Here is a 72,089-nt window from a genome sequence, read left to right on the forward strand (position 1 = left end):
ATCAAATCAAGAACTCAGTCCATTTCACAACTGCTCCAAAAAATATAAAGTACCTAGGAATATACTTAACCAAGGAGTCAAAAGATTTCTACAAAGAGAAATGCAAAACACTGCTGAAATAAATGATAGATGACATAAAAGTGGAAATACATCCCATGTTCATAGATTGGAAGAGTCCATATCATGAAAATAACTATACTGCCCAAAGCAATCTAAGGATTCAATACAATTCTTATCAAAATACTAACTTAATTTTCCTAGAATTAGAAAAAAATCCTAAAATATACGTGGAACCAAAAAAGAGCCTGAGTAGCCAAAGCAATCCTAAGTAAAAAGAGCAAAACTGGAGGCATCACATTACCCAACTTCAAATTATACTATGAGGCTATATAATAGCCAAAACAGCATGGTACTGGTGTAAAAGTAGATAGACCAATGGAACAGAATAAAGAACCCAGAAATAAAGTCACAAACTTAAAACTAACTGAACTTGACAAAGTATACTAAAACATCAGCTGAGAAAGGATACCATATTCCATAAATAGTGCTGAGAAAATTGCATAGCCACATGTAGAAGAATAAAACTGGATCCCTATCTCTCGCCATAATACAAAAACTAACTTAAGATGGATTAAAGTCTTAAATCTAAGACTTGAAACCACTACAAATCTAGAAGAAAACCTAGGAAAAACTCTTCTGGACAGTTGCCTAGTCAAATAAATTAGACTAAGATCCCAAAAGCATCAAGAAAAATAAAAACAGAAAATGAGACATAATTAAACTAAAAAGCTTCTGTGCAGCAAAAGAAATAATCATCAGAGAAAATGGACAATCTACCAAACAGGAGAAAATACTTGCCAACTATACATCCAACAAGGGATTAATATTCAGAATCTACAAGTAAGTCAAACAAACCAGCAAGAAAAACAAACAAACAAATACTTCCATTAAAAATGGGCAAATGGCATGAATAGACATGTCTCAAAAGAAGATATACAAATGGCCAACTTACATATGAAAAAATGCTCAATATCACTAATCATCAGGGAAATGCAAATTAAAACCACGTGATAGCATCTTACCCCATCAAGAATGGCCATTACTAAAAAGTTGAAAAAACAATAGATGTTGGCATGGATGGGGTGAAAAGACAACACCAATACAATGCTTGTGGTGATGTAAATAAGTACAGTCTCTATGGAAAACAGTATGGGGATTTTCCAAAGAACTAAAAATACATTCATGATTCGATCCAGCAGTCCCACTACTGGGTATCTACCCAAAGGAAAAGAAGTCATCATGTCAAAAAGATGGCTGCACATGTATATCTCAGCACAATTCAAATTTTTGAAGATACTGAAGCAAACTAAGTGCCCACCAACTAATGGGTGGATAAACTGTGAGATACACACACACACACACACACACACACACACACACACACCATGGAATACTACTCATCCATAAAAACAATGAAATAATGTCTTCTGCAGCAACTTGGTCAGAACTGGAGGCCATTATTCTAGGTGAAGTAACTGAGGAATGGAAAACCAAATACTTCATGTTCTCATTTATAAGTGGGAGCTAAGGTATGGGTACACATTTTTTGAATGAAAACGAAATTCCTATATATTACAATCTATGGTTTGTATTTATAGTGGTTTTCTGAAGAGTCTTTGAAGCTTTAAATAAAAGCTTTTAAAAATTTTTCCAACTCAAAACATCTAAAAATGTACAGTTTACAAGAAAAAACTAAGTAAGGATTTTTTTAAAAAATGAAAATAAATCAGCCCCCAACATTTAAAACTAAATTTAAATATAAATACTATTTATTTAAAAACATTAACCAAAAAAACAAAGACATGGAAAGCAAGAAAGCAAAAATATACAAAATAATTAACAAAAACATATAAAAAACAAAATCATGAAATAACAAAAATCATGACAGAATGCTTTCTATATCTGTACACAAATATGTTGTATAGTTAGGTAAGGCGGAAATTTTCCTAGTAACCTACAGTAAGTAAAAACAATCCTGAGACACAGAGATGAAATAGTTGGGTTTCACTGGAGAATAGTGAAAGGTAAAGAAAGAAAAAAACAAAACAAACAAACAAAAAAACCTTCTACCAAAATTAGCACCACAGAACAGTCAGGTGGTTCCACAGGGACATTCTATAAAATGTTTAATATTTATTTGCTCAATTGCTACGTAAGTTGTTCCAGAGCTTTAAAAGTGAAGGAAAACTTCCAAATTACTTCTTATGAGACAGATATATCCTTAAATGGTGAATGGTGGTAGCAGAAAACAAAACAAACAAACAAACAAAAAACAAATATTACTTGTAAATACAGATGTAAAAATTCTAAATAAAACATCAGCAAATGGAACTGAATAGACCCACAAGAAAGTAGTACAAAATGACCAAGTGAGGTTTGGAAATCTATTCATTTATTTCTATATATTAATACTGCCAGGGAGAAAATACTAGTTTCCCAGGATTCCTTTAACAAAATTTGATACATAAATCTTCTAATAATATTTAAAGGAATAAGTACTATACACACACACACACACATATCCACATAATAGAAGCCTTCATACTCAGGTCAGGAACAAAGCAAAGATGTCTACTTAACTACTACTATTTAACATTGTATAGGAATATCAGCCAATTTGAAAAGAAGAAGTAAAATGTATCTATTTTCAAATGATATGACCATTTTTTAGAAATGTGAGAGAAGAAATTATAAAACCAATGCATATAATAATATCCTATAACATAATAGAATATAAAAATGAACATCAAAAACCCAATAGCCTTCAACTGCACACAAAAAATCATAACTGTAGAAAATAGCAACAAAATACAGAAAATTTAGAAAAACAAAACAAGAAATATGTGAAACCTCTAAGTGTAAAACTTTAAACCTCTCATAAAAAGCACAAAAATAGTTTTGGACCGAACGACAAACAGTTTTTGGTTTCAGATTCAGTATAATATGCATAACAAATTTCTTTAAGTTAATATCTAAATTGAGTGCAATTTCAATAAAAATTCACATAATTTTATTTTTTGCTATACAAGTTAATTCTAAAGTTATCATAGAAAAATAAACCTGCAAGAAGGTCTGAAATCCTGAAGAAGAGTAACAAAGTGCATATACTTATCAGATACGCAAACATGCTACAAAGCTTCTGTAATTAAAACAGTTGTTTGTTGGCATATGATTGAACAGAAAGAGCAGTAGAACAGAATAGAAAGTTCAGAAAAGAACCCAAGTATGTACAGAAATTTAGTGTAGTGTAAAGGTGACACCTCAATCATTGTAGATAGTGCAGGCTTATTAATAAATATGATAGGTCAACTGTATTGCCATCTGAGAAATATAATATTGAATTTGTATCCCATAGATTACACAAAAATGAATTCTTAAAGGATCAGAAATCTAATTGTACAAAACAAAAGCACACACAAATGGAAGAAAACATGAATTAATTCCCATGTAATCTGGATAGGCAAAGGGGCCAAATCTTTCTACTTGTGTCTCAATATCCTGATATAATAAAATAAAATACTGGTAAATTCAACAACATAAAAAGAACAGCCTTGTGCCTAGACAACAAAATTATAAATAAAATTAAAACATAAATTACTAACTGGGAGGAAATTTTGTGTAACATTTATTCCAAGAGCTAACTATAGAAAAATGTAAATAATTTTAAGAAATCAAGAAAAATAAATAAAATAAAAGAAGGGGGTAAATATTTACATCTGTGAGCATGGAGGTATGTATATATGCTTATTTTTGCCAAAGAAATGCAGGAAGGGTAAAACTAAAAAATGATTACACTTGTTACCTACAGAAGATATATGGAAACACTAGAAAAGGTAAGAAAAGAAGAGACTTTACAGAGTATTTCTACTTGCTCTGACTTTATCATTTTCTGATTTGACTTTCGAATGATATTAATATGTTTATATTCAAGAAAAACTAATTCAAGAAAGAGCTGCAAAAAATACAAATACAAGCAAATACCTAATTGGATTCACAGTAACTAAAAAGCAACTTTTGTATAAAATACTCCACTATATTCCCAGTGGTATATATTCTAAAAAACAAAAGGAAATCTTGACCTTTAATTAATAATTTTTTTAGTGCTAGTGGTATGAGTATAATAAGTCTGAAACTGTTTCATGTGTCTTGAATGATTGAGTGCACAAGTACACATACTGATATTGATGCAACCACGTTCATTTTCAACTGTGGAAGAAGACAGTTACAAATGCTCATTGGGAGGAGAGAAAAAATACTATAATGTTGAATTTGAAATGGAGTTATAGATACAAGTTAATGATTTGTAAAATAGATATTTCTTAGTTCTGTTCCTTGATGAAGTTAGTAGCAATAGTATATCAATAACAATGAGCATGTAAATCACTTAGACCTTGATTCTGTAAGAACTATTTTCCTGTGAAGGAAGCTAGAACTCCTTGGAAAATGGCTGCCTGTAGGTCTGTGTAAGAGAAACAAGGTAAGCATGGGACATACTGTCACATCAGAATAAGACATTCTCAAAAGTTGATAGGAGCATATCAAGAAGACATAAAATTTTGAAGAGGTTCCCTTTGGCCAAATCTGGGATAATTTGAGCATTAAAAAGAAATATGGTTTATATTGTGATGGAAATGGTTTATAACAGATTGACTAATAAACAAATCTATGAGCCACAGTAATACTAAGTTTCAAAAGGCAGAGGAGGGAGTGAAATCTCTTTTTTATAGAAAAATGCCAACTAATAAATGTAGGAGCAATGGCCAAATTAGAAAATCATCATTTTTAATCAACATTTTAGGAATCAATTCAGGCACAAATTATCAATGGATGCTAAAATCATTAGGTTAAAGATTGTTTGGGAACACAGTCTCAACATATGCTCTCATAGATTAGTTATTAATTGTGAAGGGGAAAAGACATCACAGATGAGAAATTTGTTGAATACTACCTTTACCAAATGATCAAATGTAATACTGCTAACAGTAGAACAAATTAACATCATTACCTGCTATAATGCACTGAGAATGATACAGAACCATCTCTCTAGTATTCTTATTAAAAATGTTTAGCGTTAATCTAATCATGAGGAAAGAAACAAAACAAATGATTCTGCAATACAAATGGCTTGCCTTCTTAAAAAATATCAGTGTCGTGAAAGGGAAAAAAAAGATAAGGAATGATTTTTTCTTAAAGTAGACTGTAGAATGATGACAATTAAATGCATTGATTGGGTCCTAGAAAAGGGGGGGAACAAGAAATGGAACATTATTGGGTAAATTAGGCAAATTAAAATATGGGCAACATACAATAATAAATCAATGTTAATTTTTCAATGTGAACATTCTATTATAGTTATATAAAAACATTTCTTAAGTATTAACTTGCTACATGCTTAAGTTAACAGCTACATGCTTAAGTATTTGGAGTGGGAAAATGTTAACAATGGTGATTGTAAGTAAAGGACATAAGAATGTACACTGTTTCTTTTTTGCAAATTTTCTAAAATAAAAATGGTGGAGGAAAAGAACACTACAAAAGCCACACAAATTCTTATATTGAACATATTTTGTTTGTTTCAAAAGTCAGGTAAGATATTAACCCTCCCTTGAAATCTACAGAATTGAATTGATCCTGTAACACTCTGGCTCCTCAATGTAATTGAGAAGTTGGATAAAAACAAAAAGTAGATTTCATGTGAACAATCCTAAACAATGCACTGGTGTGTGGAACTAACATTCTCCAAGTTGCAAATCCTACATTCAGAATGTAGTTCTGAGACGAAATTTCCCTGTTTCCAAAAAATGAATCCTCTTCCTCAGAGAAGACAAACACCAATATATCAAGGACCAAATGACATCATCATGAATAAACTGTGCTTCTATGGTGCTGGGCAGTGGTGGACTTGGTGGGAGAAATGAAGTGGCACAAATATCCTGCTTTTGTGTGTGTGTGTTTGAGTTCTTTTTACTGTGACTGGATTGATAAAATGGATATGCTCTTCTATTTTAGAGATGCCCTCAGTTTTGGAGGGCTAAGTAGAATACTAGGGCAGAAACGTTAAGCCTGGCCCCTAAAGGCAAGTGGTCAAGGAAAGTGTGGCAGACGTTGAAGACTGGCCTAAACAACATCCTGTTAGGGCTGACCATGTGACAAGCCCCTGGCTAATGAGATGCAGGTGCTAGTGCTGCTTTTTCTTTCTTTTGTAATTGTGTTGGCTGGATATGATATGATGGGAACAGCCTTAGCAACCATATTGCCAACATCTTGGGAAGACCAAAGAAAGCCATCTCAATCACTGAGTCACTAAGTCAACCATGCAATTAACTACTTCTGGGAGACACTTATTTGTCCTGTTTAAGCCAGCCACTTTACTTAATTCATGATACAATGTCCAACTTCCTGCAGTGAGACCAGGAATTTGTGGCAAAAACCTAACATAGAGTATGAATTATTTAATTCAGCTTGAATGTCCCCTGTGTGACCTCCCTCAGGAACCTGTGTGACCAAATATAGTATACTACCAGTAGAGATAAATCATACCTTTAACAAGTGTAAAATAAATCTTGGCCAAGGCAGAACTGATTGAGCTATGTCAGGTTAAAGGAAGAGGCAAAGTGGAGACCCTGAGGAGAGAAAAAAGAGGTAGTGTCGAATTTATCCTGGACCAAAGTTCCCCACATCAATCACCTGGAATCATTAAAGGCCAACATGCATGGTGTGAGACAGAGCAACGGTGAGGAAGTGGCTTCTTATGAGTAAGGCTGAAGACAGGATGCATAGAACAGTCAGGTTCAGAAGACAGACTGTATAGTAATAATCCTCAAATTATGCTATTTTCAGTTGAGAATTTGAAGCAAGTGGGCTTTCCTAAAACTAGTTAATAAAATATTTAAAAGTTATTGTATGATAATTTGAAAAATATAATAAATCTTGATGAGGACATTTGATCCAGAGAGCTAGCCAATATTAAAGTTCTCGCCAAAGCAGGCTGGCATTTGGCTTCTTCACGAAGGCACTCCCATAGACACAGAAGCATCTGCTCTTCTACCTACTACTTACGTTAAAATGAAAGCTATTCAATAAAATATTTATAAGTATCGTTTCCACTGGTGGCTGGGTGGAAATAAAATGGCAAGAAACCAAATTTCTAATAAATATATGACTAGCTACTTTGCTGACCCCTCTTTGACATGAACATCATTCACAATTCCTGATTCTTTTTCAATGTGTGCCTTCTCATCAGTAAATTAAAATAAAAATATTCTACATCTCTACTGTACAAAATAAATGAGTCCCATCAATATGGACAACAGCCATCAATTGGTACAAGTTTTCCCTATTCAAAAATTAGATGATTAACTCAATCATCTATTAGTTAATTCATAAACAATGTATTTTATGCTAGATATTGTCATAGGCTCTGTGGATAGAGGAGTAAACTTGACCCTCCAAAAACTTACCTGAAACTAATTCATTCCAAAGTGGATAATAAAGACAATGTAAAATAATGCTATTTATTTGTAACATGCATAAAGTTAGGGGAGTTGTATCTTGCCTGGAAGCCAGCCTCAACAGAGACTCACTTAAGAAAAAGTCATTAAAGCAATTGAGTCATTTAGGCTCTTCCAAAAAAATGTTAGCAGACAGACCTCAATTTCAACAAAAATTTTTAAATTCTACATTCCTAGTCTCTCTATGTCAAAATCTTTCGTGCATACTTCCTTTCATTCTTTGGCCTCTTAAAAAACAAACCCTCCCTTCACCCTCTATATACAGGTTCTGAACACCTTTTTCCTCCCTCACTGCTTTCTTTATTGCATGAATCATATTAGTTACTCTGGCATCCTTATTTATTGGATGGCGGATTGAATGTTTAGTTACTACACACATTTTCGTACAAAGAATGTAAAGCTATGTTTTATAATACCTTTTTCTCTTTGCAAACGAGCTTTTTTCTTTCTTGTTTGAGTGAGATTTATGTAGGATACCTGCAGAAATCCTTCCAAATCAGCTTTGTATTGCCTACCCAGCTCCATCTAGAAATTCTAGGAACATAAGGAATTTTGAGTTTCTCATGGAAAGGGGCCAGAGAGAGATAAGCTAGCCCCCAAAAAAGAATTGTCATAAAACAAACAAAAAATAGAATTTGACCCCAAATTTTTAAAGCTGTTTGAATCTTGGCTATAGTTTTTCTTAAAAATTTCACAAAGGGTATTACAATTACAAGGCTTCTCAGATTTTTGGAAAGCCATTTTTTCAATCTCTTGCTATTTATTTCACTTGCTTGGCAACTGTCTACTCCCCTGCTGTCCCAAGTGTCATCTCTTTATCTCCGAACTCCGTAAATATCTGCTTTTGTTCAGCCTCTATAAACTCATTTACACCATCCTTATTCCTGCTGCACTTTTGCCTTTATTACTATGATCAATTTATTATGTAGATAACATCAGCTACTTTGTTAATATTTTTTCCACTATATCGTTACTTGGATCCATTCCAATAAAGGAAGACTTTATCTGGCATAATGAGGACACAAGGAGGACGGTAGATGTCAAATACTTCTAACTTACTAACATTTCTGTTGTTTTTGTTTGGTTGTTTGAGAGATAGGGTCTTACTCTGTTGCCCAAGTTGTGGTACAGTAGTGTGATCATTGCTCACTGCAGCCTTGCACACTCCTAGGCTCAAGCGATCCTCCTGCCTCAGCCTCCTGAGTAGCTAGGACTATAGCTACATGCCATCATGCCTAGCTTTTTTAATTTTAATTTTTTTGTAGAGATAGGGTCTTCCTTGCCCAGGCTTCTCTTAAACTCCTGACCTCAGTGATCCTCCTGCCTCAGCCTCCCAAAGTACTAGGATTACAGGCATGAGCATGCCCAGCCATAACTTGCTAACATTTCTTTTATTGCTATCACTGCTGAGAGAAATCATAGTAAGGGTGGGGGAAGGAGGAATAACATTTCTGTATACCTACTATGTGTTAAGAATAATATTCAGTGATTTTCATAGACTATGTTACTTAAAGGAAGTTTGACTTTTAGAAATGTTAAGTGCAGTCTTTTCTGTATTTATGATCCAGGAATTTTGAATGGGCTGTGGATTTAAAGAGTCCTTATATCAATATTCATACCAAGCAAGAAGTCAAGGAATCACCAGTTTAAAAAAGGGATTTTTTTTAAATCTCAATTTTTTGTTTTTATTTTTTCAATCAGGACGCACTTGATGGATGGTTATATGACCCTTCCAAGGAGTACACTTTGGTAAATATGAGTAGTAAATTAAATTGTATTTTGAGTGTGCCTCCCTTAACTTCGCCTTTTTAAAAAATCCTATTCAGTAAAACATATAGGGACATAAGGTGCAACTAACAAAGTGTTTTTTTAAAAAATCTACTTATGTATATAAAATAAATTAAACTTTGCCACATTATTAGAAATTCCAAACTACTTTTGTTAAAACCCATCACAAATACACTAGTTCAAAGTAAGAAATAACCAATGCATATGTTCATAAAATGGTCTATGCTGCTTCAGAAGAAACAATACACTTTATCCAGCCATTTTACTAATATTTGTGAGCCGATAGAAAAAGTACCTGCCCTTATGGAGCAGGAAGTTTTAGAGAGTAACCCAGTAAACAGACACATATTATAACATTAGAAAGAGGTTGGCTTAGAAAAAAAAAAAGCAGAGAAAATAATGAAGAGTGAGAGTAGAGTGTTGTGTTGCTATTTCAGATAAGGTATTGAGAGCAGATTTCTCTGATTTAGTAATAGGTGAGTACAGACTACAAAGAGTTGAAGGAGCAAGCCATGTGATTCTCTAGGGGAGAACATTTCCTACGGAGAAGCCTATCAGAAAAGACCCCGAGGCAAGCACGTGCTCAGAGAAACAGGATGAGTGTGAAGAAAGAAGGTCAGAGAGCTGAGAGAGAACCAGATCAGGTGGAGGACTTTGATCTTATACTAAAACGATGGAAAGTCATTACAGTGCTTTCAGCAAGGGTGTAACATGATCAGATTAATGTTTTAAAAGGATCACTCTGGCTACCGTGCAGAAAAATAGCTGCTGGGGGCAGTAGTAGAAAAAAGCGTTCAGGAAGCTATTGCAATAATCCACAAAGGAGAGGTTGTGACCAAGAGACCTTGGAAATGACTTTTCAAAAGTAAATTCTAAACTGTGGCCGTGAAAAAGAACATCCTGTTCTGAGTGAGGGAGTCTACTGGAGTTCGGTATAGGGCACACCGTAAACAGGTCTTTAATATATCTCAGAGCAACTGACAACTACAGAATGATCTTTTGAGAATGAGGGAAGTGGTATGGTCAAATATATCTTAACTGAAGTATAATGATCACATATTATATGCATAATTTTACTGTAATAAAAAAGTCAACATGGGAGGTCAATAGGTATTGCTGAGAAGGGTAAATGTAAGACCAATTTTGCATACTTCCTGTACTTATCTCTGAAATCTCTCTATTCCTTTCTCCATTTTGGACATGTTCTTTTGCTGGACTGTGGCCCATACTTTCACAGGTGATTCTTGGTATTTGCATTGTAGCTCCCCAGGAGACACTGGTGTTCAGGAAACTTATGTGTACTATTACATTATACAGGACATGTTTTCTGAAAGCAGGCAGATATGCAGATGGATATGCCAAAAGATTAAGAAATGCAAGTCTAGGCCGGTCATATTGGCTCACACCTGTAATCCCAGCACTTTGGGAGTCTGAGGTGGACAGATTACCTAAGGTCAGGAGTTCGAGACCAGCCTGACCAACATGGAGAAACTCCATCTCTACTAAAAATACAAAAATAAAAAGAATTAGCTGGGCATGGTGGCAGGTGCCTGTAATCCCAGCTACAGGAGGCTGAGGCAGGAGAATCACTTGAACCCGAGAGGCAGAGGTTGCGGTGAGCTGAGATCACACCATTGTACTCCAGCCTGGGCAACAAGAGTGAAACTTCGTCTAAAAAACAAACAAACAAACAAAAAAAAAAAGAAAAGAAAAGAAAAGAAAAAAGAAATGCAAGTTTTTGGCCAAACATTGTAAAGAGAAGCCACATATTCTGTAGGAAATTGTGTTGGTTCGGTCCTCATATGGCTCTGACCATTTCAGAACTCTGAGAACTTATATACATATAATTAGCATTTCAGATCACATTATTTCATAAGCAAGTATTGACACCTGAGTGGCACTGAGGTACTCAGAGCCTTAATATTAGATGAAGTGAGACATAGTGTCAAATGCCCTGGCAATCTAGATACTTTTCTTGAATCCAGAACTACCTTCCTTGATGATCGTGCACAAACACAAATAACTTGACATTTCTAAGCCTCAGTTTCCTCATCTGTAAAAGTAATTGGCCCGAATGCTCCAGAAAATCCTTTCCCACTCTTGCCTTCTGTCATAGGGTTGAATAGAACCTTCTGGCAGGCTTACATTTCAAATATCTGATTTTCCCTGTGTTTTTCCTCCCTCCTCTTTTACTCTAATAACGTCATGCCATTTTCTCTCTCATCCTACACCAAAGATTAAACAAAGGTCTACAAGAAGAAGGGTTTAGAGGTTTCCAGTTGGGGCTTTCCTTTCCAAGAAACCAGGTAAGACAGAGTTTGGGTAAGGGGAGGAGGAGAAAGGAGTTGCAAATTACATGAAAAAAAAGAAAAAAAAGGACTAATGGGAGGAATGCAGAAACTCAACACTGGGTGCATTGCCATAGGAGGTAATGGAAAATTTCCCATGTTGCTCTAAGAAGTGGAGTGGTAGGTGCTGTTAAGTTTGGGATGACTTCTAGTGTGAGCTTCCTTCTCCTTCTATTAGTGCACCTGTCCCATAGGTAGGTCTGCCATTCAACACTCCTGAACACATGTAATTCTCCCCTCCAACCTGGACTTGGTCATCTTGTCTGGAGGGAGAAGCATGAGGAAGGGCAATGTCTGCTGATCAAGATGCAACAGCAGAACAGTTGGAAATTCCTATCTGGTCAGGGTAGCAATGAACACAGTGCATGTTATAATCTCTATCTTATAGGAAGGGAAATAGGGATTTGTAGAAATGCTGGGGAGAAAAACAACCTGATGTAATATATTCATATTAGTTACAAATAGTTTTAAGGTTGTTTTAACATTAAAAAACAACAAGTGGGTGGCACTCTATTGCTTTGAAAATGGCATTGAGTTTAAGTTAACCACTCAATAGTTGTATGGCTTCTATCAGTTACTATACTTCTTTGGTGATTGGTTTCCTCATTTACAAAATGAGGCAACTGGAAATTATAATCTTTGGGATCCCTTCTGGTTGTGATAGTTTCTGGTGCTATAAACAGAATCTGTTAAGACATGGTTTGTAAGGGTGAGGATAATTTAAATGTCCTGCATCTGGACTCAGTGTTCCCTTCTGAGTACATATTCTCTTCAAGATTGAATTAAAGGTGTGTCAAATCCTCAGAAATACAAACTGATGCTGCTTAAATATATTCAAAGGGTTAAAAGAGAGAGAGACAAAAATACCAAAATGGCCTGAATGTTGTATTTGAGAGGCAGGTCTTTGGAAGAATCTTGTTCATTATTACTCAATATTTTCCAGTTTTATTTTTATTCAACTTATAATTCTTTAAAAATATTTTTAACTAAAGTTACTATAAGAAAAATTGTACTGATATTTTCCCTGTCTCTCTTTCTGTCTATCTCTACCGTAGTGAAGAATAGCTGAAATATTTTCTGTAACAATCCAACTTTTACATTTAGAGGTCAGGGAGCCTACTGTGAAGGTTCTGTATCTCTTTCAGACTTAGCCTTGCGCTTAATCATGTTCATGTTGAATTTTCTTGCCTCCAATGTGAAGAAACACATTCTGTAATTTTTTATATAGTTGGTCCTAGATGAATTTCAAAAAAAAAATCTGATGATAGATTAGCTTTCTTTTTGATCTGCTCAGAGTTTATTTCTGGGAAGAAGGCAAGTGACTGGAATACATATTTTCCAAAACTCCTTTCTGCAATAGCAGAGTACTAAATCCTTACTTGGATGCATTTACGTGTACAATGACTTCCTTTTTACATCAGAGTATATGCCAAAAATCTGCCCTCGCAATTAGTGACTTCCTTTTGAAGCGATTAAATGTTATTGGACAGTGTTCTGTAATTCCTTGCCTTATTTTCTGGCTTTAGGCAATCACTCTGTGTGCCAAGACCTCTACAAGGAGAAATGTAAGCTCAAGGATATCGTTTCCATAGTAGCATGACTCTCCACTGCACTAATAGCCACAATTGTAGCCACTCATGCCAACTTAAGCTTGATACCTTCAGATAAGATGGCTAAGTAGTCTACTTCAACTATTGAAATGATTCAATCAAATCGTCTTTCTTCTCTCCTTCAAAACTATCCTTGAATTCCAACTCTACTCAGGCATTTTTGATTAAGTGGGAGTGAGATGTGTTTAAATAGCTGGTTCTTACACAACCATACAAATATCTTCTTGACTTTTATCCTTGCCACAGATATAAATAAACACTAGAGAATGAATGAAGCAAAAAGAGATGTGGCATTAATGAACATTCAAAAACAGTCTACATCTCGCTTCCTCTTGTCTAATGCTGCTATAATCTCCTTGAGAGCAAGACTTACCATTTATGTCTAATATATGAAAGTGTTTAAAAATGTTAATTTAGATAAGCTACTTTCAAGTCAATTACTTGTCTGCTCTGTGTTTGTGTATTATAACTCCTTGCCTAGGCCTCACATTAATATTTTTTCTCCACTGTCTTCTGAAACTGTTGGGGTAGATCAGATGACAAAATCTGGATAACTAATGCCACTAGTTTTTACACTTTGTGGGGGAGTCATTTAATTCATGTTTACTTTTTATTATAACTAACTTCTTTTCTTTAACCAGGATCCCTTCAGAAGGCCCTGACTGAATGTTATTAGTGAAGAAGAGGACAGCCATGAAATCATAATTATCTTACACTTTTACACCAAGTTTGCTCATGCTGTGTGCATGGATTATTAAAAGGAAGCTTTAACCCAGCAAAAAGCAACGGGTTCTCTTACAAAGTAAACATTTTCCAATTTAAAACTTTTCCTCAATTAGTCATGTAGTCCTCTTCAATTTCTCCTCAATTGAGAAGATTTTTTGGCATTTTATTTGAATTCACTCTGATCATGTATGTCCCTACAAATGATTTTTATCAAAAAGACAAAACATGAGGTTTCCTGAATTTGAAGTCAAATTTATAAAGGGGAGGTTCCAGCTCTCTAAACCTTAGTTGACAAAGATTTGCTGGTGGTTTTCTAAGAGATACAAAAATGGATGTAGTTTAAAATTGAAGGTAACCTGTAATGTTTAGTAAATAGTTTTTAAATTTTCACTATCTTATATGCTTCTCTGTGTATTGGTCCAATAGCAGTTCAATGAAGACAGCCTCACAATTGGTTTGCAATTTTGAATGAGGACTGTTAAGAGAGAAGACCTTAACTTGTAACAACACATTACAAGTAAATGAAAATAGGATTAGACTTTATGGTATTTTCTTGCCTCTTAGTCATTTATTTAGCACTTTAAAAAATTGATCTTCCTAGAAAAAAAAATTTAAAACCAATGAGAACCGATAGAGTGACTAAAATTGGCTTCTTGAACTGGTAATTTGACTTATTACTATTAATATTGTTAAAAATAAGAAACAAAGAAATAATAATAGCTTTAAATGTTAATAAAACACATATTCCCAATTTGAGGTCCTAGACCCACTGGGAGTTCATGACTTTAGTAATTGTTATTGTTTACAACATTTTAAAACAATCTAATAAGGATAATATTGTATTTCTTGATTATTATAAAGCATAACATATTTATTTGATTAATAAAAGTAAGAACAACAGTTAGATATTAACTTATATACATGTACATATATATATATGTATAACTTGATTGGTAGAGAAATTCTTTGAGCTATGAAAGTGAGAGATAATAAAAGGAAATTCTGAAACCATTAGAATATTTATAGTTAAATAACTCACTTGACTGTTACCCCATTCTGTGAAGTTGGCATTTGGGTGTATAGTTAGCTCCATTTTGTAGACCAGGGTACTAAACTTTGTGATTCCTATTTGTATTATTTGTCCTTTCAAGTACCCATGTCTCCCTTCCATGATTTCTTTATTTCATAAGTATTTTATTGAAGTAAGAACTTGTTCAGGAATAACATTATGCCAAATCACTATAGCAGTATTGTATATAGTGCTTAATTTGTGTTCATCATGGAGCTTTTAGTCCAGATGGGGATAAAAATGTTTTATCCACATGAAAAATAACAGAAAAAGGACATGGGGGGCAAAGTATAACTTGTTTGTGTTTCTGTCAATTATAGCTACAATGATATTAGATATATAGCTTGAGATGTCCTACTCAAGTAATAAAAATTTTTAATGAAAATAATATATTAGTATAACAAAAAGGATACTGAGATGCAATAAATGATTATCAGACAATGAATGATGTAGATAATATGAATTGGCAAGAAGAAAGACTCATTATAAGTGTAGTTAGAAGTATGAAAAATAATTTATGGATGTAAGCTTGGCTTTGAATGATTGCTCTACAGTGACGAGAAAAAAGTCTGGGGCAGGATAACAACTCTGTCATGTGGCATCTTCTTTCCCTGTAAGCTGTTATATGTCAGTATGCTCTAATGTGTCATGTTTTTGGCATTCTTTAATGGAAAGAAAAAAGTAAACTGGAAAGAAATATGTACATGTATGGGGAATAAAACATTTAAAACAGATAAATAATAATTTACCCCACCCTACCAAAAGCGAGCAAATGAAAAACTGAATCATTCTGTATCACATATGTACTTAAAATGAAATTGGCTTCAAATTATCAGAGACCACACTCCTATACACACAGGAATCAGCAAAGAGAGGGAGCAAGAGCCAGAGGGAGCTATTTAACAAGAGAATAGTGAAGAGCATGAGGGTGGGGCAGAAGAGATTGAAAGAATCTGGTGAAATGGATCAGGAAAATCATGGTGGTTCTAAACCAAAAATTTGGAAGAGATCTCTACACAAAGATCAGAAAACAGAATTGGATGGGATCTGCTGGTCACCAAGTAACAGGTGAATAAGGAATTTGAATCCAATTTGCTCTGTCTACCTGAGCGTGGCCAGGTAGGTATAAACATTCATCAGGCTCTTGATAGACTATGGTGCCCATCCATGAAAAATCTCTTATCTGGACATTCAGTAGTTCTCGACCTCGAAAGTAGTTCCAGATTGATAAATGATGATTTCTCAAAGAAAAATGCAATTATCACACTTCACTGTAACCCCAAACACACAGATGTATACACATACACATGGCATAAAAAGGTTTAGTTACGTACATGGAAAGACCCATGAATGTGTGACATACTCATCCCACCAGCAAGTCATGGATAACAATGGTGCACTTGATACATTCAGCATAATTACAGACACCAGTGCCTGTGCCTCTTCTGCTGTGAAATTGCCCAGAGAACAGAGCTAATGCAGTATTTAGCAGGAAATTTATAGCACAAAATGCCCACAGGAGAAAGTGGGAATGATCTAAAATCAACACCCTAACATCACAATTAAAAGAACTAGAGAAGCAAGAGGAAACAAATTCAAAACCTAGCAGAAGACAATAGAGAACTAAGATCAGAGCAGAGCTAAAAGAGATAGAGACATGAAAAACCCTTCAAAAAATCAATGAATCCATGAGCTGGCTTTTTGAAAAGATTAACAAAATAGATAGACTGCTAGCCAGACTAATAAAGAAGAAAAGAGAGAAGAATCAAATAGACAGAACAAAAAATGATAAAGGAGATCTCACCACTGATCCCACAGAAATACAAACTACCATCAGAGAATACTATAAACACCTCTATGCAAATCAACTAAAAAGTCTAGAAGAAATGGATAAATTCCCAACACATACACCCTCCCAAAGCTAAACCAGGAAGAAGTTGAATCCCTGAATTGACCAATAACAAGTTCTGAAATGTTGGCAGTAATTAATAGCCTATCAACCAAAAAAGCCCAGGACCAGACAGATTCACAGCCGAATTCTACCAGACGTACAAAGAGGAGCTGGTACCGTTCCTTCTGAAATGATTTCAAACAATAGAAAATGAGGGACTCCTCCCTAACTCATTTTATGAGGCCAGAATCATCCTAATACCAAAACCTGGCAGAGACACAACAACAACAACAACAACAACAAAGAAAATTTCAGGCCAATATCCCCTATGAGCGTTGATGTGAAAATCAAAATACTGGCAAACCGAATGCATCTGCACATCAAAAAGCTTAACCACCACAGTCAAGTCGGCTTCATCCCTGAGATGCAAGGCTGGTTCAACATAGGCAAATCAATAAATGTAATCCATCACATAAACAGAACCAATGACAAAAACCACATTTATCTCAATAGATGCAGAAAAAGCCTTCAATAAAATTCAAAATTCATGCTAAAATCTCTCAATAAACTAGGTATTGATGGAATGTATCTCAAAACAATAATAGGTATTTATGGAAAACCCACAACCAATACCATTTTGAATAGGCAAAAGATGGAAGCATTCCCTTTGAAAACTGGCACAAGACAAGGATGCCCTCTCTCACCACTCCTATTCAACATAATATTGGAAGTTCTGGCCAGGGCATTCAGCCAAGAGAAATAAATAAAGGGTATTTAAATAGGAAGAGAGGAAGTCAAATTGTCTCTGTTTGCAGATGACATGATTGTAAATTTAGAAAACCCCATTGTTGCAGCCCCAAATCTCCTTAAGCTGATAAGCAACTTCAGAAATGTCTCGGGATACAAACTCAACATGCAAAAATTACAAGCATTCCTATACAGCAATAATAGACAAACAGAGAGCCAAATCATGAGTGAACTCTCATTCACAATTGCTACAAAGAGAATAACATAACTAGGAAAACAACCTACAAAAGATGTGAAGGACCTCTTCAAGGAGAACTACAAACCACTCCTCAAGGAAATAAGAGAGGACATAAACAAATGGAAAAACATTCCATGCTCATGGATAGGAAGAATCAATATGGTGAAAATGGCCATACTTCCCAAAGTAATTTATAGATTCAATGCTATCCCCATCAAGCTACCATTGACTTTCTTCACAGAATTAGAAAAAAAAAACTACTTTAAATTTCATATGGAACCAAAATAAGAGCCTGTATAGCAAAAAGAACAAAGCTGGAGGGATCATGTTACCTGACTTCAAACTATACTACAAGGCTGCAGTAACCAAAACAGCACGGTAGTGGTACCAAAACAGTTATATAGACTAATGGAACAGAACAGAGGCCTCAGAAATAACACCACACATCTACAACCATCTGATCTTTGACAAACATGACAAAAACAAACAATGGGGAAAGGATTCCCTAATTAATAAATGGTGTTGGGAAAATTGGCCAGCCATATGCAGAAAACTGAAACTGTACCCCTTCCTTACACCTTATACAAAAATTAACTCAAGATGGATAGAAAACTTAAACGTAAGACCTAAAACTATAAAAACCCTACAAGAAAACATAGGCAATACCATTCAGGACATAGGCATGGGCAATGCCTTCATGACTAAAACACAAAAAGCAATGGAAACAAAAACCAAAATTGACAGATGGGATCTAATTAAACTAAAGAGCTTCTGCACAGCAAAAGAAACTATCATCAGAGTGAACCAGCAACCTACAGAATGGGAGAAAATTTTTTCAATCTATTCATCTGACAAAGGGCTAATATCCAGAATTTACAAGGAACTTATACAAATTTACAAGAAAAAAAACCCATCAAAAAGTGGGTGAAGCATATGAACAGACACTTCTCAAAAGAAGACATTTATGTGGTCAACAAACATATGAAAAAAAGGTCATAGTCGCTGCTCATTAGAGAATCGCAAATCAAAACCACAATGAGATACCATCTCAGGCCAGTTAGAATGGCGATCATTAAAAGGTCAGGAAACAACAGATGCTGGAGAAGATGTGGACAAATAGGAATGCTTTTACACTGTTGGTGGGAGTGTAAATTAGTTCAACCATTGTGGAAGACAGTGTGGCAATTCCTCAAGGATCTAGAATCAGAAATAACATTTGACCCAGCAATCCCATTACTGGGTATATACCCAAAGGATTATAAATCATTCTACTATAAAGACACATGCACACATATGTTTATTGCAGCACTAGTCACAATAGCAAAGACTTGGAACCAACCCAAATGCCCATCAATGATAGACTGGATGAAGAAAATGTGGCACATATACACCATGGAATACTATGCAACCTTAAAAAGATGAGTTCATCTCCTTTTCAGGGACATGGATGAAGCTGGAAACCATCATTTTCAGCAAACTAACACAGGAACAGAAAAACAAACACGCATGTTCTCACTCATAAGTGGGAGTTGAACAATGAGAACCCAGGGACACAGGGAGGAGAACATCACATACCGGGGCCTTGAGGGGTGGGGGGCTAGAGGAGGGATAACATTAGGAGAAATACAAACTAAGGTAGATGATGACTTGATGGGCACAGCAAACCACCATGGCACGTGTATACCTATGTAACAAACCTGCATGCTCTGCATATGTATCCCAGAACTTAAAGTATAATTAAAAAAAAAAAGTGCCCAGAGAAATCTTGGCTGTCTATCAGTAATATGTACGGGAGAGTCCTTGCCAAACGAACAAGAATGGGAATCCTTATTACAGACAATGCCTGGGGTGGTGGATGTGTTATATGCAGAGCTATGGTGGCCCGACCAGAACACCTGGCTAAGGAATACTGGAATGTGCTGGGATTTTCTTTGTATATGTATTGTTTAGTCTAAACAAGTATAATGATAGTTCTCTCTTCTTCTTATATTCTTCTTATTTATTTACTGTATTTTGTTCCTTCCACTAAATCATAAACCCCTATGTCACCTATCTTTATTTTTCGTGCATGTTTCATAAGTTTTTCTCTCTCTCTATGATGCATGATCAATGACTACTTTTGTCTTGAATTATCCATAGACCTCTTTCATTCCTAAAATAATAAAACTATAATAAACATGTATGTGATAGAAATAACAAGAATTATCTATATGATAATAGTAAGCTTAGGTATATTTTTTAAATGGGTAAATACAGGTACCTCATTAATAACAAAATACATGTTTGAGAATACATGTACAAACAAAATATATTTTGGGGAATACATCTGAGGCCTGTACATGGATTCCTTTTATGTTGTTATAAAAATTATTTATTCTGAGATATCAATGTTCTTTAAGCATTTTGAGATTAAAGATATACAATGGCAATTATCTCTTGATGTATTTGTATTACAGGAGATCTCTTAACCAGTTGACCAAGTAACCATCACTCTGTTCCATCTAGTCTTACTGAGGCCCACTGATCAGTAGACCTCCTCGGCATTCGATGTTCTTCTCCCATCAGCTAAATTATGTATTTATTAGGTGTCTGGTATTTTTGCAAACATACTTATGTCAGCTTTACATTCTATTGTAATTATATATTTTAACTAATTACTATTCAAAACAAACAATGAGAACAAAAGAGAAAGATTTTAATAAAAACTATGTTGAATGCTTTGAAAATATTTGTTAATGGTGAGCTGTAAAATATGCTGTTAAATTCGGTTGGGGGTGAGACAACTGTAAAAGATTCAGTGTAAATTGTAAAATCTGAAAGAAATCCCATACTCAGATTTTTCACAGGTATCTTAAATATTTTTTGACTGTTTGTTTAAATAATGGGCCTATTCAAATAAAAGACCTTGAGCTTACGTCAAAATAGTAGTACATACATGTACATTTGTAAGCTTTAAGTTAAAATAAAGTGTTGATAGTATGTATATATTTTTAGAAAAATAATGATCCTCTTTAATAGACTTTTAAATATTGACTTACTCTCAGGTGGCTAGATATAGGAATTCTACTTTTTATTTGCTCTTGAACTTGTTCAGTTTCACATAGCACTTATTTCTGGTTCAGATAGTTAAGATGGTCGTCTCAAAACCTCAGGTTGAGTTCATTCTTCATGTAGTAATTTATTTATTTTATTGTGACTGCATGCTTAATACATAAGGATGCAGTGGCTATGTTCAGTGGCCTGGTCATTACCTTCAGTGAACTTGCAATTGAATAGCAAAGGTATTACCCATACATAAAACTATAGTCAAGGACTCATCACATGAGTTGTACAAAGCATAACAGGTGGTTCATGTCCACAAGGGCAAATGAAAGACATTTCTTCATTCAACAGATATGTTTAGAGATACCTGCTAAGTACCGGGAACTATGCTTATGCCCAAGGACATGGTGGTGAATACAATAAACAAACTCTTGCTTCATGAATGTATTTAAAGTGCTCCTGGAATGTAAGGTAGGAAGGATTCTGATACGTGGACACAGAGTGAAGAAAACAAATGGTGAGACAGGTGAGTAGCTTGAGCAAAAATGTTAAAAAGCTCAAGATTGATTGAGGGATTAATCAATTGATTGAGGGATAGTTTGGCTACTAGGGGATGAGGTACCTGTGAAAGTGTAGTGTGAGATAAAGCTGAAAAAGTATGAAACCTCTTTATGGTGTAAGGAAAATCTTTTGAAACTTGTTACTCTTCCTTTCGAGCCTGCAGTGCAGGGTGCTCAGGCACCATGATCCCAAGCTTCTGCACGATCAATTTTTCCATCTATTCTGAGTTCAAATCCCCCTTTGTAGTCTTTGGGACATGGTCAACAGCCAAAAACTTGTCTTGTAAGTTTAGTTTGTTCTTAAACATCTTGGGCTGGAATCAACACAGGACTGAGGGAGAAGAAATGGAGCTTCCAATCCATATTGCTCAATGCAGGATGTCAGGTCCTGCTGTAGCACTCTACTTATTGCTAAAAGTACATGATAGAAAGAACAAGAAGGGAGAAACCAGAAGCATTTCTAACGCTATTTTGGTCTTATAATTCCTTGTTCTTAATAGTGTGTTTTGCCCTCCTGAGCCTTATGTACAAAGGTGTCATCTAGATTTGGAATTTATAGCTTCTTCTTTTTTGTTATTTGCTTTTATAGTTTAGGCTTTACAAATTATAAGACTATGTCTATATAATGCCCCAAAAGATTTAATGGGCAACAAATTTGCTTGGCCCTTTGCATCCTAATGGCAAAAGCAATTTCTTTCGACAGACTAGTTTATTTTCTTTTCAGTTGCAAATGTGAATATTTTAAGGGTAAAAATTTGTTTTGCTTCAACAGGGAATATTATAGCTCCTGATTTCTGACACCTGTAAACCTTCCACTTCAGTAGAAGACCTTCTTTGGCCAAGATTTAATGTGACTCAGATGACCCCAGGCTATATTAAAATTAACCAATCCTTACACATTTTAAATTCTAAAATTTTTCTTTAGGTTTAGGTAAATAGTTAAAAAATTATAACATCTAAGGGAGAGAAAGTGTTATTGTATGGAACAGAGCTGGTGGGAAATGTTACCTTTAGTTGTATACGAAGGTACGACACTATGTTAGGAATCAGAAAGGCTGAGTTCTATATTTTTTGTTGAGCTGTATGACTTTGGATACATGGTTTGAGTTTCAAACGCCTTAGTCCTTCTTGCAAAACTGGGATAGGGGAATGAGATTAGGGAAAGGCAGAGGATGGGTGGTGGTGTTTGAGATAATCATGGACAAACCTTCACTGAGTGCTTAATATATGGTAGGAACTTTATATATCTTATGTCAGTAGATTCTCTTGACCCTAGGGAAAGCAGTAGAGCTCAGAAAAGTTATTTACCCAGGGCCACACAGTTGATGAGTGGAAAACCCCACATCTGTCTGATGTTACAGCTAGATTTTTCTTCTACACCACAGTGCCTCATCTAAAGTCCCTTCAAGCACCGAAGTTCTTTCACTTGAAGCTCTACTGTTTGGTTTCTTGACACATCAAATTACAGCGTTTCCTTTTTTAGCTCTAAACTTCCAGGATAAAATAATTCAAAGGCAAGAAGATAAATTTCTACCTTCTGAAATTGTCTCCATTGCTATATTAATGAGACCATGCATGTGAAGTAGCTGTATAACCACAAAATATTATTATTATTAGATGAGCACAATTACTCTAGGCCTTTCAATCTGGAGTTGGACTTGTTTTATTTCAGAAACCCGCAAAAATCTGCATTCTTGTTTTTCATTTTCTGATTCCACATAAATTATGTAGCCATTTCCTAGATCTGTGAAAACTGCTCTGGCAGGCATTGGGACAGTCAAAAGAAACCCACAGGCCAGATTGCAAAGTCTATTATGGGAGATATTGTGTATATCACCTTCTCTTGCCTAAAGTCAAGTAGTCACAGTATAATATAGGCAGGAATGAATGACAGTTGTATACCACTACAGGATGATAGTTCTCTAGTTTAGAGAAGGGGAAAAAACAGCTCTAATGTAGGAAAGGCAAAAATAGGCAATCCATCTGTTAAAAAAATCATCTTTCCTTTTTCAGCTCAGTGTCTCAGTATAGCATCCTAAGGGGTCTCTGGACAAAAGGCACTTCTACAGACATAGATCTAATTGTACTTGCAATGCAAGGTTTTTTCTTTCTTTCTTTCGGCTTCTGCTACTCAGAAAAGGAGAATCCAAATGAAAGAGGGGGCAGGGTAGGAGAGAGACTTCTAGGAATTCCTGGACTCATCAGAACACAAATCATTCTATGGAATGCAAATGACTTAACAGTAATACAGGGAAGCTTCCCAGAGCAAATTACAATCCCATCACTGAGAATTAGCAATGGAAGTTGACAGGCTTTATAAACTTTGAGATTTTGTTGGAGTGGAAGGCAGCTGTAGGGAGGGGAATAAAATGCCCTCAGGTAAAAAGCTAGAAAGGGTTTCTATGATTTATTTTACTTATGCTATGTAAGTATGTAACTATGTGAATTTGTGACCAAATTAGCTTTTTAGAACAATATTGATGAAGGAGAGTTACATAATTTCTACCTGTTTATACAAATATGTCCTGTCCGTATATACAGGCGTGTCTTCCACCATGATATTAAGAAGGATGTCATCCACATGAATATATAATAAATTGAACCTCAAAGAATGTGGGCAAAGTTTTGCATTCAGAAATTTACAACAAAACACACTAAACACACATGCACACACACACAAATCTTCAAGTTTAGATTTCCTGAACTCTGGCAAGGTATCAGACTGACCTGTAGCCCCATGCACATGCAAATTAAAGCCTCTGGGGATAGGGCCTGAATGTCTGCTATTTATGCAATTTCTACAAGTTCTTTACCCAACCAATTTGAGAACTACTTTCCTATGTTGTAAACAGTGTACCTGAACTAAAGTGAAGGGTGTGGGCAGAAATAACATGGGATACATTCATTCGCTGAAAAAAATGAATATTTATGCAAAGGGTCTCTAGGCATATATTACATCTAAGGAAACTTTGATATTTGGACAATTGATATATGAATGCATAAGCTCCCTCTGACCACACACAAACAAGTAATTATTCTACTGCTAGATATACTCGAGAAATGTCTGCCCATCTAGCACTCTGCTAGGCTCTGTGAGGAATACATGATAACTGGCAGCGGTGTTTACAAATCAATTTGGAAAATCATGACAAAGACATAGAAATTAATTAGGATTGATTATTTAAGGTAATACAGAAACAAACAGAAAGATATAGCCAGTAAGTATATATTGAAGGAAAATGTCTAATTTAGGCATCAAGAACAATTTTGAAAGAATTTTAAAGGATTGTTGGAAGTCATTCTAAGTATAATGTAGGGAGATCACAAAGTCTGATGCAACACATTTTGTGGCTCTGGCAAATCCAAATATAAACTACAAGATTTAGCAAGTCATGCGATTTCCTTGAAACTCAGTTTTCTTATCTTATAATGAGGTTTGGACAAGACAAGTGGTACTCCATGGGCGTGGCTGGGGTGGGGGAAATTAGTTTCCCAGGCAACATATAGGATTTCTGGAGATATTTTTGTTTGTCATACTTTGAGGAGAGGGGTCTGCTAATGGCATGTAGTGGGTAGAGGTCAAGGACACTGCTTAACATCTTGCAATAAAAAGGACAGCCCCCTACAACAAAGAATTATCTGGCCCAAAATGTCAAGGGTGCTGAGGCTGAGAAACTGGACTAGATGAGCAAACAATTTCTCACAACTCTTAACACTTTGTGGTTCTTATAAAATGGTTTTCAATCATTAGAGGGCACAAGAATCACCTAGATATACTAGTAAACTGCAGATTCCTAGACTCCAACATCCAAATATATTAATAGACTAGGTTGTGTGTATGACTAAGTAATCTGGAATTTTAACATGTACACTGTGATTCTATTGCATCTGAGTGCTTAAATTGATTGTATTTTGAGAAACCTTACTAAGACATGCATTAACATGGAAGAAATCAAGGTTGATCCTTGAAAAACAATACCACTAGACATTATTTATTAAGTACTTCATGAGTTATACTCACAAAAGTCCTTTGAGACTTTTGCAAGGTCTCTCCATTTGTTAAAGGCATGGTAGGACTTGAATCCACCTAGTTCTAGCTTCAAAGTCCATGCTCTGGCCACTTGCAAATTGCCTCCTGAGAATGGAACAGATTTAGCGAGACAAACAAGCAGCAGATAAAGGAAGTGCATGGGGAAAAAAGAAGACTGGGCAATCTAGAAGAAAGTGTCTCCATTGGGGATTGAAAAAAAAATAAATTGTTAAAGGTAAGATAAGAAATTTCAGAAGACCTTACATGTTAAAAATGAAGAATTTGAATTCTGTCTGGTAGGTTAGTGTTTTTCAGCCCTGGTTGCAGATTAGGATGGCCTGAGATCTTTAAAATACTACTGATGCTAGGGCTGCAATCCAAAAATTGTGATCTAATTGGTTTGGGGTGGGATGATGCCTCAGCAAAAGTCCTCAGGTGATTCTAGTATGGTTCTGGAAGACCATAAGGAGCAGCTATAACTCATAAGCAGGTGAGAGTCTTGAAGAAACTGTTAACAAGATTAACCTGGTGGTAACATATAAACTAGATTAGAGCAGTGAATGGAGGAAAGGGATCAGGTAGGAGGCTATCATAGAAATCTAGGGGTGTGACAATAAAGACCCATCCTAGAGAGATAGGTCAGGAATGCTGCTAGAGTCAGGAGACCTCCTTCAGGTCTGCTAATGTTGCTTTCACTGGCCTATTGTATGTCATAAGAAAAGTCACTTAACTTGTCTGCATTTCCCACTAATGCTAGAAGAGCTAACACAGTCCTTGAACATATCACAGCATTAGAGATAATTAAAAGTATTTCAGAAAGTATAATGCTCAATACGTGTTTATTATGAAAAAGGTGGCAGTAAAACTGAAAAAAAAACATACAGACATCTTAGACACATTTACACATTGTCATGGTGAGACAGATGACCAACTGAAATTGGAGAAGAGAGAATTAATTATAATTCTAAAAGTTCTTGAAGCCTGTGAAACAGGGAAGCTGGAAAAGGGGAATAATTCCTGAAGGAAATAACATGGGTATAGATAAGAGGTTCTCAACTGGGTCAGTTTTTCCCTCCAGGGGGCATTTGGCAATGCCTGGAGATGTTTTTTGTTGTCATAACTAGGAGGATGAGGGTTGTGCTACTGTCAGCTGGTGGACAGAAGCTAGCGATGCTGCTAAACATCCTGTAGTGCACCAGACAGCCCCACACAGTAAAGAATTATCTGGTACAATATGTCAGTAGTGCCAAGGTGGAGAAATCTAGCATTGATATTACAAACAGTTGGAAGGGACCAATATTCATTATCATGTAAATACATGGATGAATAAAATGAAATTCAGAGATTGAATGACTTAGTTAAGGTCCCCAACGAGTGGAGGCAACAGTGATAGAACTGAAATCCAGCTTTCCTAACTTCTAGTCAGTGCTCTTTAGAGCTGCCCCATCTGCCTACTCACCCAACTCAGCCCTGGCCCTGAGTCATCCAGTTTGAGATGCTTGGTACCCAGCTGGGAAGTCTAAGCTGAGGGCTAAGTACGAGGTTAGTGGTGGAGGTTTCCATCCTGGTGTAGCTGTAACAGACCTTTTATTTCCAAGTAACTTAAAGAAAATATAACAGAAGATATAAACCAAGAAGTGCAGAGGAACCCAGAGGGCTCTTGGAGGGAAGGTCAGAAGTGCCAGAATTGTTTTGACCCAGTGACTTTGAAATCAAATAAAAAGGAAGGCACACGCTGTGAAGCGCAGCATCAAAATCAAGTAGGACGAGGCTTCAAAAGGCCATTGGACTTTTTGGTGGAGGTCATGGTGACATTTGGAGAAAAATTTCCATAGAGTTGTTAGGAAAGCACCGGAGATTTCTGAGAGGGAGAGGAGCAGTGAGGTGATGAAGATGTGCGGCCAGCATGTTCTAAGAGCTTCCTCGTGCAAAGGAGAAATTCAGGACTTATGGGACAGCAAGGTCAAGTCAAGGATTTAAGAAGGCAAGAGCTTCACCTGTGTTTGCTGAGAGCAGAGAGGACTTTGGCGGCGTTGGATAGACTTGGCACAGACACACAGCGAAGAAGGGCCGCGGCGATGCCGTTCTGTGAGCACTAGATGGCAGTAGCGGGGCCCTTTCGGCTCGGTTCGCGGTCCTATAAGGCGCTGCTTGTTTAAGTACATCGCATTTAGTTGAAGCTGCAGGGGAGTGAGGGAGAGGAGGATAGGAAGCAGGAAAGCGGGAGAGCTCGAGGGAACGAGGGGGCTTGGTGTGTTTACACCAGGCACGGGCTACGAGCGTCCATCCCGGCCCCTGGCTTGCGCTCCCGAAGAGGAGAGCAAGGCTGTTCTGGGGTCCGGCCGTCGTGCGGCAAGAGGCTTGTCTGTCCGGGTTGCCGGAACCAGGAGAACCCAGAGGGAAACCGAGGGAAAGGAGCGGCGCGTTTTACTAGCGAGAGCGCGAGCGGAAGAGGCGAGAGCAGGAGCGCGCGAGGGAGCATCGAGCGCAGCGGAGACATGAGGACCTACTGGCTGCACAGCGTCTGGGTGCTGGGCTTTTTCCTGTCCCTCTTCTCATTGCAAGGTAGGGGGAGGATTCCCTGACCCCTTGCGCCCCCTCCTCCCTGCCGCCGGGCTCCGGGGTGGTCGGTGGAGTAAGAAGCGCTCCGGTTCTGGATGGAACAGGGTTTATTTACAAGTCCTGCGGTGCGCTCCCTGCCCTGCCAGCTCTGCGCCCAGGCTGGGTCCTGAGGCGTGCGGGGTTGTGCGGACAGACTTGCTGCAACATCGGTGTTGATGGGGAAGTCCGAAGCCAGGGCTTTGTGTGTGTGTGTGTGTGTGTGTGTGTGTGTGTGCGCGCGCGCGCGCGCGTGTGAACGGGGGGCGGGATAAGCGGCGTGTTGTGTGTGTGTGTGTGTGTGTGTGTCTTGGTGAGGTGGGGGCTTTTGCGCGCGGTGGTGGCGACGGAGCTGGGGTTGCTCCTCTGTAAACTCCAAGCGCCGCGGTGGTGTTCGCTGTCCCCGTGTCCCCGGTGCTGATATCACTGCATTCCTCCTCTTTCAGTAGGGAATTGGCATTAAGTTTAGGAGGAGGCTAGGTATCCGCTTGGCACCTGGTAATTGTATCTCTCTGCAAAATAGCCCCAACAGATTCTTCTGCCCCGAGATGGAGGAGGGATGCGGGAGGGAAGGGAACGGTGAGTGGGGTGGGGGGAGGGGGACACGGGGCAGGGGGGAGGAGAAGAGGGAGAGGGGGGAGAGAGTGGGGGGGGGAGGGGGAGAGAGAGAGAGAGAGAGAGAGAGGAGAGAGAGAGAATGAATATAAGAATTCAAGGGTTAATCGCTGCGCTGGCTCATGATGGTCAATGTATTTCATGCTTGCAGGGCAAAATTGCTAGCGCTGGGTGTTTACTTTGAAGGGATTGTAGGTCTCTGTTTTGGGGAGGTGGTAAAATAAATTCATGAAGGTTAAAAATGAAAATACATACATGGTGTTTGCATTTCACTTACAAGCTGGCATCCAGAGCCCTCACGGATGTTAAACATACCTATAATACACGAAGTAATTCCAATATAAAAATATATTATCTTTTTAATCCTCCTTTCTCACTCTTCCTGCTCTTGAGAGGAGCCTTGCACAATTAGCCATAGAGAGTCTGTGCTATATTGCTCTACCACTGACGGTTCTACTACATCTTCATGTTCGGGCATTCTGCCATCATTAGGACATTTACCCACTCACATCTCTCATGCTACGGAACACACTCCATTTACACACAGTGTGCACATGCACACACAAAGACACATACGCACACACACTCCCTCTCATGAACACTTGGCATGAAATGACCAGACTGGCAATCCTACTCCTGATTTTTTTCTGACAGCTGGTTGCTAATGTTACATTGGTGGGTTTCATTTTTCATTGCTGGGGGATATTTTGTGTGCTATAAAGCCCTCTTGCTAAATGAAAAGAGAATAGACTCCCTGGCTGTTTACTAGTTGAAGCATCGCAAGTGAATAAATACTATGTTGAAGTTATATTTTAAAATATGCTTAGGGGAACAGCTGGAACTCACCCATAATACAATTACAAGTTACAGGTTCTAAAAACTTCCTCATCTCAGAACTCACTGACCCATTCCTCTCCTATCTAATTTGTGAGCTCTTGCAATACATGATTCTTCTACTAAGCATGTCTAAATGAAAAATAGAATCCCAATCTAGCTTTGGCTTTTTACATTTTATTTCTTCAGATTTTTTTTCCTCCAAAGCTCACAGGACTTTCTCTGTGATTTCAGATATTGCTGCAATTCAGCTTTTTCAGACTGAGACATTAGCATGGTGACTGTACTATGCCAGCAGCAGAGGTTAATCCCTTTCCTTCCTATTCCATTTAACTCTAGGAATTTAGCTCTTCTGATAAAATGCTAAGAATGATGTCACGAATACATGCTTCTCTTAAGTTTGAGTAAAACTATGGGATATTCATTACTCAGCCATGGGGTCTTATGAGTGAAAGGTACTTCTAAAGGATGAGGAAGGTGTAATGGAACACGAAACCAGATAATTATATTTCAGGAGATCTTCTATTAAAAATAAAGCCCCCCCAGACTTTTTCAGTAATAACATAGTAAACTATAGTAACAATTCTCTGAATTTTCTGGTCTCATTTGGGCAAAGCAAATAGCTTTTCCTCCCAGGGAATATTGTTCTTTCTAAAGAGGAGTGTTCAAGGTTTTGCTAAATAGAGTTTAGCACATTGTGGGAAGTGGCCTCAGTTCTCAAGCTTTGGAATCCCCCAGTGTATGGCACACACTAGGCAGCAGTAACATTGAGTAATGGGCTAGGAGAAGGCAGTGCAGCTGGATGAGGCTAAGAAACATGGAGATCACTAGGAAACAACTGCCATACACATTATCTCCTGCCATCATCATGGCAGGGCTTGAACTGCTTCCTGACAACATGCTCTCCTCTCTCTTGCACATAAGTACATGTGGACACACACGTACACACTCCTCAGTGTCAAAGTATGTGGCCCTTTTGAATTGGCCCCATCCCTTGTTTACTATCTCCATTCTTCAGCACAGTTGCTTCTGCTGTTTCTTACTATTATGTTCATGGATTCACAGATTAGTGCTGTTCTTGGTGTTCATTCTCAATTAGAATCCATTTGTTCAAGAATGTTTAATGTAAGTATTTGAGGCTATGTGGTTCTGAGGTGGAGGGATATTTACAGAATGATTTGGACTTGCCCCATGAGAAAAAGGCTATTTAGTCTAAGTCATTATTTTGTGATCATGGGCAAGTCGGGCATATATTCGTGAGGTTCAGTAATAATTATGTTCTGTTTTTCATGAATGATATAATAATCATTATCATTATTTTGAAATAGATCATAAAAGATAGGTTAGTCAAGATGTGTTTACATGTGAATAAAAACTATAGCTTTTTCTCTGTTGTTCTTTTTCCAAATATCCTAGAGTACTTTGATATAGTTGAGTATATTCATCTATGCAATGTCCTTGTGATGTTGGTAGGGAGCACTTCTAACCTTTTGTGCAATGACGAGATGGCGAGAAGGTTATATACTGGCCCAGCCAGGTTTTATCCTTGATATCCTGGCAACTGTAGTTTATATTAATGACATCTCCATTGATAAAGCGTCTGAGGTTTTCAGAAGAAAGTTTTTTAGATATTCATGAGTGTACTAATATCATCACATTTACCTGTAACTTTGATTAAGCAAAGAAAGCAAACACATACACACACACAAACAAAAACAAAAACACTTTTCTCAGGACTCTCCATTTGTTCCCAGCTTTGTTTGAGGTCCTGCTTCATTGGCTTAGATCTGGCCCGGTATGTTTCTTATCTGGCATCTGTCTTCTTTCTCGTGCTCCAGATCCAGAGCCAGAGAGCAGCCACTGCTTGCTCTGAGGTTGGCTCTATTTTCTCCCTTTGGCATCTGGGACGGCAGTAGCCCTGTGCCCTTTCGGTACTGCAGAAGAGATAGATTCCACTTGGCCCATCCCACCCCCATCTCTGGTTCACCTGGGCATGAAGGTTTCCTTAGCTTCTGCCTGCAGCCATATTTGGGCTGCTTCCAGGAGAAGAGAAGAATGTAGTGACACTGCAGCAGAGGCAGCTTAGCTGACAAACCCCCAACCTCAACCCCAGAGAGCTGGGAGTGCTGCCGCTGATTAGTGAGGGAGCAGCAGAAATGCCTAGGATGGGAATGTTCTGCCCAACTACTATGAGGCTTCCATTAAGAGCTCTGTTTAAACTGCTCACAGCGGCACTCCCCAGCCTCCTCCCATAGTTCCAATGAAAACGAGTTGGTGAAATCTCTTTAGAGGTTTTTGACAAGTGCTTCTGCCAAAGAATAAAAATGATACCCTTTAGGAAATATATTTTAGAGTCCAAGATGCATATTGTTTTAATATTAAGTACAATAGCAACTAATTAAAAGATGTTTTCAAGAGGCACTGTCTCCGTCACCCAGGCTGGAGTGCAGAGGCATGATAATAGCTCACTGTAACCTCAGGCTCCCTAGCTCAAAGGATCCTGCCACCTCAGCTTTCCAAGTAGCTTAGACTACAGATACACACCACCATTCCCAGCTGATTTTGTTTTTTATTTTTCTTTTTTGTAGACATGGGATCTTACTATGTTGCCCGGGCTGATCTTGAATTCATGGCGTCAGGGACGCTCTGGGCTTGGCCTCTCAAAGCACTGGTATTACAGGTGCAAGCCACTGTGCCTGGCCTATTTCTAATTTGACTTACCCAAGTAATTTTAAAAGATTTAAAGCACCATCCATAAGGTATAGTTTTCTGCTAGGTAGGATTTTTGATGTTATCTCCATTGTTTCCAGCAACATTGGTAACCTAGAACTGAGTCAGTCATGAACATTGACTATACTATGAAGCCTCTCTGTTTAAGATACAGGAGAAACTTGGCTCCTTAAAAAACAAAAACAAAAACAAAGGCCAGGTGCGGTGGCTCATGCCTGTAATCCCAGCACTTTGGGAGGCTGAGGCCGGCAGATCACGAGGTCCGGGAGTTCGAGACCAGCCTGGCCAATATGGTGAAACTCCATCTCTACTAAAAACACAAAAATTAGCTGGGCGTGGTGGTGGGCACCTGTAATCCCAGCTACTCGGGAAGCTCAGGCAGGAGAATCACTTGAAACCGGAAGGCGGAACTTGCAGTAAGCTGAGATCATGCCACTACACTCCAGCCTGGGCAACAAGAGTGAAACTCCATCTCAAAACAACAACAAAAAAGAAACTGCATTCCAAATAAGTGTTTGACCCTACTTACTTAAAAATAATACTAGGCCAGGCATGGTGGCTCATGCCTGTAATCCCAGCACTTTGGGAGGCTAATGCAGAAGGATTACTTGAGCCCAGGAGTTCAAGATGAGCGTTGGCAACATGGAAAGACAGTGTTTCTACAAAATAGAAAAAAATTGGCCTGGCATGGTGGTGTGCACCTGTAGTCTTAGCTATTGGGAGGCTGAGGTGGGGGGATTACATGAGCCTAGGAAATTGAGGCTGCAGTGAACTCTTACTGCATCATTGCACTCTAGCCTGCAAGACAAGAGTAAGATCCTTTCTCAAAATAATAACAATAATAATAGTAACATTAACATTCTGAAAAATATAGACTTTACCCTTTATTGAGTGTAGTCTTCTAGATTTTATGGGTGGTGGAACAGACCTTGTAACAAGCTTTCAGTGATGATTATTACTTATAACAAAAACCCCCAGCTCAAATTACCATGACTGCTAAAAACGATATATGACATATTTTTGTGGAAGTTATTCAGTATAGTTTATTAATCTAGAAGAGCACAGTACAGCCTGGAAGTAAAGAAATTGATGAGAAGTCTTTGGATTTCTTTTCTTATTTCATTTGATAGCTGTCAACGTCAGAAGTCTATGACTCCTTTTACACAATTTGGGTCAGATACTGAAGCCACAGCATCTTCCAGCACATAACAATATTTCTACCATGAAGATCTTTTAAAATCATAGTTGCTTACATAGTACATTTTTGTCACTGTATACCTCTCTACCCTGCTTGGCATATTTGAAATGAGGAATACAGAAACATTTTTCTTAAGTGAATCTTCATTGTGTACCATTACCTCTCCACCACTCATGATTTTCTTGTATTCTCTATCTTCTTTACTTAAAAGTGTCTATGCCGCCAACATAAGCAGTGCTCGTCTGGACACTTAGTAGGTAAGATCGTCATGTGGAAGGAACACTGAGGTACACATTAGGCAACTTAGACACTGGTCTTAAATTCACTAATAATTCCTGATAAAACATAGATAATATTCTCAGGGGAGTCTCAGTTTCCTCATTTACTGGATTGGGATAGTAGTGCCTGTCACATGTCATTATGCATACTTTAAAATTTATAAAGCTCTAAGAAAATGCAATATTTGCTTCTGCCAGATAAAATAAAGAGTTAAATTAAAAGGGATTATCTGGCTGCTTGCCACTAACTGAACAGAATTTACCAGTGTTCGTAGCTGTCTCTTTCTCCCTTCCTCCATCCTTTCTTTCTTTCTCTGGACTTGGGTAAGAGGAATATTGAGCTCCCAGTGCTAATTTCATGCTGAAGGGAGGTACCAGTATTGATACAGGGTTACATAAACTACCTCTACCTTCTTGTTTTGCTCAAAGAGATAAAGCCAAACACAAAACAAAACAAAACAAAATGAAACGTGTCCACCTTTAATTCTGTGCTAACACCCTTTGTTTGTTTCCCCTTTTTCATAAGAGTATGACGGCCTCACTTAATATTTTAGCTTGCATTATTGAGGAATAGCTGAAGGAAGGAATAAATGTTAGGGGAACTAGATTCCAATTAACTTTGCCACTGTGGCTGTGTAACTCTGTGTGAACCACTGTTGTTTAGTAAATGAGAGTGAGAATCTCCAAGATTAATGAATCTCGCTAAGGGTGTCAGCAGACCAGAACTCTGCTGCTCAAATAACCTTCATGCCTTCTCTTCTTCTATGTTTCTTCTTTCTTCTTTTAGTGTGAAAAAAGTCAGAAACAAATAGGAAGCTATGCAAGGAAATATGCTGGCATTGTTGACATGTATAATTAGTATTTGCCTTCCATTGACTATCAATTATATCACGGACTTCTCTTGAGGAACCATTTATAGGGCCTTATTTCAAGTGTAGAATTGGTCACATTTAAGCCAACAATACAATTTAGTTTTTAAATTGAATGAATGCCAAGTGTTTGATGAGGAAACAAGAATTTATATGGATGTCTTCCCTGATTCAGGGACCTGCCCTCTTTTCTCTATTTCAAAAGGCAATTGTGTACTCCCAAGAGTGGGTGGGAAAAGAAGTTTATTTTTCCACCTCCTGTGATATCTCCTTCCTCCAACCTGGCAGCCCTAGAAGGTATATGCTGCTCCCAAGAGGAGATATTTGTGATTGTATCTCCTAAGGAAAGAACAGCAAGCAGCTAGGAGGAAACCCAGATTAGCTGCCTCTGACAAATTATCAAGGGCATTCTGGCCAGGTCAGTTGAGTCCAGACAGCCCACAGGACCAGGCTAGCTTTCCTCTGGGGATCCTCTGTCTACACGGGAATGGAAAGAAACTGCCTGGTGATTTCTGCCTCAAGTAACAGAGATAAGACAATTCTACTGACCTGATGCAGACCTATGCTGGCATAACAGATGCAGGCTTGAAACTGCTCCTAGTAACAACTATGGTTTTGTTACTGAAATTTTAATTTCCTATCTTTCCCATTAGGCAATAATGTGGTTTCTGATGAGGAGGAAGGTGAACAGTGGGCATTCTGTGGGTTTAAAGTTATTTTTGTTGGTATGATGTGTGTAGTGTGATGAATGGGTAGTTATTTCAGCTAGCTGGGGTATATACAAGGCACAGAATATAGGAAAGTGGGGAATATGCGAGAAAAACAACTAATAGACTTCTGTTTATTTTTTTTCCTTCTTCCTTCCATAAATATTTGTTAAGCCTTAAGCAAACACATTCATAAACCTTATAGCAAGGGAGACAGACACATAAAAGATAATAAATTAATTGCCACTGTAATAATACCTAAAGAAGGAGAGTTTAGGGTACTATGAAATTATATTTTAGGGAGACTCAGTTTAGTCTGGGGAGTTAAGAAAGGCTTTGCTTAAGGAATTAACATGTAATTGGAGTTTAACTTATGAGTAGGAGTTAGCTATGTGCAGAGGCGGGTGGAGAGAGCTTTAACAGCAAAGAGAAGTCTTGCCAAGGCTTTAAGGTATGAAAGAGACCAACATAATCCAGGAACTGAAGGAATAGAAGGAGTGTAAGGACCAAAGAGGAAAGTGACAGAAGGTAAGTCTGGAGGAATTAAGTAAGCCCAACACTGCAGGGCCTTTAGGGACATTGCAAGAATATGGGATTTAGTCCAAAGGGGAAATTGAGGGAAAGCACTGGTGAGTTTTAAAGCAGGAAAGTGCCACCTGAAGTAGGAGCTTTTAGAAGAGGACTCTGGCTGCAGTGTGAGAAAAGGATGAGTAATTGGGAAGAAGCCAATTTAGAGACTTTCACTATGTGACAAGAAAGAAAATGGTGGTGTAGGCTAAGATTGTGACACTGGAGATGAGGTGAATACACAGAAGAGAGATTCAGGGATGGAATCAACAGGGCTTAGTTCACAGAGGATCTCTTGCATGTAGGTGTGTAAACAACCGTTGCAGGTTGGGCACGGGATACAAACTTTACAGTTCAAAGTGGCTGTGCATAGATTTGCCTAGCACCTATTACCTACCTATTATCAACGACTCTGTGAGGTCATATTCTATAATTTCCACTCTTTAGCTGAGGAAAGAGGCTTAATGCAAGTAAAAACCGGGCTTGGTTTTGAATCCTGGACCTCTGTCTCCAAATGCAGTTTCTTTTCCTTATATCACGCTGCCAACCCTAAGCAATAGTATAAAAGAGAATGACTTACAGAATTAAAAGAAAAGTCATGTTTGACTAACCACCTGTGTGGCCTTGGGCAAGTTACTCTCTGATTCTGGAAATAATCTCTAAGGTGTCTTTGAGCTCAAAAAATTAGATGAGTCTATGATTTTATTCCAATTGGGGAGAAGTCTAGTCTTAATTAGCAAAACGGCTCAATTAAATACTATTTTTAAAGAAATACCATTTTATTACATTCAAATACATACAAAAAGACTAATTACCAACAAAATCTTTTCAAGGAGAAGATCTTGCTGACCTAATTTTATGGCCAGATTTTAAAAAGCCAAACCTAAAAAAAAATTGGTAGCAGCACCATTTATTTATAATTAAGTCACTAAAATCATATAATCAGCTCTTTTTTGGTACATATTAAACCTTATTTCTATAAAAATTTATACCACTGGACATTTGAGCTTAATTCAATATGAATTTTTTGAGTGTCTAGTATTCTTAAGAAATAGTTTCCTAAGATCTATAGATGAAGTGTGATAAAGTATAAAGCAGAATTTTCAGAAAATGAATTGAGAGAAATCAGAGGATGGGAATGTAGTATGGACATGGACTTAAGCCTGGTATTGAAGGATACGAGAATTTATAGGGGAAAGGAAAAGGTGAAGTATATTTCCATTGGGGAAAATAACACAAACAAAGGAACAGAGAAAAGAAGGTTCATTCTGTATATGAGTTATAGTATAGACTCTGGCCTGAGTGGAGTTAAAGGTTGATATTGGGAAGTATTGCCAAGGAAGCCTAGAGACACAGGGTGAACCTTGGATGCCAGGCTGAGCCATTTGTACTTCATCCTGAAAGAAAGAAAGGGCCATTGATTGGTCCAGGAAGGAAGTGACATACAGGAAATGTTGCTTCTGGAAGACTAATTCAATGCCAAGATACCATTTGCATACATAATACAGAGTCAAATTCAAGCCTTGCCTTTGTTCCTTGGAAATTCCAAGTTATATAGATTTTTTTTCGTATAAAATCTACAAATATGTAAATATGTGAGAATGTAATTTTAAAGTCAATAGGGTCATGCAATGAGTGTGAGTATCCCTGTCATATTTTGAGAACAAACACACACACAGATGTGGGTGTGGCTTGTAGGATAACTTTGACATGTGGGATCTATGAAAGATTTAGGCATGTATGTTATTAAGAAGATGATAAGGAGTTATGTATGTGTGTGTATATATGTTATATATACAATGTAGTATATGATGAATAGGTAGAGTGAGGATAGCTTTTCCTAGATTGCTGAGTTTTCGATGTAGACCATCTGTTTAGTTCTGTTCTTGTATAATATATGGTGAGAAAATATTGTTAAATAAACCTTGGCAACACTGAAGGAACGTTGAAGTACTTCCCATTGCATTCTGAAGCAAAGCTTGCTTTTTTTATATTCTTAGAATGAGTGAAGAAGCTAGGGTTTTCCGTGGTATGGTTTAAAAAATCGTTTGTATTTTTAAATATTTCTCACTACAAATTAATGTGTTCATTATAGCAAAATGAGAAAATACAGAAAAGCACAAGGAAGAAAATGAAAAATTAATCAGTTTCTCAATACCACAAAAGCTCTTATTATATTTTTTTGTTGTATACCATTCCAGATTCTCCCCCGCAAAATATATATTCATAAGTTACAAAATTAGGATTATGATTTACATATACCTTATGGTTTGTTTTTTTCTTTCAATAGCATATTATGAAACTTTTTCTCTATTATTAAATATTCACCTACCATATTTCTGTTTATGGTTGCCTAGTGTCTCATATCATAATTTATTCATCAATGCACTATTTTTGAATATCACTTTTGGTGAGTGCTTTTATTTTTAAAATAGGAAGATATTACATGATGGCATACACAATTAATTTATTGTTGCTTCACGATCATGTGGTTTTAAACAACCTTAGGATATTGGCTACCAAATTAATCCAGTGTTATTGCATCTTACAGAACCCATGTTGGTTTTTCTCCAATAGCTTACGTTTGGTTGCCAGTTCAGTGATACATCCTTGTTAATAGATCCCATGATCTTTTCATAACTACCTATATGCTCACAACAATTTATACTTTATGAAGTATTTTTAGATACACTAACTTATTTGGACCCCAAGAATATTCTGTGGGGAAGAAAGTAAGCTAAAAGTATTGAACACCTGCAATACGATAATTGCATGTAAAACATCTAGTACAATGCCTGGCAACATGGAGACAGCTCTAAAAATATTAGGTATTGCTATTTGACAGTCACAATTGTTATTTCCTTAAATTCATATTTTTATTTATTTTGTTTTGGTTAGGGATTATTATACCCCTTTAATAATGAGGAAACTGAGACTTTAGAATTTTCAATAATTTAAGTGAGATACAATGCTAGATGGTGGAATAGCATGATCCGATCTTTTCCTTCCCAGCCCAGTGTTCCTTCTTTACTGTGCTGCCTCTGACTGGGACTGAGCATCATATGTTTAATGCTTTTCACTGGGATTTGACTTCATTATAAGAGAAAGTTTCACTTGGCTTCTCTTCGATGACTGGTTGTGGGAAAATCTTTCTGACAAATCTCAAATTGTCTAGAATGTGGCAGTTTAAAAGCACATCTACATTGATCTACAATCTCAAGGTCCCACCTTTGTGTTACCTTTAGAATTTGTAGATGGATGTTATCCAGCAAGGATGACTCATCTACATTTGGTTTGTCAATTTGTTTTCAAAGATCATATGTACGTAGCGTCCTTCGATCTTACTTTCTCTTTAAAATATGAAACCGATAATGACCTTGAAAAAGACTGAGGCAAAAAATACAGTTTCCTAAGTTTTACCTTTGTGCCCTGAGTATGCATTCTCACCCTTGTGGCCAGGTAGTTTGGGGGATTCTCACCTGATCCCCTCCCTCCCTTTGTTGCACTTAAGGAAAAAAATAACTATTGGATACTAGGCTTAGGACATAGGTGACAAAATAATTTTTACAACAAACCCCTATGGCATGAGTTTACCTGTAGAACAAACCTGCACATGTACCCCTGAACCTAAAATTAATTTTTTTAAAAAAGAACTTTTATTAGGCTCTTTAAACTGTCATGTGTACCACTTCCACATTTATTTTGGGACTCAAGCTATATTTGAAGTATTTTGTGGCCTTCCTTATTTTTTTTAAATATGTATATTCTGTTTTTTTTATGTTTTCCCTTTGCCTTTGAATACCTCTCGTAGTTTACCTATTGCTAATAAATGACATTTTACAAGCTTTGTCTTTATTTTTTTTCCGAGACCCACATTTACTCAAGGCTTGAAGAAGTTTTTAAGACCTTTAAGATATCTTGTGCATTATATATATTTATTTGTAGTTTTTCTTTACTAATGATGTCATTTTATCACTGTCCCCTTTTCTAAAATTAAACAACATCTTTGATTGATTTCTTTGGATTTCCCTCTACCACCAGGATGTGGGGTTGAATTTTGTTACACACAGCTAATTTCTGCAGCTACTTTTGTCAGACTCCTGTCTCCCCAGGCCCCACTTTCTAATTCATGCTGCAAATGTCTATCATAGGGAGCAGTTATAAACACCTTTTTATTGGTCATTTAAAAAAAACATTCTAGTGTTTGTTTTTTGCTTCTAGTTTTCATTAAATAATAAAGAAGCCTCATTGTTAATATCTGCTTTTGGTGTCAGTTTTAAGGAAAACCAGTTTCATATCATAATAAAGGAAATTATTGTCTCTCTCAGTTCCAACATGTTAATTTGGGTATAGAATTTCAGCCACAAGCATCCCATGAAATTAATGTATCCATACTTTTAACACTAGTATACTTTATCTTCTTATTTCAAATGCTCTATCTCCTTCTGTCCATTACTTCCTCTTCCCCAAGCAATTATGGGCATTTTTTGAGTATGTCTGAATTTCTTCATTCCCATTGCTACCACTCTAAATGTGTAGATACTGTTGTCTCCAGTTTTAAGCAATTGCTACTGACCCCTAACTAGGCTCATAGAAATTGGTTTTCTAAATTGAGACGGAGTGACCCTTAATATTCTTTCACCAACACACAAGTCAGTATCATGTTTGGGGAAAAACTGAATAGCCAGATTCAAAGTGGGCTCTGTCACACAGGTTATTTAGGAAAGTCACTTAACATCTCCTGGATTTAATTTCATCATATGCAGTGAAGGGATTGGAGGAGATTATAAGAAGTCATTTCAAGTGCTCCATTTTGTTAGTGTATTTCAAATATATCCAAGGCTTGGCAATATTCTTTCTATAATGCTTGTATACGTTGAAAGAAATGTAAATTTTAATTCATAACCCCAAGTATGCTAATTTCAAAGATCTCATCACTTGCTAAGCTACACTAAAGCCTATCACTAAACAATGGCATCAAAATCACTTGAGGGTAACAAAATTATCTACAGAAATATCTAGTCCCGTTACCAGTTACTCGTATGCTCATTTGTGTTAAACACCCTGCAATGTATATAGCTGTCCAAAAAAGGAGTGAGCAGGTGAGAATATGAATGCTTTAATGGAGTACATTATACCTTTATGGCTTTTTCAAAAGTTAGCCATAATAATAATAAATAATATTTTCTTGGGTTCTATCCCCAAATTTAGGATCTCTCCAATCTCTTTCAAATCCCTCCTTTGTAAAATAGGAGATCCTCAGAGCAGATAGGACTAAGAAATTTCACATTATATAATATTCCAAATTCATTATTATGACTCAGGGAGATCATTATTCTTAAAAATTCTGTGGCTTAGTTTTTCTCAATAAAAAAAAAGAGTTCAGTGATTTGTTTCTGAACATAGCAGAATGAATAAGTTATGGAACATATTCTGTGTGTGCTCCCTCCTGTAGTCATCTTAACTATCATATGTTGTCCTATGCCTTGTTTCTGTCAATGGTTTCCAAGTCTCCCCTGTTTAGAGCTCTTCAGTTGCTCCTTCTGAGTCGTGTTGAAATCATACGTGTTCCAATAATTGATCACCTTGTCGAAATAGGCTAAGTACTTTCTACTGCAATTTGAGCTATGTTTTATGATTATACCAAATGCTCTCTTAACCTTTCAGTATCCTCTGATCAGTTTTTAAAAACTCATTTCTTATTAATGTGCCCCCTCCCCAAACTGCCAACAACTTTCAAGCACCCAAGAGATTCAAATATGATTTTATGGAGTTGGGTCAGAGAGCATTTCATTCATCATCAAAATTACAGCTGTTTCCCCCAACAACGATGCCCCTGAAATCTTCATTTCTTTATAATCAGCTTTTTTTAGAGGTAGACTTATTCCTATATAGCTTTTCAGTTACTCATGTAAATAGGCTCCTCCAAAAGTCCCATAACAGAGTACCAGCCCATTTTATAGTATATAGTAATATAGTGAGATATCTTAAAAATGATTTCTGACACAAACTGAAACCCCAGAATTTGTCTTTTCATAGATGAAAGCAGATAGTACCATTTTTTCTGTCACCTTTGATTTCTATTTAGAAATTCACTCTTCATCCCCACGTGAAGAAAGGTTTAGGAATGGTCTTATCACATTGGCCTCTCAAAACCAGCACAGAATTCTAATAGCACAACACTAGTCTACCTGGAAAACAGTTGGTGGGGATGGAGTAACAGATTGTGAACAGAGGCTTCATGGTATCCAAAAGTCATGGAGGCTAAGCTCCATTGAAAGATTCTGCAAGCCATGGCTGTAGCAATTTTAAAATAATACTAATACAGATACTTACACAGTGGGTCAAACTGATTCACCTATTCTTATACTATTATTGTTAGTATGTTACAGGTGAAGAAAATGAAGTACTGCCAGTTTAAGCTGTCTAATGCAACGCAGCTAAAGTGGCAGAGCTGGGTTTTCAACCTAGGTAGTCTGGCTCCAGAATCAACAAACTTAACCATTATGCTACACAGCTTCTACATAAAGAGCAGTATTTATATGAACTTAATTTTGTAAAGATAAATAAGGATTGCCTGTCCATCTTTCCAAGTATCCCCTTATATATAACCATTATCTGTTAATGAAGGTTCTAAGAGATCTTCAGTATTTCTGGATTTTCATTCATGGCTCTAAATAGCCTTTGTGTACTGAGTTAACTAACCCACCTTCTCTGGTGTTTGTTCTGGTTTATTTTATTTTATTTATTTATTTTTTTTGTTCTGGTTTAAATGAGTGCCATTAGATGTAAAAGTATTTGCAGAGATAGGTGGGAAAGAATGATGATGATAATGACAATGATGATAGTGTTGGCTATGGTGCTGCTGCTGCTGCTGCTGGTGCAGTGTAGTTGTATAGCCCCCACAAACAAGGCAGGCAACATTTACAGAGCAAAACTCTGGAGAGAGGCAGGTTTTTAATACAAAGGTTCACCTTTTAATACCAGCTGCTATAGGAGAGGAACTGTTTGACATTGTGTGAGAAAGAGAAAAATCATACACACACATACACACACGTGTGTGTCTGTATATATGTATATATATAGACACATGTGTCTGTATATATGTGAATATATGTATACGTATATGTATACAGTATATATATCATATATATGGTATATATACACACATATATACACATATATACTATGTCTACATATAGCTCTTGAGTAAATATATATATTTACTATGTATATATACAAACCTTATTCAAAATATTATATGTGTATATATATGTATATATAATATTTTGAATAAATAAGGTCAGTCTTCCAGGCAGCATTCAGCCCAGCAGATACTCTTTTCTTTGGTGAATCCCAGTACTTGTCTAAAATTTTCCATTCATATTAAGAAGGCGGTTTCAAATGCCATTGTGAAAAAAATGCATCTATTTAATATATTTGCTATACTGCAGAGGGCAATTGCAAAATGTGATTTTCTTAGATGCTGTTTACTGCAGATTAGATTTGATATATTATTTGGGTTAGGATATAAAGACTTCTGAAGTGAAAAGAAATTAGTGAAGTTGGAAATTTTGGATATTAATGCCAGAACTGTCTCATTTGTAAAATAGGGCTAATGTGCCTACCTCACAAGGTCATTTTGAAGATTAGTTAAGATAACATTATTTGAAACACTTCAGAGCACTATATAAATATAGACTCTCATCATTAAATATATGTATCATTTTAATACAATATTCCTTTAGGAGTATTTTCCTTTAAAATTTTCAGTTTGTGATCCTTTACCTTGAGGATGTTGCTAACAGTGATTATTGTCCTTTAATTCAGCTAAAGAGACTGATGTGTAACCTTTACTTGCTTTTCCAAATAAAGATGTGATTGGTTGTTTACAGCACTGTCAATGTTTATTCAAGTCTGCTTCTTAGATTCCATGTCTCTCCAAGCCTCTGCTTTGAAGGCTTTTCTTTCTTAGAACCTTGTAAACAAGACTTGCCTGTCTGTCAGTGTTTTTTCCCCCAGCAATCCACAACTCTGCCACTATATTTGAAGTTTGGCTTCAGTGGATCTTTGAAGACTGACTTCATCCTCCCAGCTTTCATAGGTCCCACTCCACCTCATCACATAGCTGCTGCACAGGAATCTTGCTGTCAGTCTGTCTCTGCACATGCCCTGCCTGGCCAAGCTGCATGGCTGGAAGCATCCCTTCCAGGCTGATACCACTGTCTTGCAGGCAGAATATCAACAAATTGGAGCAGTCAGAAAGTTGCTGCCATCTGAAGTAAATGATCTTGGTGACACCTGGAAGGTAAAGTTGTGCTATAGCAGAGAGATGCCTTTCTCTTTGGGCTGGAGTTTATTTATTTATTTATTTATCTTTGCAACAACTTCTGATGGATTTCTGGTGGTGAACTGACTGGCTGCTTCCCCTCGTGCCAGGGTGAGATTCTGTTTTTACCTCTGGTAAATTTTTAACAATGATGTCTTATTTCTCCAGGTCTGTGGCCTACATCTATTTTTTTTCTTCAACATCTCATTTCCTCTTCTCATCTTCAGATGAGTTTAACCTTACCTTTAATTCCATAAGGAAGACTTGACTTACTTGTCAGCTAATTTTTCCAACTCCAAATAGGCTGCACTCCATCAGAACACAAGTGCTGTTTTTGACAATTTCGACAGTGAGAAACACCTCCTTATTAGCTAAGCAGCTGCAGTTAGATCCTGCAATTGTCTCCCTTTCAAAATTGCATCAGGTGTATTGCTACACAGACAGTACCACTTCCAGAGGATGCTAACTTGTTACGGGTGGCCAGTGTGTGAAAATATCAGGTAACATTTTTTGGAGTAATCTAGAAGCCCTATAGCTGTGCATCTCAAAGGGTAGGCCCTGGACTGGCTGCAAGGGCATCATCTGGAATCTGTTACAAATTCAAATTATCAGACTGTATCAAAGGCCAGTAAAGTCGGAAACTCTGGAAAAAAGGATGAATAATCTGGCTTAATAAGCCTTCAAGGTGATTCTGATAAACACCAACATTAGAGAACCATTGCCCTGTAGGATGAGGCACAATGGAACCTTAATTAGCTTATGGTGGTGATGTTAAATGAATACTCTCTATGCTAGATGCTTATATATCTACGAGCAAAAGTGAAGAAAGTCAGTGTGGAAGAGTATACTCATTTTGTCACTCCATAGTCCAGATGTTGAATGTTTTCTAGCTGATAGGAATGATGTATTTTTCTCTATCACAGAAATTTGAGAGAAAAGTAACACTAATTCCTAGAACAAATGTCCCTGCAATACGCAAGAGCTGAAAACAATGGCATTGTGTGTCTCATCCATAGTTCAAGGGAGTTTCAGGTCAACAGGCAGCCCTTGATCCTCACAGTCACTCATGACTGAGGCTACTGATGTCCCTGGTAACTTTAACATGTCACTTAGAAGATTGTCCTAGGAATCTGTATATCAGAATGAGCAAACAGAGGTCAGTTTTATGCTGAATCCTGGTAGTGCTGTACCTCATTTCTGGTTGCATTCAACTGGTTAAACTAAATCACATGGCTACACCTCAAAGCCATGAACAATGGGAAATGTGGCTCAGCTGTGTTCCAGGAAGAAGCAGAAGCACATTAGTAAATAGCAGTCTCTGCCACAAGTAGCACCTGTTTTCCATATAACTCTTTTGATGTTCTCTTTAGAGAATTTTACTTACAAATTATAGATATTTTTGTATCAGAAATCTAGAATAATAGTTCTTATTATGTTATACTCTCCGATATGGCTACACTTACTATGTGACATAGAAACCAAGGTGTTCCCCTACAGAAAGGTAGTGGAGACTTTGAAAAGCAGAACATGTATCACTGAGTTAGTGTTCAGCCTGTCTATATGTCTTAATTTGGACTCCTGATACCTGGTTTCTGACACCTGAACATTGAATTGAATTTATATGTATCATAGCACACCTTGAAGCTCATTTCCTGTTATGAAAGATATAATACTCAGAAATCTCAAATTTTCTAAACTAGAAAAATTGGAATAAGAGTTGAGAGACCTGGGGAGCTTTGTGCTCATCAAATAGGTACCCTGCCTCTCTGAACAGGAATTCATTTTTCTGTAAAATGGTAGAGTTAGACTAGATAATTTTGATGGTTTCTTCTGGTGCCAAGATGCTGTAATAGAATGAAATTGCTTACATATGATGTACCTGAAATTATTTGTCCGTAAACTTTACTAAGTACCAACTATGTCCAAAACATTGCACTAAGTGCTAGGCAAATCATTGGACAAAACTGTCCCCAAGAAGCTCATGATCTATTTGTAAAGGAGATAAATATAGTAGCAGATAACTATTAAGTAATGCAATATCTAAGTTGATTTATGAGTTTAAAATCTGACATAGTGAAATTTAAAAAATCAGTATTTGGAGAAATTAATGATGTCCATTGATAAAAATATTGAAGCTATCTTATTCTTATCATCTTTCACATATCCTTTACTTACTAAAAGTGACTGACTCCCACAAGTTACCAGTATATGTAACACAGAAATCCAATGTTCTTTCCTTAAAACACCAGTATGTTAGATAATAATTCTTGAATAAATTCTATAATGCTATTTTTAAAAAATCAACTCAAAACTGATTTCAGTGAAGTTCAGGTACTCCATTTGGGTGAATTTTAACTGGCAACATGAAAAAAGAAAATTTGGAAGACGCTCAAATAGGATTGATAGAGGTTCATTTTGTGTCATGTTTTTGCTTTATATGGATGTTGATATATTCTCAGAATAAATTTATAACTGCAGTACAAAATGGAATAACTATTGATTATTTTTTAGTTACCCAAACTAATTGTCATATAAAGCTTTGTAAATCTTTTAAAATGAGTATGGGTGTAAATTAAAAATGAATTAAAGCAGAGGCGTATAAAGACACTATCTCCCCTTCAATGGGTTATGTATTTTTGTTGTGTGTTAGGAAGATTGTCTCTTGATCTCCCCACCTGAAACTCCTTCCAAATGAACAAAGGCCTACACGCAAAAATTATTTCAACTGCTAATAGCCAGTTCATAGTTTTCAAAAGTAAATACTTTCTTTTTTTGAAAAGTACATATAACTATTTTAACATAGTAAAATTAAAAAAAAAAAAACTCAGAAAAAAGTGCCATGCAGAGACAACAGGGCTGATCTGTCTGTTATCTGCAGCCTCTATCCTTACTGTTAACAAGCCTTTTATCTTTGAAGACACTAAACATCTGGGATCTAAGCACTGACACCTATTAGTTACAATGGTTTCCTTTTGCCTTTCTAAACTATCTGATAGATAAACCTCCAGGAATCCTACAAAATTAGGCCCTTAATTGACCAAACGAATGTCTGTCTCTCTTTTTCAATCTAAATCAAAAAGGAGTTTGCTCCTAGGAGATGAGATGATGTACAGTGGAAAAAATATTTCAGCTGCAACTCCACTGGTAACCGTCAATGTGACCTTATAATCTCCCCCCAATTTATTCCCAAAACAGCTACCAAAGTGATCTTTCTAAAACCCACATCCATCTATCCTGCTGTCTCTTAAAAAAAAAAAAATCTCTGAAAAGTTAGGAGGATAAAGTCAGCACTCTCAGGTTTGATATCTGAAGCCCCTTCTCTTTCTTGTGTCTTTTCTCCCCTCTCTTTCCTACACCCTTTAAACTATAGAAATTATGAAGAGGTGCCATTCCACTGGTAGTGCCTGCTCTGTCATCTTAGTTTTGAAGTCCTGATATTTGCTGCCTGTTCTGGTGAGAAATTTGTTGTCTAAGATGTACCTCAGTAGTACCACTGACTTCCATGTACCCTCCAGGCCCAATCAATCCCTTTGTTGATTAACTGAGCAAACATTCGTTGAGCTCTTGTTATACACTAGGAGCTGTTCTGTACATTGGGTAATAAACAAGGCCCTTATTTTCTCTGTGCATCTCACCATAAAAGGTAGTGGGATAGACAAGTAAGCAAATAAGATTATTTGCAGCTAAATGAAGAAAATAAAACAGGATGATGAGTGCGTATGGTCATATGAGACTCACCACATTGAGCTCTCTTAGAATTCAGCAGTCATGTGCTCATCATTGTTCCCACATTCTTCCTGTCCCAATTTCAACATGGTGTGTGATACACTTGCCTCATGGAATACAACTGGATGAATGAATGAATGGTTAACCTCTTTAGTTATTTAAGCCACAATTTCTTCATCTAAAAAATTAAGGAATTGAAGTGAATACTAAAGTCCCATTACCTTTGGGATTTTAGATGTAGGTAGTCTAATTTTCTGGTATTTCATTTAGTTATGATATTCTAATATATAAAATATGTGAATATTATTTTGATATTTATTGTATGGAGTACTAAGTCACAAGTAAAGTTCACAGGATCTTTAAAATCCTTTTTAAAAACAAGATGGCAGCTGAATAGGTATCAGAAGACTATTTCTGGCGATTTTGTGGAGTGATTTCTTCAGATTTACTGGTGACACCTATGTAAGTCTTTTGAAACCTGTTTGTGAAACATTTTGAATCCTATGTGACTATATTAAAAACTAAATGAACTAGAAATTATAATTTATATTCAAAGGAAATATTAGAATTTAACATATTTAAAAAAACAATTTATATTCATTTATAAAACCAAATTGAATTAAATAACTGGGTAATGTTATTTTTATAAAAATGCATTAAATCGCATTTTCATTAAAATCATTTATACATTTTGAATACAAAGAGAAAAATAGAAGGAAAGAGATAGCAAAATGGCAGCAGAAATTAATTAACTGAAAACAGAAGGAGTATAGAAAATCCTTGGATAAAATCAGCAATAATAGACACATGTCTGGCAATTTCAATAAAAAATAGAAAATAAAATATGCAAAATCATGAATAATAAAGGGACTATATTGATATGGAGATTAAAAACTACATAAAATTTACTTTGTGAAGGCCATTTTGATACATTTGAAAATCTTAACACATTGGATGTGTTTCTTAGAAAAATATAATTTTAAAAATTTACTGAAAGATTGAATTAGTAAATATTGAAAAATAGAAAATAAAGTACCATAGAATTATCCCTTAAAAGGCTCTTGCCCTGCATGGTTTTATAGACAGATTACATGAAAATGCAAAAGTGAAGTTAATTCTCATATTAACATTTTTTAAGCCCAGAAAAATAAAATTTTAGGAAAAGCAAAGCCCCCCTAACCTACTGTTACAAAGCTATATAACCATAATACCAAAACTTTACTGCCTGATTTCACTTATATGTGGAATCTTAGAACGTTAAGCTGTAAGAAGCAGAGAGAAGAATGGCGATTACCAGGGGCTGCAGTTGCAGGTAGGAGAGCTGGGGAGATGTGCATCAAACAATACAAGATGTCAGTAAGGTAAGAGGAATAATTTCAAGAAGTTTATTGTACAATATGATTACTACAGTTAATAAAAATGCATTGTAATCTTGAAATTACTAAGAGAGTACATTTTAAATGTTCTCACTACAAAAACTGGCCAGTATGTGAAATAGGCTTATGCTGATTAATTCAATTTAGCCATTCCAGCATTTTTACATATTTCAAAGCATCTTGTTGTATATGACAATTATATGCAATTTGTATTTGTCAATTAAAGTAAATAAACAAAATAGCAAGTAAATAAACAAAAAAGAATACCACAGAGATACAAAACTCCTAAATAAAAGAACAAATCAATTTCATCAATATATAAATATAATGTATATTATTAAAGATGAGCTTATTCTAGGCATGCATAATTTAATACAGATAATTGTCTTATATAATTATTCAGTCAAATAATAAAATCTGTATGTTCACGTCAACAAATCTCCAAAAGGATGTTTGATGCCATTTAAACTATATTATTGTTAAATTCTTTCTTATGGGTTAAAGAAAATCAATAGATAACATTGCTCTTTAAAATGAGAACCTAGGAGCAATTTTATTAAATGAGAAACAAGCTGCAGATGGCTGCTATGAGAAACTTTTTGTTTGGTGTATTTCAGGAAATGAAGTAAGGCATGAAGTTTAGTGAACTGGAAAGAAAGAGACAAAAATTATTTTTATTTATATAAAAGCTGACTACATGGAAACCCTAAGAAAATCTACAACAATAACAGCAACACCAAGGCATCACTTGGGCTAATAATAAAAATGTTTAGATATTTGGCTTTTATCAATTAAATATTTAAAAATCAATATTTTCAGTTTTACAAGATGAAAAGGGTTATGGAGATAGATGGTAGTGATAATTGTACAACATTATGAATATATATTTTCTACTACGGAATAGTACACTTAAAACTGGTTAAGATGGTAAACTTTATATGTGTGTTTTACCACAAAAAAGTTAGAAAAAAATCAATAATTTCTCCACATAACAAAAAAGCAGATAAAAAATACAAAGAAAAATAAAATGTATCTTTGAATATGGCAACAGACTTTAAATAGAATTCCATAATTTCTATGAAAAAATTATCCCAGCACTTTGGGAGGCCAAGGCGGGTGGATCATGAGGTCAAGAGATGGAGACCATCCTGGCCAACATGGTGAAACCCTGTCTCTACTAAAAATACAAAAATTAGTTGGGCATGGTGGCATGTGCCTATAGTCCCAGCTACTCCGGAGGCTGGGGCAGGAGAATTGCTTGAACCTGGGAGGCAGAGGTTGCAGTGAGCCGAGATGGCGCCATTGCACTCCAGCCTGCAGCCTGGCGGACACAGCGAGACTCCGTCTCAAAAAAAAAAAAAAAAAAGGATTACAACAGATAGTGGATGACATGTCTTTTCATTTTTATAACTGTTGACATGCCATTATTTCATGAATATTATAAATATATCGGTTCTTTCCAACTTAATTTACAAATATTACTCCTTTTCCAGCCAACTTTAAAAATAATAATTTCTAGAACTTTTCATAATTATTCTAAAGTTAATTAAATTAATGGTTTGGAGTAATGAAATAAAATGATAACTGACACTCACATAGTACTTAACATGTCATAGGTGACCTCCTATGCTCTAGGTATATTAACTCACTCATTCCTCACCAAAATTCTCTGAGATAGATTCAGTTGTCCTATCCCTCAGTTTCCTTGGGGGATTGATTCCAGAACCTCTCACCCCCAGTCTAAAATCTGTGGGTACTCAAATTCCTTATATAAAATGGTGTTTTATTTGCATAAAATCTATGTACCTCCTTCCATATAATTTAAAACATCTCTTGATTACTTACGATACCTAATACAATGTAAATGTCTGTAAATTGTCATTATATTGTATTGTTTATTTGTATTATTTTGTGTTTTTTTCTGAAAATGTTCAGTTGCATTTGAATGAATCTGTGGATGTGGAACTACTGATACGCAGTACCAATTGTACCATTATTAATCCCCATTTGCAGTTAAGGAAAGTGGGCATTCTCTGATTTGCCCAAAATTACATAACTAATAAATTCGTGTATGTTGAAGCCTGTATGAACACAGGCATTCTTGACTCCAGGGTTCATATTCTTAACCTCATTATTCTATAATTCCTTATAAAATAACAACAATAACAAAAATATTGTTGGTAGTAGTAATAGTAATATATATAATAGCACTGTAGTCTGGCATAAAAATCTATAGATAGGCCATTGAGAAAGAAACATAGCTCATCTATTAACAGATTCTGTGATGTTTAAGAATGAATTATTTGATACAGGTGGAATTACAAGTGAATAAAAAAAGATTATTGAAATTAAGCAAGTTATTCAAGGATTGTTCAGTGATCCTTTCAAATAAGTTACTTTCCTATTTTATAGCAAATAAATTTCAAATAAAATAGGAATTAAAAAATAAAGTATGACAAAGTATTGGCTTTCATGACATGAAAATATTTCCAAAATATTAAATTTTTTATTTAGAAAAAGGTCCTAATGGAAAAAAATCCATGTTCATAAAATTAGCAAATCCTTCAGAATAAAAATAAAATATTTGAATATTGATATAGAGTTTGAAACCCCATGATAAAAATACAGTAAAAGATGAATAGGCAATTTACAAAATATAGGTGGATAATAGCAACCTTTAAAATTTAAATGTTGCTATAAAAAAAATTAAGTAAATTTACTAAGTTAAGAATTAAACTAAATATTTAATTTAGCACTCAGAGCATAGTATAGTGGTTCAATTATGAACTTCAGAGCCAATCTGCCACCAATTTATTCACTGCATAAACTTAGGCCAATTTCTAATATTTTCCAACTCATCGATCTTCTAACATGGAGAATATGTTAAAAGTCATAGTCACCTCCCTGCTTCAGTTCTCAGTGCCGCCACACATTCTATCTAAAGGCAGCATCTAGCTGCACTTGGTTCTAATCGCATCTAATTTGAGGTATGTGAAAGAACATTCTACTAATCATTTGAAGATCTGACTGTAAATCCTAGCCCTCTGCTTACTAGTTAAATATATGGGCAGATCACATCACCTTCTTGGTTAGAATAGGTGACATTCTATTGGACTAGATTAGATCAATGATTTTCAAATACATTTCTGAAGATCCCAGGTGTTTATTGGTGATGACTTGGTGGCTCCTGCAAAGGGTGGGACTAGGCACAAGGAGAAAGCCTAGAAAAGGAATTCCAGCCCTCAACACTTGATTTGATGTGCCAGTGATGAATGCCAGTAACAATTGTTGCTATTACCTGGGCTATCAAGAGGAAGCATGGCGTGGCATCAGCAGGGAGGCATGTGTAAAAGTTGATTTCAAAGTCTGTCTCTTCCTATAAACTCTTTTCAAGGTGTAGTCTTTAACTAAATCACATAAATTGTAAGATCTTGTTTCACAAGAAGGTGTCATTCACATCTTCTGGGCAGTACCTTCCACCAGGCTTCGTGTGGATAAAGGGGTATAAAATAGCTGGAAAAGAGGCGTAGATTAACATATGTTCCTTTGTCCTGGCTTCATTTTTCTTTCACTTCCTACATCCTGCTTTTGCTAAACAAACACAAGCAAAAAGTCCACCAATTTATTTTTTCTAAAGGAGTTACTCTTTGTTGCTGTTTCTTTTCAAGAGCCATGTTACTCAGCTTCATTCTTGCTTTACAGATTTTCCCACTTCTCATTGCTAATGTTTGATTCTCCTGCGTCTGACTGACCACCACCACCACCACACCCTTTGTCCTTTGTTTAGACACTAGGTTGAAGTTTAGGAATGAGAGCTTTGATGTTTTTTGGAATTTCTATGGTGAGAACTCATTACTATTGATCTCAGTTCTCTGAAAAGTGATGCTAATAAATGTGTTCCAGAATTGAGATGTGATCTAGTTGTTATACAGTTAATTAAGGTAGCATGATTATAATGTAAATTGTAAAATGTTGCCAAACTGCATATTTGTAAATTAATGATCCATGGTGCCCAACTGTATCCTTAAACTGTGTGAATTACTTTATTTGATTTTTCTAATAATGCTGTCTTTAGACTCAAGCTGAATTCGGAATTGTTTTTAATGTGGTGCCCTCACAAGGTTTCTCTTTTGCTAGATTTCCTACAGATCTACCTGCCTCTGGGCTGACTGTCAGTCCAGATGATTGTGCAGGTTGTGTGAAGGCTCATGATCTCCTGCATATCTTAACAGTGTGGTTGCTCCTGGAGCAGAATGATTGGCATACAGCAATCCCTCAATGACTACAACTAGGACTTCTGAATGCATTTACCATCTGTTGAACAGAGATAGGCTTTCAGGACATCAGAATGTATTTAATAACTTCTTCAAGGTTCTTTCTTGATTTCCCGGGGTGATCACTGAAAATATTGAATAAAATTGGTCCCTAGATAGGGATTCATCAATTCTACAACAACAACCCATGCTATCCTCCAAAATGGACATCCTGTAGAAATTTATGATCCTTATTTAGGAGTTGATGAAGCTTGTTTAACATGACTATGAGGGTCATCAAATATTTTATGCACTTATTTCAATGGCTGAATAATCAAAGAATACTTTGTACTCTAAAAGGGGTTAACTGATGATTTTTAAAATCATATTTTGTTAAAAATATATTAGCCACAACTGCATATATGTCAGTTTAAGCAAGTACCATAGGAATTTTTTCTGCTTTCTTTTTGAAACATTAAATACTAAAGAAAAACACATATTGGAATATTAGTAAATGTTACTTTTTCTAGCTGAAGCATCCCAGCAGAGAAATTTCATCAGTCTTTTTGACTGATCTCAACAGACTTCGGCAAATTTGAGGCACTGAGCAAGATTTTTACTTTAAAACTGTGTCCCATCATTGTCCAGACTCCATAAGGTTAATACTTGTAGGAAGGGTGCCTAAGCACTATTAATGTCTTTACTATATATCAGATTGATCTGAAGATTGTAAAAATATGTCAATCTAAAGCAAATTTGTGTGCTTTGTGTTAAATTTCAGAATATAATGTGACCAAAGAGATAGCGCTTCAGTGGATGGCTGTACACAGTAACAATGGATTTTATCATATTCATTTTCGGAAGTGAATTGTATAGGCATTTTCATGACATTTCAGAGAATTTTAAGCAGCTGCTTTTCAATTTTATTTAGCCTTAAGGATATGATTGCATTGCAGGCAACTCAGACGTAACTGCCTGGAGCTAGTGCGGAAAGTTCCTGGGATCATAAAGTGAAGAACAAAGTGGGAAAATATGAATCAACAGGGTCTCTCAAAGGATACAGTTAGGTGTATTGATGAGCTTAGAATGTGGGTCCCACCTCAAATATTTGAATTTACCTGATGTATGTATGAGTGCATAATCATGATTATGTGATTAGCTGAATACACTGGGGCAGAGGTTGATCTCCACTTAGCCAGTGTTAGTGAGGAGGTTTCTAATCTGAATCCTGGAATGGAATGGTCTAATGAATCTGCCATATTATAGAGCATTTTAGTTTAACTGCTCTTGGGATGATGAACCAAACCCTAATATCTCAACATTAGGACTATCTCTGTAGAAAAATGCACATTTACAATGTAAGATACCAAGACCTCTATAGGTTAATGAAATAATAGATATGAAACATTTGGACTTATAGTAATGGTATTACCAAGGTTTCTCTAATAACAGATTCGTAGATGGTGAAACATAAATCAGGAGACAGAGTAGATAGAGGACCTAATTTCTTCTCTCTCTCTCCCAAAGAATGTTCTAGGTGGGTGTTCATAGGAGGCCGGTGTGATTTGGGAGTCCTACTAACAGGAAGAATGGATTCTCTCTTGTCACTCTTGAGTTTTATTCATTATCTAGCCTGTGGGCCACATAATCCACATTTTTTTTTTTTTGAGATGAAGTTTTGCTCTTGTGGCCCAGTCTGGAGTGCAATGGCGCAATCTCAGCTCACTGCAACCTCCGCCTCCCAGGTTCAAGCAATTCTCCTCCCTCAGCCTCCAAAGTAGCTGGGATTACAGGCATGGGCCACCATGCCCAGCTGATTTTGTATTTTTAGTAGAGACAGGTTTTCACCATGTTGGTCAGGCTGGTCTCTAACTCCTGACCTCAGGTGATCCACCTGCCTCGGTCTCCCAAAGTGCTGGGATTACAGGCGTGAGCCACCGCGCCTGGCCACATAATCCACATCTTAATCACAGACTCACTTTCATGTTGCCATGTATAATATGTGGGATACAAATGTAGAATTTCTAACTAAGCCGTGGAGTCTAGGAACATTTCAGTTTGGGATTTACAAACAATATCAAGTTTCTGCATAGGAAATAGAAGCTTTACAGCCAAGGGGCTTTCTAAGCAGCGGCAGTTTGACCCTTATCTGTCACAAATAGATTTTCACACCTATATTTACATTCCACCTAAGGGAGATTATAGAACCTCAAAGTTTTTCTGGTCTGCAGGCATCTGTGTCTTATTTTATCAATAAGATTAATCAATAAAATGATTGGATCCCATATTGGGATTATACACTGGAACTTTGGAGTTTATACTTCTCATTTCGCAAATACTAAACACAAGGCAATACGATTTCTGAAATAAAAGAGACTACATCTTATGGAGATTTTATTAAAACAAACATTTTGATTATTATTTATTCTTGAATATTTTTAAAGCACATTCATTACTTGGAATTTCAGTCAAGTTAATAATTTCCCAAGACCTATCAACTCAAAACCATTACGTTTTAAAGTTAACTGTAAAGCTTCTCCCCAAATTGGAAAGTATGATAGCAATTCCATGTATTATAGGATTAATTTTTCAAGCAAAAATTTCCAGCCTTTCCAAATAAGAGTTCGAATTCTTGTTTTTCTGATGTGTTAGAAGAAAATGAATGTTATCCACTGACTAATGAAAGGAAGATAGAGGACACAGCCTCTGTCCCATCCCAATTAGCCTATGTGTCAGTGATGTCATAGCTAGTCAAATCTTAGGCTAAAGATTCTGTTCAACCCAGACTCAAATAAGAATGCATTTCCTCATTGTTTTGTTAAAAATAAAAGTGTAGAAGGAGGGGAAAAAGCTGTCAGATGAGACCTTGGGAGTTTGCACACCTCCCAGTTTTTCTGAAGTAAGCCACAGTTAGGAAGGAGATTCTTGGACAGGTTTTCAATCAACTGCACTTTTCCCATGTCTCTACCCCAAGTGAGTGAGAGATTGCATAATGGAAAGATAACTGGCCTCAAGAAATAGATGGTTTCCTTTCATGTAAACACTTATGAAGAAGTCTTGTGGTGTTTGATTGGAGTCACCCCCTGCATATTTGCAGTTTATGAGACAAATCTTCCTCTGAATTTTCTCCACTGCATCACATTAGGAAAATAGGAATTAGCTTCTTGTTCTCTCAACACTGAAGTGTCCCCACAATGGTAGTTATGAAAACAGCACTACTTAATATTTTTTTTGATCGAATGATCCAAGGGGAGCTGTGGATGCATGTTGCTTGGCTTTGTTATTTTCAAACCCTTAGGCAAGAAGCCATTTGCTTTAACATTTAGGCAAGACCATGCTAAATGCAGAGTACAGACTAAAAATCCCAATTTGCCAATTCAGATAGCATTTACCTAGAGAAAATATTGGAATACATTAATCTATCTCAAGGCATTTAAGCAAGGTAATGTACATTCTAGTGACGCTTTATATTTCTTCTTCTCTCAGGAGAAATTTGGGGTCCATTGAATAGATTCTGAGGAGAGATCTGAATTGCTTTTAAAGCAAAATGTACTTAGGAAGGTGGAGGAATTATGCACAAAACAATGTGGGATGTGGAAAAGCTGCTTTGTCCTGTGTTTTCTGATCAACCTGATTAAACCCCTTCTCCTCTCTTGTATCCCATTGTGACCATATATTTATTCATACATGCTCTTCCTTCTACTCACAGTGCAGCCCCCTTTTCTTCATTTGACAACTTCTAGACATCTTGTTGCTCTTTATCTTTGTTTAGAGAAGCCTTTTCTGAATGTTGACTGTTCAATTTATGTTCTCTTCTGCTATTCTCTTTTCAATTCATGGTCTTCTTTTCCTTTGTAAGTCTTAGTACTCTTTGTAATTTTAGATTTATTTCTGTGCCCATTGACTTGACACTTGCTTTTTAACCATTCCATTTCCTGTCCTCAACACTACTCTTATCTGTACTACTTAGCAGAGGCACATGTAATAGAGTACTGTATTAGGGTTCTCCAGAGGGACAGAACTAATAGCATATATGCATATACGAAAGAGAATTTATTAAGGAAAATTGACTCACACCATCTGAAGGTGAAGCCCCATGATAGGCTGTCTTTAAGACAAGAAGAAGCCAGTAGTGGTTCAGTCCAAGTCCAAAAGCTTCAAAAGTAGGAAAGCTGACACTGCAGCCTTCAGTCTGTGGCCAAAGGCCCTAGAGCCAACCGGCAAACCGCTGGTATAAATCCAAGGCCAAAGAACCTGGAGTCTGATGTTGAAGGACAACAAGCATCTAGCCCAGGAGAAAAATGAAAGCCAGAAGACTCTGCAAGCCAGTTTATCCCACCTTCTTCTACCAGCTTTGTTCTAGCCTCACTGGCAGCCAGTTGGATGGTGCCCACACACATTGAGGGTAGGTCTTCCTCTCTCAGTCGATTGACTTAAATGTTAATCTCTTCTGGCAGCACCCTCACAGACACACCCAGAAATGATACTTTACTAGACATCTAGGCATCCTTCAATCCAATCAAGTTGACACTTAATATTAACCACCACATATACTATATTATTTATAACAAATAATCTACAGTACTATTTATAACAATATGTGATATTATTTATAACAACTAATGTAATATACCTTTACTGTTCTGAGTTGAAATTAATATATGATACAACTTACCTACACATGTAATTTTTTAAAAATCAGTATCATGGTTAACTAGTATAGGAGAAATTATGGAAATTAATTATAATAAAGTATTAGGTATTCAATATGTAAATGCTTAGGCATAACTTCACAGAATGATGTGATAAAGTAGGAAGATGCATACAAGTATACATGGCATCACCTAGACATGGCCACTACACGTGCAGAAGGGTATGGCATGTTGTTAGTGATTCAAGTGCCATGGCATAGCCACTCATGATGTGATTTTCTAAAATTGTGGCCACATGTTGGTAAATTCTGAATCAAACTATGTGAAATATGTTCTGATTAATATGATACTTGCACTCAGAGAACTCAGTATGTATTAAAACTGTGTAAATAATTCTTTGTATAATATCTAGTACATGGAGAGAACTTCTAACCTCAAGCAATTATAAATTGGCTTCTCACCCCCATGAATAAACATGCAATGAGATCTTTGAAAGTCATGCAGGATTTGGGAGAGTTATTTATTGGTGAGACTGTCCTGAATATTGCAGTGTATCTAGTGCCCCTGGATACTGCCCAATAAATGCCAAGGGTTCCCTCAGTTATTGTGACAATCAAAAGCTGTCCCAGCTAAATTCTAGAGTTCCCCATTGTGCCTTCCAAAGCATCACCACTTTTGAGAATTTCTGGCCATTCCTATTGTAGATGCTCCAAATGTATTGAAAGAATTAATCAACTTACACCATTCTTATTGTTTCTTTCTGGCTTAATTATTTATGTTTTGCCTTTTTGAGGATTTTTTATCTCTACATTTGGCATTGCAACTTGATATGGAAAATACTTAATAATTATTTATATTTAATTAAGCACAAAAGTGAATAATAAAGTTCTGCAAGTGCTAAGGATAATCGTCATAGTCCCTCTGTGCTGTTCCTCCTCCTCCACCTACACTTTTTGTTTGCCCTGGCACATTCTAATGTTTAATTCCCTTGGGTTTTAATAGGGACAGTGGTATTGGTGGAGGACTATTATCCAATTTCTGACCCAGCATTGTTGCTCCTATTCTATTCTACCAGTTGCTGATAAGATTAAGAAACTGGAGGACAGACTTGCATGAAGCAAGTCTACCTGTGAGGGGCTCAGAACTTCCTTATGTTTTCTTTCATCTTCTCATTGAACGTTTTCTCACATTTAAATATTATTCTCTTCATTATAATGATTTTCATTATCAAAAAAGCTTTACCAGGCCTGAAAAAAGCTTGTAAATGATAGTAATAACATAGACAGAGTCATATACAAAAAGATTCTCTGCATTATTTTTGTATCTATGCTAATGACACGTTATAATTTATTATTTTTGTATGTTCATTGGTATTCGAAAACAAAATTTAAAAAGGAATTGAAGAGGGGTTTGCATGCACCAAGTCACTAGACAAGGAGTGAGAATGCCTGTATTTTATACTGACTTCAGGAACTGTGCTATCTCAAATCAGACCCTTAACCTATTTCTTGCAAATTATCTTTCCCTTGTGAGGCTAAATTAATGCTTGTAAACAGTGCTGAGAATGAGCTATTTCAATGGAAGATGTTTTAGAAATGCAAAGTGTTATTGTTGCAATTTGTGCTTATGTAGATACATCTTTACTTTCAGCGCTGAGCTGTGATTGTTCAGGGATGGCTAAACCTCAGACTGAAAGTTTAGATAATGATACCGGGTATTTTCACAGTTTCTTGAATCTGAGAACCTCAAAATATTCAGTCCCAAATGCAAATACATGTTGGGTAGCATATGTGTATGTGTGTATACACCACACACACACACACACACACACACACACACAGAGTCACCTGATTTGCAATGGGAGTTATGGCAGATGGCAGGGACAGAACTGCCTATTCTGTTCTCTCACTGGCTACCTGGTGAGCAAGCTGGGAAAACAATGAGAAGAGTCCCAATTACATAAAGCCTTGAACATGCAAAATTGAAATGACAAGCTAAATCCACTTAAATCAAGTTGATTTTTTAATTTAGGTTATTTTATATCCATGAAAATAGTGAAACTCGATTTCTTCTTCTCTAATCCTCTTATAGCACCTGCTACTTTTATCACTTATCATTTTTCATGGTACTTAATCATATCTCCCTTATGTTGTTACCTGTTTTATGGGCATACATCTTGTCTTTCTAATTAGATTACAAACTCTCATGAAATAATGATCATCTTTTCTTTAAAAAATGAGAAGTTCTCACTATTTAGTCTGCTTTTTGACCCATATTCTGTAATCCACATATGATTATTATAGAATATAAAATAGTAAAATAAAACTATTATGTTGAACAATATTATAGCTGGCTTCCCATACCAAAATTCATTTCACAATTTCCATCTGGGTAAAATCTTCATATACATTATCCTCCCTCACCAAGTCTCACACTGCAAATATCATATGAAAATATAAATTTCAAAGAAAAATTGACATCACATCTTCACAAATAGTAACTTCAGATTATGCTGAAGTTTCCATCTTTGTGAGGTTTATTCATTTGAAAGGGTGTGTATTAGTTTGTTTTCACACTGCTATAAAGATAGTACCAGAGCCTGGGTAATTTGTAAACAAAAAAGTTTTAATTGACTCACAGTTCTGCATGGCTGGCCTCAGGAAACTTACAATCATGGCAGAAGGTGAAGGGGAAGCAGGCACCTTATTCACAAGGCAGAAGGAGAGAAAGAGAGCCCAGGTGATACTGCCACTTTTAAAACCTGCAGATCTCATGAGAATTCCCTCACTATTACGAGAACAGCATGGAGTAAACTGACCCCATGATCCATTCCCCTCCCAGCAGGTCCCTCCCTGGACACACAGGAATTACAATTTGAGATAAGATTTGGGTGAGGATACAAAGCCAAATGGTATCAGGGTGTTACATTTCAGGAGAAACATGTTTTGGGAAATCTTTTACCACTCCCTTCTTCCACACCAGACTCTACATCACAGAAGCCAAATATATTCTATTCTTTTATCAACAGCATGCCTTGCAGAGAGAATGTTTTTAAAAATGGTTGAAAAAATATAGTGTTGACTATTTTCTGGATACCTCAATTGCTTGTGTCGATGTGTATACTTATATGTGTATGCTAACATTTTGTCCCAAGTAACATAGTAAAGTCGGTAGCGTACAAATCTAGGACTGAAAAGAAAACCATCTTAACACCAATCTGCTTTTACTCTGCTTGCATGTAACCCATTTATGTCAGCTGATTGTCCATCTGGCTTCATAGACAGACTGAATGGACACCTAAATCTGTTTCACGTTACTCTGCTTTTATAGGTATCGCCACCATTATAATATATGACCACCAAACTCTACAGCAGTTTCCAAAGTGTGTTTCAAACAATGTGCTCAGTGTAGGAGGTTGATAGGTATTACTAGGAGAACAACCTTTCATGGTCGAAGACACTTGGAACAGTTCTAGGCTTTGGATATGCTAAATGTTAAACAGTTTCTACAAATATGAAGCGTCTCAAAGCCTATAATGTATTACTGTATTATTTAAAATCTTTAAGAGAACCATATATTATAAAGTGATTTCTCAAGCTCATTTAATCACGAGAAAATTTTTCAAAGCACACCGAGGGATTGATGTTCCTTAGAACACACAAGAAATATTTTAATAGAATCTTTTCTGATTATGTATTTCCAATTATATTTCGGTAAGTACAACCATATTAATACACAAACAAACAAATTCTACAAACATGATTCTTAAATGTGAAGCAATTAGAAAATACATACTTTTATTTTGAATAAACCAGAGCAATCGCCAACCTTAAATAACTCTGGAGTTAGTAATGTGAATGATTATTCTTGTGTTTTAAAAATTTTGAATAAACCAGAGCAACTGCCAACCTTAAATAACTCTGTAGTTAGTAATGTGAATGATTATTCCTGCATTTTTTTAAAAAAATAAATTCTGTGTTATTCTTAAAAGAATCTTACTTAACAGTCATTACCATGGAGTTCAAGTTGGCAGAGAATTAGCCATTTCTGCTGAGTTTTTTTTTTTTTTCTTCCTCCATTGGTAAGTACAATAGAGTGAACCTAGTTGTAGCCTCTAGGCCAGGATCTTGCAGAATCTCATGAGTCTTCATTATGAGCATCGATTTTCAGTTTGTGGGGCTGTATCTCTAGAAAGTCTAAGGGCTGATTTGAATCAGTGTTCTTCCTACTCCACATCCTGAAATCTATCGTTCAGATTTTAAAAGTCCTTTATCAGCTTATTTTCTTCTTTGCCATAAAACAGAGTGAAGAATATGAAATTGTTATTGTTTCCTGGGAGGTAGACCAAGGCTGCCTTTTCCATAAAAAATATAAATTTTGAATGAAAGGAGAGAAGAACCAACATGTATTGATTATCTACTATGTGATCATCACATACCATCAGAACAAGCCTATATGATTCTTCTTATTATGTTGTATTATAAATTAAGACACCAGGTTCCCTTCCCACCACAAAAACTGGAAAATGGCAAAAATGGAATGTTTGTTTAGGTATGTCATATTCTAAAGTTCAGCCTCTTCTTTTAATCACATTACTTTCCAACCAAAAGCTACGAGCTGTCTTGTACAAAGATAATCTACTAATTATTGAAACTGTTTTTTAAAAAATGAGACCATTTTAAATGTTTTCCATTTTAATTTCAATTTTAAAAATACCTTGACCATATTTCAATTTTAAAAATATCTTTATCATATTTACATTGTTAATGTAATATCTGCATGGTTAGGGATGTCTTTAGCATCAAATAGCAAGACAGTATAGGAGATTAAACAAAGAAATGCTGTTTATATTTTGTCATGCATCCTTAAACTTATGCTGGAGAATAGTGGGGCTGACATCTCTGCGATTCTTCTAGCTGTTTCTCTATGCTATTTGTCTTAAAGTTCACAAAAATGGCTACAGTATTTTATATCATATCCACATTCAAAACAGATGAAGGTGATGGTGGCAGGAGGAGTGGGGTGGGAGATTTCAGTGTAAGTAATTTCCATCCCTCTATCAACAAAAGCAAAAGTGTTTGCTGAGTCCATGTCAGACATCTGTTTACTTCTCTGTGCTGAAAATGGTGACATATAACCATATAAGAAAGGTGGAAAGTGAGACCTTACCTCAGCAGACAAACAGCTGCCCTCAGCAAGGCTTTCTTAGGAGGAAGAGGGGCTAGATGTCATCTAGGTCACTAATAGTGGCTGCTACAATATGCCTCATACTGTCTTATCAGCTTCAATCCACATTTCTGTCCTACTTTAAGTTTACTGATTAGTTGTGATGAATCAGCCTTAACTATTTCATGGTTTGTGGAGATTGGTTCATTCTGAGTACAATAGGATGGTGGGATTTTTGCTTTAATGTTCATTTTAAACAGAATTCTAGACACAGATCTAACATTCAAACTGAATTATGTTTTCTGTTACAAGACGGTGAAATGTCTTGGATATATCCTCAGGATATGTCAGGGCTTTCTTATAAAATAATGTAAGCAATAGCATTTCTTACTTGTAGAGCATTTTGTTCTGGGTGGAATCTGTGTGTTGGTACTAGGGGCTGGACCTAGGGAAGGTAATAAAATGAAAGGTAGCTTTGGAGGGTTTAGAAGCCAATTTGAAAATACCTATCAGAATCTAAAATGCACATACCCTTTGACTCAGCAGTTTTACTTTTACAAGTTTATTCTAAAATATCGATTCTTATACAAAATTACAAATAATACATAAAATGACATGTGATTCTTGTTTTATAATAATGAAAAACTAGAAACACCTAAAGTGGATGTCCATTAACATTTTATACATTTCTATTTTGCTTCCATTTTTGTAGTGAACATGACTTATATTCACAGTAAAACAAAACGTCAAAATCAAAATGAAAGCATTGTAAAGTAGTTTTAGAGATCAGTTTCTTTATAGATTTTATTTTTCAAATATCTATTTTTGTGGTTGTTGTTTGGGACTAGAAGTGATCAGCTGATGATCAGCTTTGTCCTAAGTCTATCTAGCTCTCAAATGTTATTCTATGAAATCACCTTTAAGAAAATGCATATAGAGCTTGGTCTATTATTGTTATTACTATTAGTAGGAGGTGGGGGTTGCTGTGTTTTCATTTAGCACTAGAAAAGAAATAGAGCCAATGGCAGCAAAGAGCCCATTGGCTTTGCAGTCAGATGGACCTGGGTTTTAATTCCAGACCCATGGCTTTCTAGCGGTGTGGCCGTGGGAAACACATTTAACCTCTCTGAGACTCAGTTCCCTCATCAATTTTGAACATCAAAAAGAAATTGCACTAACTGGTAACATGAGTGTATTAGTTTGCTGAGGCTCCCATAACAAAATACCTTGGACTGAGTGGCTTAAACAACAGAAAATGATTTTCTCACCGTTTTGGAGGCTAGAAGTCCCTGACTAAGCTTCCAGCAGCTTTGGGTTCTTCCACATCTGCTCTCCTTGGTTTGCAGATGGCCGCCTTCTCACTGTATCTTCACATGATCTTTTCTCTGTGTTTGCACATCCCTAGTGTCTCTTCTGCTGCTTCTTATAAGAACACCAGTCCTGTTGGATCAGGGTCCCATCCTTATGACCTCATTTAAACCTTAAAGGCCCTGTCTCCAAATACCGTCACGTTTGGGATTAGGGCATCAATATATGAGTTTTTGGGAAGTGGGTGGCGGGGGGGACAGTTTCGTTTGGAGAAATGAATGACACCTTCATAATATAAGAGAAACTTAGTTCACACTTTCCCCCACCAAGCTTAAGTCCTCCAAAATTAAAACATGGGATTTTACAACAATCTTAGAACAAATCTGGAACACATAAGGCTGATTTGTTTATATAGGTGCACTGGTACTTAGTATATATTTGGTAGCCAACAAATTTTGGTTGATTTGGACACATTTAAATTGAATTGGAATGTATGAGTTACCCCGACCAGAAAGCATTTATCAATTGGATACCAGTGTGGTCCAACAGAATTTCTTTACTTCATCTGGGTTAGATTTAGATAACTTCTTTCTAGAACAAGTGAGCCCTTGATGCCCCTTTTAAACTTTGCAGCAACTATCTCTACTCTCTGAGGATATTTTTATGCTATACCAAAACATGATTTGCACCCCCGTAGAGTCTGGTCACAGAGTTCCTTCTCATCACACATCTACCATTTTCTTTTGATTTTACATAGCTGTCTGCATTGTCTCAGTGTAACTCCTTTCTGCTTAGGCCCTCTGGAAACCTTGTACTCTTGTAAACCAAATCTCCCATGTTGTCTTCCTTTCACCGAATTCTTTGTATATCTGCATACCGTGCTTGAACCGAGGCACTCCTTTGATTACATAACTTACCCGGTAACCCCTTACTTAGTGGGCCGTGAAACATGGGTGAATGATTTTCTGACTGCAGACTATTGTCTCCGTACTCCTGTTTGAAATCTTCCTTTGAGGTTCCTGCTCTCTGACTGTGTTTATTTCTACCCTTCTCAGTCTGCCATTCATGGATCTCCTGATGGTTCTCCCCTAATTTTGCAGATCTTGGGACCAATCTAACTTTTCTTCTCTACCCCTGTTGAGAGGAAAAATGCGTGTTTAGACAATTTTTACAATACCCTCATTTATAACACTTTTATTTCCTCAATTCTACATCTTTCATTTCAACTTCACTACAGGTACCTGCTTCTAGGTCCCTTACTGAGAAACATTAAACTCCAGTATTACTCTCTTCAACCACAACCTCCTCCCTTCTCTTTCAAACTCTCACTCCCATTGTCTCTCGTATTTAATCTCATAGACAAAGGTCCTTGCTCTGCTCACTTTCTCATTATATCAACTGCCTACTGACATTTTTATTTCCCCTTCCCAGCTCAGGCCCTTTGAATATGGGAACTATGCTTTCTCTGATACTGCTGGTTCCCCTGTTCCTTCTACTATATCCATCTATATAGCCTTACTCTTAATAAATGCTACAATCAGCTTTTAAATACATTATATCACTTCAGCCTCACAACTCCTGCAAGAGAGATGTGGAGATATGGCAGAGGCCATTTTTTCTGCTTTACAGTTCAGGAACCAGATTCTCAGCAAGGCTAAGAATACACTGGTGGTACATAGATGAGTATACAGAAAAGCAGAAATCTTGGGATCTTGATTTCACAGCTTTTCTCAGGGACTAGTGGTTTTAAAGCTATAATTTTTTATAGATTTTTCCTCCAGAAATTGATGTCTCAGTGTATAAAACAGATAAAAACATGCTTTTTTGGAAGATTGAGTCTGAAGGGCCCAGAATTTCTATGTGTTCAGCTTCCTTATTGCTACCCAAGTTGCCTGGCCTCCAATGTGCCTGAGTTTTATGGAAGAAATGCATTTTGGATAATTTTGTATCCCGAAACCTCTAGTGGCTTTAGTTCCCAGAAGAAATGTGTATATATATATGTATAGTGATTATACAAAGCTTATTGTAACAGAGGAAAGGAAAAACACAATGTAGAGATAAATGAGAGTGCCTCTGAAGGGAGAAGTGAGAACAGTTTGGTTTCTTAGAGAATGGCCCTGGAACCTGTCTTATTTAACATTTTCATAAATGATTTGGAAGAGGGAATGCATGGTGAATTACGCAAGTTTGCAGATGACACTAAGCTCTTCCAGGTAGTGAAATGCCAAGCAGATGGAGATAAACTGCAGGGAGAACTTGCCAGCCTGTGTGAGTGGGCAGAAAAGTGGTAGATGATATTCAATGTGGGCATTGAAAGGTAATTTACTTAGGAAAAAAAATACAGGCTATACTTATCAATAAATAAGCTGAGTTATCCATTAGTACCATAAAAGTTACAGGCAGTTTTTATAGACTACTCTTTGACATAACCTTTGTATATATTGACAAATCAAGAGGGGAATTGAAAATAAAAACACAGAAACATTAACCCTGAATTAAATGATATATCATAATATGGAATATTTAATCCATTTCCCAACTAATACTAATTGAATATCTAGCATGTGTTCTGGGCATTGAAATCTGTTTGGTCATGCATCTCAATTTTTTTTTAAAAAAGAACATCTACAAAATAAGAAGGCTAATGAGGATAGACTAAAAATTAGGTCACAATTGTCAAAGCTTGAAATAAATACAAATAACATTTTTTAAAATTTTGAATGTTCTGAGCATTTTCCCTTCTTTCATTTGGTATTACAATTACCTATGAGATAGAAATGCAGGAATTTTTTTTCTAATAGGTTTACATATGTTAACTTGGAGGGTAAGATGGTTTGAATGAAGTACCTAATTTCATAAACTAGTGGAGGGTAAAATTCAAGTGTGGGTTTTCTGATGCTAACTTCTGTTCCTTTTCTAAAGTACCATACACCTTTACTTATCAAGAAGTAAATTAAAATAATTTTGTTACATCCAAAAATGGAAAGATTGGGCATGTAAAAAGATTCTGGATGGATGGGTAATGTGATTGTTATGTAAGCTGTGGATGAAGCAGACGTTAATGAAGATACACGTAACCCTGCAGTACCTCTTTCAGTGTTTATCCCTTTTATTAACAGTATGTGGCTTTGAGGAATCATGGGTAGTTTCTAGAGTATCACCAACAACATGTAAGTCAAATAGCATTTTAAGACTTCATTATAATGGCAGAAGGAAAGAACCAAGAAACATACAGTTCAGGGTACCCAGTAAAGGTGGAACACCTGTCTACTCCCTAGGCTAGCATTCTGCATACATGTTATGTGGTAGTACTATTGAAGCTGTATATTTTGGCCATAAATAAGTGAAAGACATGAAGATCAGAGAAGAACGAGTCCAGAAAGCCTTAGCAGATAAGGTATGTGGTGATTAATAGCCTAGAGTTCAGAGACAAACTTAGAGGTGAACCAAGCAATACCCAAGAGATAAAGGTTGCTGAGACTAAAGGGAGAAAAAGCGAGGGGAAAGGAGTGATAGCAGAGAATGTGGGATCAAAAAGTGAATGAATAAAAATTAATATCCAATAATATATGACTAGGATAAAGTTAGTCATAGTCATATTATTTTTCCTGCTGTATTCTTCTGCGTACTCAAGTCATTAAGCTTGTGAAATATGACCCTGGAATAATTCAATTATTACTATAATAATATAAATTTATACTCCAGATTTCTTTTTTAAAGATTATATAATTATAAGAAATGTACACATGTTCTTCATGCCTTGAGACCTTTTTCTCATTTGGGCTTGTTCTATTATGTTGACCTCTTAAAAGCACAATCTCTTTCCCCCATTCTTGTACCTGCTCATGGCCTCTGCTCTGATAAATTCTTATACACATAAAACAACCCCCACCAGCTCTACTTCATCAAACTCTAACCATCACTCAAGACTGAACCCAGTCACCCTAATCTGCTCATTTGTGTATTTGTTCATTTACCCATTTTACAAATATTTAATAAAAATCTATATTAATGGAACTTGGCTTATTTATTCTCATGCATCTATAGTATATATAGTCCATACTATTTTACTGTGAATTATTTGTGCATTGGTCTTGCCACAGCAAAAGATTGTTGAATATATGTAAATTACTGGAGAGAAGGGACCATAGTTTTTGAACATTTTTCTGTGTATCTTGCCCATAGTGCTGAAATGTAATACAACCTTTTGCTTGGTTGATTGCCTTATAGATTGAAATTGTCATTTGAAACAGAATACATATATATCAGCTGCTTTGAAGTAGAAAATAATTAAGCATTTTGTTTTTTCTGAAGAGTTATCTTTCACTTTGGAGATAAGATTTCCCAAATTCAAAGGATATCCCCCAAAAGTCTTCAAACATAGCCTCATGATGCTGTTTCTAGTTCTAGAAGAGTTTTGTATCTATTACACTACTATTCAATTTTTTTCCCACTTAAAACTGTCATTCAATTTTAGCTGTTTTCCTAACTTTGTCCTGCAAAGCTTCCTTCTTAAATATTCACTTTGATATCGTGTTCATCTTTCCTATTCAAACCTTCTTTTTGTCGTATATGAATAGTCTTGGACTTTTTCCTAGAGAACTCCTGTTGTGCCAAGTGGGTGTCATAGCACCTGGTGTTGGTCATTTAAAATGTATGTCCAAAAAACTCATATAACTGTCATTGCGCTTTTATCCAGAATCACAACATAATTACAGATGATAAAAAAAAAAAACAATGACGACGACAACAACAACAAAATAGACAGTGGGAGTGCCATGCAAAGATAAGCAAACAAGGGAGCATTTAGGGAGACTGTGAAAAGCAAAGCATAAAGAAAAGACAATAGATGAAAGCTGAGATGCGAGTACCACATCTTGCCACGCAAAACAAACACAAAACCCCACTGCACTCACCAGGTCAGGCTATTTCAAAGTAACCATTTGGGAAAGTGTGGGTAGTCTGTAACAAAAGTCTTGAATTGTGGCCAGAGAAGAATTTAAAGCATGCTCTCAAGGGCCTAAGCTAAGTGTGAGAACATCTTCTGTCCAGCTGTACATGCTGAGGTGACTGTGTTTCTATCATATTCAGCTCCACATTTTCTACTGTGCCCGACATGTGGTAGCCATGAAATAAAAATTATTGAATTAAACTAGGTTACCTTTCATGGATTAATGTAACAGAATACCTAGCTATTACTTTAGCAGAAAGTAGAGATAAGGGAAAACAACTATAAGTCTGGAAGAGAAGATAGAATTGGTGGCCCAGTGAGCCAGGAGAGCAGAAAAGCACTGGTCAGGTGCTGCATCAGGAAAAAGCAGCCATGGAGAAAGGATGGCTGTGGAAAGAAGTTATAGAGGGTCTTGGACATGATTTTTGCTGATGTAATAATTTTACATAGGGCCAGAACTCATTGACGATGTCTTTGGTAGACTAGCTCCATAGTTCTGTTTCAAAAATGCTATAGAATTCTGCTTTCCCTTTCCCCTCAAGCTTCACTTTCCAAAAATCCATCCAATTATTCCCCCTAGTTTATCCCATTGTAGAGTGTTCAATAATTCTAGCAGGGCACTCCTAATTTGTAAATGTTCAGTTCCAAGTGTTTTCTTACCAGCCTTTCATCAATAGCTATTTTAGCAGTCTTCATTACTTACTAATTGTCTACTTTCTTTGGTGTACCACTTAAAAAATAAAAAATAAAATAAAATAAAATAAAACTAATTCAGTATTTTAGCCATTGTTGAGTAGTCATTGATTTCATGCCTGCCCCATTTATTTAAAGTCTGTTTTCTCTTACTCTCTTTTTGATTCAAAAATTTTACATATATTTAGTTTTCTTATTATTTTTAATCTCTTTGGCTAGTACTAATGCTTCTATTTTTTTGTGGCCATTATTTGCTTTCAGCTGTGAGAAACTGATTCGTACTCTTCTACAATAAACTATTGTTTCTTATTAAATGCTAAATAATAATACATAATGATGGTAGTGAAAGAAAATAGAAGATAGTTTCCTGCCCTTGCAGTGATCACAGTCTAAAAGAGGAAACAGAACACAGACTCAGATTCACATGACTAAAACATGCCTACCATCAATTAATTACTACTATCTAGAAAATACTAACTATTCAGAGATCTGGGGAGGAGGGGTTGGTGGCTATTTTAGTTGAGTGATTTTAATGACTGGAGGCAGATAATTTTATTGAGAATATCTTCATGGAACAAGTGAGTCTTGAAGGAAGCAACTGTGAGTGAAGTTTAAGACAAGGGATTAGTGTGATAACCTTTGCATATTTGAAAATGTCTAAGCACCTGAATGCTGAAATTATTAGCTAGATATGTGATGTTTGGAGTAAGAAAAATGAAAGTGAGTGCAGACTCAGGACACATCTTTCTTTGGTTATTCAAAGAAGCCAACGACATATTTTGAAATATTTTAATCACAAATTAATGCATGGTTTATTGGATAACATTTTTTGTTGTTGTTGTTCACGACAGCTGTTGTTTGGGACTAAAAGTAACAAGGTGCTGGATATTTTTCCTATCTAATGTATTTCATCATCTTGACAAGGACTTGGAGTGCAGTATAGAAAAACCTAAAACTCTTTACTACTGTGGAGATGACAGTTGTTGGATGATTTTTAATATTGACAACAGTATTATGTCAAGCAAAAACACTTACCTAAATTATCTAAAGTATCTAGAAAATAGCTCCATCATGTCTATACAATGGTATTTTTTATTTCCTTTGAACACTAAGTTCATTTTAGCCACTCCTGAAATTATGCTTATTACCAGATATTCTTTCCCTTACATGATTCCTGTTTATCTTTTGAAGTCTTTAAATCCTTTAGGCCTAAATTCAAGTCTTATTTTCCAAAGCTTTTTTCTTAATATTCTAACTATTTTCTTAAAATTACTTCTAAGAGTTACTGCCATATAGTTATACACTACGTATATGTGATTGTTTTGGTCTTGAATTGAAAATTAAAATATGAACTTTTATAGGCAAGTACCATGGTTGCTTCTATATCCCACAGAGTTAAGCAGGGGGCTGAAATATAATCAATTCTTAATAAAAGTTTGTTGATTGAATAGTTGAAAAATAGCAATTCCTTTATGTTGTGGAGGCAAAAGGCGTCAGGGCAAAGGCATGAGTCTCTTTTTGTCCATATGGATTCTGTAGATATGGATTTTACTTACTAGTTAAACATTAAAACAAAGCCACAGTATTTCCATTGAGTCTGGACAATCAACTATGTCTTA

This window comes from Pongo abelii, chromosome 2, assembly GCF_028885655.2.
Source record: "Pongo abelii isolate AG06213 chromosome 2, NHGRI_mPonAbe1-v2.0_pri, whole genome shotgun sequence".
Classification (NCBI taxonomy): Eukaryota; Metazoa; Chordata; class Mammalia; order Primates; family Hominidae; genus Pongo; species Pongo abelii.